Here is a 72,089-nt window from a genome sequence, read left to right on the forward strand (position 1 = left end):
TATACTATAGCGGGATAACCCCATACTATAGCGGGATATCACTATACTATAGCGGGATATCACTATACTATAGCGGGATAACCTCACACTATAGCGGGATATCACTATACTCTAGCAAGATATCACTATACTCTAGCGGGATATCACTATACTCTAGCGGGATATCACTATACTCTAGCGGGATATCACTATACTGTAGCGGGATATCACTATACTGTAGCGGGATATCACTATACTGTAGCGGGATATCACTATACTGTAGCGGGATATCACTATACTATAGCAGGATAACCCCATACTATAGCAGGATATCACTATACTATAGCGGGATATCACTATACTATAGCGGGATAACCTCACACTATAGCGGGATAACCTCACACTATAGCGGGATAACCTCACACTATAGCGGGATATCACTATACTATAGCGGGATATCACTATACTATAGCGGGATATCACTATACTATAGCGGGATATCACTATACTATAGCGGGATATCACTATACTATAGCGGGATATCACTATACTATAGCGGGATATCACTATACTATAGCGGGATATCACTATACTATAGCGGGATATCACTATACTATAGCGGGATATCACTATACTATAGCGGGATATCACTATACTATACCGGGATAACCTCACACTATAGCGGGATATCACTATACTGTAGCGGGATATCACTATACTATACCGGGATAACCTCACACTATAGCGGGATATCACTATTCTATACCGGGATAACCTCACACTATAGCGGGATATCACTATACTATAGCGGGATATCACTATACTATACCGGGATAACCTCACACTATAGCGGGATATCACTATACTATAGCAGGATATCACTATACTATAGCGGGATATCACTATACTATAGCGGGATATCACTATACTATACCGGGATATCACTATACTATACCGGGATAACCTCACACTATAGCGGGATATCACTATACTATAGCGGGATATCACTATACTATAGCGGGATATCACTATACTATAGCGGGATATCACTATACTATAGCGGGATATCACTATACTATAGCGGGATATCACTATACTATACCGGGATAACCTCACACTATAGCGGGATATCACTATTCTATACCGGGATAACCTCACACTATAGCGGGATATCACTATTCTATACCGGGATAACCTCACACTATAGCGGGATATCACTATACTATAGCGGGATATCACTATACTATAGCGGGATATCACTATACTATAGCGGGATATCACTATACTATAGCGGGATATCACTATACTATAGCGGGATATCACTATACTATACCGGGATATCACTATACTATACCGGGATATCACTATACTATACCGGGATAACCTCACACTATAGCGGGATATCACTATACTGTAGCGGGATATCACTATACTGTAGCGGGATATCACTATACTGTAGCGGGATATCACTATACTATAGCGGGATATCACTATACTATACCGGGATAACCTCACACTATAGCGGGATATCACTATACTGTAGCGGGATATCACTATACTGTAGCGGCATATCACTATACTATAGCGGGATATCACTACACTATAGCGGGATATCACTACACTATAGCGGGATATCACTACACTATAGCGGGATATCACTACACTATAGCGGGATATCACTACACTATAGCGGGATATCACTACACTGTAGCGGGATATCACTATAGTGTAGCGGGATATCACTATAGTGTAGCGGGATATCACTATAGTGTAGCGGGATATCACTATAGTGTAGCGGGATATCACTATAGTGTAGCGGGATATCACTATAGTGTAGCGGGATATCACTATAGTGTAGCGGGATATCACTATACTGTAGCGGGATATCACTATACTGTAGCGGGATATCACTATACTGTAGCGGGATATCACTATACTATAGGGGTATATCACTATAATAGACAGACAGCTTAGACAGCCAGGAAAACTTCATCCACTAGAATAAAGTTGCTTGTCCACATGTTTAAAGGGACAGCAAAGTACAAATTAAATTGTCATGAATCAGAGCATGTGCTTTTAAACAGCTATCCAATTTACTTCTAGTATCACATTTGCATTGTTTTTTTTATTATCCTTTGTTGAAGAGAAAATCTAGGTAGGCTAATATTTGCTCAGGAGCGTGCCATGGCAGTAGTTTTTGTAACAAAGTAACACTGCTGCCATTGTGTACTAAAGGCTCATGCCCGCTTTTCTTTAAAACAAAGGATACCAAGAAGACAGAGCACATTTGATGATAGAAGTAAAATGGAAATTTGTTTATAGGTAGATGAATGACATTTACAATATACATGCTTCTAGTGAAAGTTACACCTGTTTTAGTCACGTGAAGCTTAGATAGATATCCACCAGCATTTCAAATACTGCAGCTGCTTAGAGAGCCAGAGGGGCTTAATACATTGAGTCATTACCAGGTCATTTAAGCACTTTAGGCTTTCTGAGCAAGTGCTGTATTTAAAATGCTGGAGCACAGAGCATTCTATTGGAATTCTCTAACTGTTGGTAATTATGTTTTTAACACATTTAAAAAAAAGTTCAGCAGGTGCACTCCTGTGCTGTTCCTTTGCAGGATAGGACCAGAGAATGGGGGCTGCATGGTTTTGCTGCTCCTGAGTCACAAAATATTACTCTCTGTGCTGGGATGACAAATGCAGCAAAAAATAATTTGTTCTAATGGATTGCTGCGTTTTGTTATCACACTGTTACGTTCTATATAACAGGGATGGCCAAAGAGAACTAACCACTTGTGCCATAGTTTTGTTATCACACTGTTACGTTCCATATAACAGGGATGGCCAAAGAGAACTAACAACTTGTGCCATAGTTTTGTTATCACAATGTTACGTTCCATATAACGGGGATGGCCAAAGAGCACTAACCACTTGTGCCATAGTTTTGTTATCACACTGTTACGTTCCATATAACGGGGATGGCCAAAGAGAACTAACCACTTGTGCCATAGTTTTCTTATCACACTGTTACGTTCCATATAACGGGGATGGCCAAAGAGAACTAACCACTTGTGCCATAGTTTTCTTATCACACTGTTACGTTCCATATAACAGGGATGGCCAAAGAGAACTAACCACTTGTGCCATAGTTTTCTTATCACACTGTTACGTTCCATATAACAGGGATGGCCAAAGAGAACTAACAACTTGTGCCATAGTTTTCTTATCACAATGTTACGTTCCATATAACAGGGATAGCCAAAGAGAACTAACCACTTGTGCCATAGTTTTGTTATGACAATGTTACGTTCCATATAACAGGGATGGCCAAAGAGAACTAACCACTTGTGCCATAGTTTTGTTATCACACTGTTACGTTCCATATAACGGGGATGGCCAAAGAGAACTAACCACTTGTGCCATAGTTTTGTTATCACACTGTTACGTTCCATATAACGGGGATAGCCAAAGAGAAGTAACAACTTGTGCCATAGTTTTGTTATCACAATGTTACGTTCCATATAACGGGGATAGCCAAAGAGAAGTAACAACTTGTGCCATAGTTTTGTTATCACACTGTTATGTTCCATATAACGGGGATGGCCTGTTATGTTTAAGTATGAACTAGTACCCTTGTTTTTTGCAGGACCACTCAGTCTCACACCTTACCTCGGGTTCACTAAGATCTAACTTGTGGAACCCTGTTATGCTCATAGATCTGAGGGTCACTACTGTAGGATACAGTGTGAAGATGGTATACAAGAGAAATGGAATGAGCTAAACAACAATATAGTATGTAATGTAGGATAACTCCAATTCCAAAGTTTAGAGAACAACTTATTCACTTTGCAAAATAGTTGCAGACTCGCATCACAGACATATAAAATATTTACATAGCTTGCACACACACACACACACTCTTTAGTTATAGTTGTGCTAGGTAGATTCTGGTGTTTCTATATGCAAAGGTTTCGGATCCTTTCGAGAAAGAGAGTCTGCCTTGAGATTTTTGGAGCCGGGTCTATATGTTATGATATAATCAAATCGTGAAAAGAAAAGACTCCACCTGACTTGACGTGAAGTCAAGGTTTTGTTGGATTTCAGAAATTCAAGATTCCGATGGTCAATGTATATCAGAATAGGGTGTTGTGTTCCTTCCAGAAGATGTCTCCAGAACTCTACAGCGGATTTGATAGCAAGAAGCTCCTTATCACCAATACCATAATTCATTTCTGCAGAGGTCATTACTCTGGAGTAGTAAGATATTGGGTGAAGAGGTTCCGTAGAAGACTTTCTTTGAGAAAGGATTGCCCCAAGAGCATACTCGGAAGCATCAACCTCCAGGGTATATTGACAACTGGGATCTGGGAACTGTAGAATCGGAGCTGTAATAAATTTCTGTTTCAGGCTAATGAAAGAATCTTCTGCTGACTGATTCCAAACAAATTTTAAGTAAGTCAATGGTTGAACAATATGTGAAAACCCTTTAATGAATTTGCGATAAAAGTTCGCAAACCCTAAAAATCTCTGGATTTCTTTCTTATTACGGGGAACAGGCCAATTAGTTATAGCATCCACCTTGTTAGATTCCATGGAGATACCTAAAGGTGATATGTTGTATCCTAAAAAGGAAATCTTATCTGTGTTGAATATACACTTTTCAAGCTTAGCGAAAAGACGGTGGACTCTTAATCGTAATAAAACCTGCTTCACATGAGACACATGTTTTTCGTATGACTCTGAGAATATAAGAATGTCGTCCAGATAGATGACAATACAAACATCTAAGAGATCATGAAACACATCATTTATGAAACACTGAAATGTCGCCGGAGCGTTGCATAAGCCAAACGGCATCACAGTGTATTCATAAAGGCCGTAACGTGTACGGAAGGCTGTTAACCACTCATCCCCTGCTCTCATCCTAATCAAATTATAGGCACCTCTAAGATCCAGTTTTGTATAAATAACAGCACCACGTAACCGTTCAATTAGTTCAGGAATGAGAGGCAGGGGGTATCTGTTTTTCTTTGTACATTTGTTAAGTTGCCTATAGTCAATGATTGGACGGAGGCTACCATCCTTATTCTTAACAAAAAACATAGATGCTCCAACGGAGGATGTAGAGGGTCTAATGAAGCCTTTTTTCAAGTTATCATCCAGATAGTCTTTCAAATGAGCTAATTCTGGCTCTGAAAGCGGATATATATGACCAATAGGTATGGTACTGTCTGGTATGAGATCAATAGGACAAATTCTTTATAACAATCAGGTAGGCTATGGACAGATAAATGGTATAAAGAGTGTTTGGTAAAACATGAATGTTTACAAAATGCAGAATCAAAGATCACAGAACCTTCACACCAAGAGATAGTGGGGTTATGTCTTATTAACCAGTTTAAGCCAAGTATCATAGGATAAACTGAAGTGGGAAGTACATCGAAAGACAACTGCTCAATATGACCAGACTTTGTTATCACAGTAATGGGAATGGTGTGATGTGTTATGGGACCTGAACTAAATAGAGAGCCATCAACCAAACGTATAGCAAGTGAAACACTTTTTTTTATTAGTGGGATCTTATTTTTAACAACAAACGAAATATCTACAAAATTCCCAGATGCGCCAGAGTCAACTACGGCCTGTACGTCTATCTTCCGATGATGCCACTGTAGGGAAAGAGGAAGGGACAAATGAGAATTGAAATCATGTACCATATTGATTATATGATAACTAGGAGGTGTCTTACCCTTCTTTTGGCGAAGAAGTAATGGACAATCCTTAACAGTGTGATCTTTATCAGCACAGTATAGACAAAGGTTCAGTAATTTGCGCCTAGCTTTTTCTTCGGGTTTTAGAGGACCACGAATCACTGCTACATCCATAGGTTCATCAGAGGACCTTGTTGGTAAGGTTGAAGGTGTAGCATGATAAGTGGATATTCTTCTGTAGCTTGCATCAGTAAAGGATCTTTCAGATTTTCTTTTCCTTAACCTTCGGTCTATACCTATGCTGAGTGTCATGAGAGCTTCTAAATCATCAGGAATGATACCACGTGCAAGCTCATCTTTTATTGCTTCACTGAGACCTAACCGGTATTGATTCCTTAAAGCTGGAGTGTTCCACTGAGTGTCCGGTGCCCAACGTTTGAAATCCGTGATATATTCTTCCACGACTCTTTTCCCTTGACGTAAGGACCTGATAGCTGTTTCTGCTGTGTTCTGTTTATTGTGATCCTCATAAAGCAGAGACATAGCAGAAAAGAATGCACGAGAGAATTTAAGATGGGATCATCATTCTCATAAAAGGCATTAGCCCAAGACCTGGCCTCACCACGTAAGAATGAGATAACTGTTAATACCCTGACCCTATCTGTTGGGTATGATTTAGGTTTCAGAGTAAACATCAGTGTACAAGAGTTCTTGAAATCCCTAAACAAAGCTCTCTCCCCAGAGAATTTTTCAGGAGGGCTAATTAAAGGTTCAGCTGAGGTTTCAGCTACGGGAGGCTTACTGGCAAGATGGTCATTAATGAATTTTCTGATGTTTTGGTTCTCCAATTGTATCTCCCTTAGTCCCTGTATCATGTGATCCATACTTTGAGCTAGGGAGCCAACCCTATTGTAAAGCTCTGTTATATCCATTTAACAAGGTACTAGTTATTTTTATAAGGCTTGGTAATATGTTATGTTTAAGTTTGAACTAGTACCCTTGTTTTTTGCAGGACCACTCAGTCTCACACCTTACCTCGGGTTCACTAAGATCTAACTTGTGGAACCCTGTTATGCTCATAGATCTGAGGGTCACTACTGTAGGATACAGTGTGAAGATGGTATACAAGAGAAATGGAATGAGCTAAACAACAATATAGTATGTAATGTAGGATAACTCCAATTCCAAAGTTTAGAGAACAACTTATTCACTTTCCAAAATAGTTGCAGACTCACATCACGGACATATAAAATATTTACATAGCTTGCACACACACACACTCTTTAGTTATAGTTGTGCAAGTTAGGTTCACAGGTCATTTACAGCCGGATATAAGATTTGCAGTAAAAAGTAGTTGCTGAGTTAAAGTCAGTTTAAGCACATAAAGTACATCAGTGGTTAATGCTAGAGGGAGCAGTACCTTGAAGCATAATGTTAGATTTGCAGAAGTCACTGTGCAAGTCAATGTAATGAACCACAAACGGAAGAAATGATTTCAAAGTTAGTACATGAAATAAGCTGGTTAATAGCTTGGTATGCAGGTAAACCTGATTACTTGAGGCAAAGCAGAAACAAATGACATGAGAGGCAAGATATCCTTATTTGTACATTGGTAATACAGACCGGTAAATCCTGATGGTAGAATATACAAACCGGCTTCCCAATTAGTATCCTCAGCGTGGAGCAGAGCGGTATTACCGAAGAGGCAACGCAGACAGCGTGTGCTGAGATTCAGTGAGTGTGTGTGGCAGCTGCGGTTTCACACAGAGACAAGTCGGGCGTGACGTCACACGCCAACGGACCAGCATGCGAGTGTACAGGAAGCAAGCAGCAGCGTGAGAGACAGGAACAGAGGTGAGGTGCTGCAATTCCACAAGTCTTGAGAAACTGGAAATTAGTATCGGTAGAAGGAAATCCCAACTTAGACAGGAGGGAATAGCTGGGTGTGTAGCGTTCAGGAACAGTGAGTGACTGAACAAATTACCAAGCAACGTTCAACACTAGGTGGAGCCTTAAATAGCAGTATGGTAATTAGAAGTTAAAGGTACAGAATGGTAAAACCCTGACATGGCCAAAGAGAACTAACCACTTGTGCCATAGTTTTGTTATCACACTGTTACGTTCCATATAACAGGGATGGCCAAAGAGAACTAACCACTTGTGCCATAGTTTTGTTATCACAATGTTACGTTCTATATAACGGGGATAGCAAAGAGAACTAACCACTTGTGCCATAGTTTTGTTATCACACTGTTACGTTCCATATAACAGGGATGGCCAAAGAGAACTAACCACTTGTGCCATAGTTTTGTTATCACACTGTTACGTTCCATATAACAGGGATGGCCAAAGAGAACTAACCACTTGTGCCATAGTTTTGTTATCACACTGTTACGTTCCATATAACAGGGATGGCCAAAGAGAACTAACCACTTGTGCCATAGTTTTGTTACCACACTGTTACGTTCCATATAACAGGGATGGCCAAAGAGAACTAACCGCTTGTGCCATAGTTTTGTTATCACACTGTTACGTTCCATATAACAGGGATGGCCAAAGAGAACTAACAACTTGTGCCATAGTTTTGTTATCACAGTGTTACGTTCCATATAACGGGGATAGCCAAAGAGAACTAACCGCTTGTGCCATAGTTTTGTTATCACACTGTTACGTTCCATATAACGGGGATAGCCAAAGAGAACTAACCACTTGTGCCATAGTTTTGTTATCACACTGTTACGTTCCATATAACAGGGATGGCCAAAGAGAACTAACCACTTGTGCCATAGTTTTGTTATCACACTGTTACGTTCCATATAACAGGGATGGCCAAAGAGAACTAACCACTTGTGCCATAGTTTTGTTATCACAGTGTTACGTTCCATATAACGGGGATAGCCAAAGAGAACTAACCACTTGTGCCATAGTTTTGTTATCACACTGTTACGTTCCATATAACAGGGATGGCCAAAGAGAACTAACCACTTGTGCCATAGTTTTGTTATCACACTGTTACGTTCCATATAACAGGGATGGCCAAAGAGAACTAACAACTTGTGCCATAGTTTTGTTATCACAGTGTTACGTTCCATATAACGGGGATAGCCAAAGAGAACTAACCGCTTGTGCCATAGTTTTGTTATCACACTGTTACGTTCCATATAACAGGGATGGCCAAAGAGAACTAACCGCTTGTGCCATAGTTTTGTTATCACACTGTTACGTTCCATATAACAGGGATGGCCAAAGAGAACTAACCGCTTGTGCCATAGTTTTGTTATCACACTGTTACATTCCATATAACAGGGATGGCCAAAGAGAACTAACCACTTGTGCCATAGTTTTGTTATCACAATGTTACGTTCCATATAACAGGGATGGCCAAAGAGAACTAACCACTTTTGCCATAGTTTTGTTATCACACTGTTACGTTCAATATGATAGGGATGGCCAAAGAGAACTAACAACTTGTGCCATAGTTTTGTTATCACACTGTTACGTTCCATATAATAGGGATGGCCAAAGAGAACTAACCACTTGTGCCATAGTTTTGTTATTACAATGTTACGTTCCATATAACAGGGATGGCCAAAGAGAATTAACAACTTGTGCCATAGTTTTGTTATCACAATGTTACGTTCCATATAACGGGGATAGCCAAAGAGAACTTACCACTTGTGTCATAGTTTTGTTATCAAACTGTTACGCTCCATATAATAGGGATGGTCAAAGAGAACTAACAACTTGTGCCATAGTTTTGGTATCGCACTGTTCCGTTCCATATAACAGGGATGGCCAAAGAGAACTAACCACTTGTGAAGGTAATCATATCAAACAGGGGACCAATGGGAAGGTAACAAAATCCAACAGGGGACCAATGGGAAGGTAATCAAATCCAACAGGGGAACAATGGGAAGGTAATCAGATCAAACAGGGGACCAATGGGAAGGTAATCAGATCAAACAGGGGACCAATGGGAAGGTAATCAGATCAAACAGGGGACCAATGGGAAGGTAATCAGATCAAACAGGGGACCAATGGGAAGGTAATCAGATCAAACAGGGGACCAATGGGAAGGTAATCAGATCAAACAGGGGACCAATGGGAAGGTAATCAGATCAAACAGGGGACCAATGGGAAGGTAATCAGATCAAACAGGGGACCAATGGGAAGGTAATCAGATCAAACAGGGGACCAATGGGAAGGTAATCAGATCAAACAGGGGACCAATGGGAAGGTAATCAGATCAAACAGGGGACCAATGGGAAGGTAATCAGATCAAACAGGGGACCAATGGGAAGGTAATCAGATCAAACAGGGGACCAATGGGAAGGTAATCAGATCAAACAGGGGAACAATGGGAAGGTAACCAAATCAAACAGGGGAACAATGGGAAGGTAACCAAATCAAACAGGGGACCAATGGGAAGGTAACCAAATCAAACAGGGGACCAATGGGAAGGTAACCAAATCAAACGGGACCAATGGGAAGGTAACCAAATCAAACAGGGGACCAATGGGAAGGTAACCAAATCAAACAGGGGACCAATGGGAAGGTAACCAAATCAAACAGGGGACCAATGGGAAGGTAACCAAATCAAACAGGGGACCAATGGGAAGGTAACCAAATCAAACAGGGGACCAATGGGAAGGTAACCAAATCAAACAGGGGACCAATGGGAAGGTAATCAGATCAAACAGGGGAACAATGGGAAGGTAATCAAATCAAACAGGGGACAAATGGGAAGGCTATTGACATATATAACAGTAACTCTGGGCACGTAGGCTCTCTTTGATGATAATGGGATTAGTGGTGCCTAAGAGTCTGGGGCAGGTTCTATTGATAAGAAATGAGTCATCCGAGTGGGGTCTAGAGGTGACAAACTAGTTCCAGGGATCCAGTTACGTGTGATACAGATTTCTGTCCTAAAAGACATGAGTCTCAACAAATCTCCTGCACCCCAGCATTCCTTATAATCCCATTGTCAGTGGAAAACATGCGGTTTACGAGGGAAAATGGTGTTGGGGTCCCGTAACCGACGTGTATTTAGTCTGTCCGAAAATAATCCCAGGGAGTTGGCATCGGGGCTTGTGCCTCAGGCGCTCAAACTGCGACACAGCCCCGAACATTCACCCTGTAGAAAGGTGGTATCTCTGTAGCCCTTGGGCAACACAATCCGCTTACAAGCAATGTAATGATTAGACTATAAATATTTCTTATCTTTGGATTTTGAATAAGGCATTAAGATCAGCGCACAAGAGTGGGCAGAAGAATGACTGCGGCCAGGTATAGCATCACTACGCAGATGTGACAGATATTTATTTCCTCAAATGTTGCCCAGAAACTAGTCCCTCTATTATCACTCCTGCTGCCTTTTTAACAAGGCCGTGTCTGTTATGTCAATCATATTTTGTAGCCATTTAGTTAGTTAGCTTAACATCTTTTTCTCTCACAGACAGTGCCCCGTATCGGAATGTGCCCCCCTTCTGCTGTAAGAACAAGGCAGCGAGAGTGAAAGCAGTATGAGAAACGTGCAATTTAATTCTTAAAGGCATTTTTATTAAAGGCATATATGTGTTAAATATGTATATATATGTTCTCTATAAAGCAAAGTAGTAATATAAACTGCTAATACATTAACTATTGATTAATTATTTGTCTATGGAATCCCTTACAGCAGCACTTAAAGTGATAGTAAATCCCAGTGTTTTTAAAACGCTAGGATTTACCAGTGCTATTAAAAAGAGGGGACTGTCAGTCATGAAGTATTACAAAAACCTCAAGTACCTTTATTTGCCTGGGGGTTTATGCCGAGCTGAGTGCCACTGGCTGCCCATAGCACAGCACTATTTTCCCAATGAGCCAATAGCATGCTAGCCATACAGTTTAATGCCGGTCAGCTAGAGGTGGAAACGTCTCCATACTGAGAAAATAGCATATTGCTGTGGTCGGCCGGAGGCACTCCGCATAAACTCACAGGCAAATAAAGGATGCTAGGGTTTAACATCACTTTAACTCACCACTATATGAGTACAATGAACATGCGACTAGTAATCCCTGCACTGTCCATTAAAAATATAGGGCGCTCTTAAAGTTTCAGACACATTATGATGCTCTGGTTCCAAATTTGAATCATCCCTTTGTAAAACTAGATTGTGCGTTATCGATTGTGTCCCACTCTAGCTATTTACGGGGCATTTAATAACCCTTTAATGATTTACTGGCTAAAGTAATATTATTGAATATTGGGTTCTCCAATCTCTGTGAAAAGCACACTGGTCTAAAAGATGCTGCTTCCAGGTGGTAAATCGCCATAGAACTAGCTAATGAGCTGTTGTTCATTCCTGGTAGAGCGCTTCTCTCTTCGGAGAACCCAATATGCAAATTATAAATCACCCTGGGGAGGTCTCCCTATGGGTGATGGGGGAAAACAGACGTAGACTCCCTGCCCAGTGTGCCTAGAGGAATGTGGCTGCACCTCACTGACGAGGCCCTTAGGAGGCTGAAACGATCGTTTGGGGTTGTCATGTTCCTTGTTCAGAGGAGAATTGCCTGGTATTTCGGGGCTGGACTGACCTTGCATGGCGGGATCAGACTGATATACTTCAGGAAAGTTTTCCTCTGTGAAAAGCACTCTGGTCTAAAAGAGGCTGCTTCCGGGTGGTAAATCACCATACAACTAGCTAATGAGCTGTTGTTCGTTCCTGGTAGAGTGCTTCTCTCTTCGGAGAACCCAATATGCAAATTATAAATCACCCTGGGGAGGTCTCCCTATGGGTGATGGGGGAAAACAGACGTGGACTCCCTGCCCAGTGAGCCTAGAGGAATGTGGCTGCACCTCACTGACGAGGCCCATAGGAGGCAGAAACGATCATCTGGGGTTGTCATGTTCCTTGTTCAGAGGAGAATTGCCTGGTATTTCGGGGCTGGACTGACCTTGCATGGCGGGATCAGACTGATATACTTCAGAAAAGTTTTCCTCTGTGAAAAGCACACTGGTCTAAAAGAGGCTGCTTCCGGGTGGTAAATCGCCATAGAACTAGCTAACGAGCTGTTGTTTATTCCTGGTAGAGCGCTTCTCTCTTCGGAGAACCCAATATGTAATATTATTGAATAATACTTTTATTTTCTCAGTCCATGAGTCTTTAAAATAGTCAGTGCACTAGAACAATCAACTGGATTTAGATAGATACGGGGAGATAATGTAATTTTATTAGCACATCTGCTCTAAAGCCGAACTATGACATCAGAGTAGACCATAGCTTTTAGACTTGTGTAATAACTGACTGCAAAAACAAATATTCTTGCCAGAACCAAAAATGAGCACTAAGGATGGAGGTGTACAGGTTGTGGTGTTTACTTCAATTTCTGAGTCTGATATGTATCATATTGAAATATTAGTTGTTTCATTTTTTTTTAATCTGAATCGTCCTAGGAATGTCCGACTTGGCAAAAGACAAAGCAGCGCGTCTGCTGAGGAAAAGAGGGAGCGTATCTTCTCTAAGCAGTCACGATGTTAGACCAAGAGAGAGCTTCACAAAACCAAAAGAGTAAGTTGTCTGAGAATTAAAATAAAGAAATTTTAAATATAAGTCGTGTCCTAAGAAAATAATAGATTAATTTCATATGAATATCTGGAAAAATCAGTTGGTTTAGTTTATGACACTAACATCACTGTGCACAGATCTGCCCAACGCTTTACCTTCTTTCTAAACACTGGGATAAGTAGTACTGAAGTATATTCTCATGCACATGAATTGCTCAGATGACGCAGCCCGTGATTGGCTGTTTCCAGCCTTCTTTGTAAAAAGGGAGCAGGAGACTAGACAAGAGTTGCCACCTCAGCCATGTTTTTTTGGACACTTATGAGTTACACATGTTGCAGGGTGTGCAGGATGGAACATGTGTTGTGTTTCTGGACAGATCTATTTGTATTCCTCCCTGCACACTCTGCAACATGTGTAACTCATAAGTGTCCAGGAAAGCATGGCTGAGGTGGCAACCCTAGGCTAAACAGATGCTGCAAAACAGGAGTGTATTCAAAGTATGAAAGGGGCATTTCAAAATGTATTAGTCTTAATATTGCTTAAATATCAAACACTTTCATTTGATGTAGTCTTGTGCTTCTCCACTGTGTGAGTTGTCCATTTCAGCCTCTTTAATACATCAGTACCAATGTGTAAAAAATGCACTTCCTGTTAGCTTCAACTTCAGTGTAAATAGGTTCTCTCTAGTTTGGGTAATAATTTAAAACATAACTTTTATTGGACTTTAAAAATGATAGAGAAACAATACATTTAAAACGACAGGAATGTATCCACTTAAATCAGAGTTGCAGGTAGACATCCAATAACCGGATTTCTGATAAACACTCCAAACTCTGTTATTAATTAGTCTAATGAGAGTTAGATCTAGGATAGACTGTTAATCCCAGGTCTAGAGACTAATTCTATTTAATTTATCACATAAAGTTATCGGGGTGAATAAAAATCAGGCAATAATATTAGGCAACAGTTATGTGGATAATTATTGGTTATGTGGATAATAATGGTATAATGTAATGTAACACATATAATTATTGGTTATGTGGATAATTATGGTATAATGTAATGTACCACATATAATTACTGATTATGTGGATAATAATGGTATAATGTAATGTAACACATATAATTATTGGTTATGTGGATAATAATGGTATAATGTAATGTAACGCATATAATTATTGGTTATGTGGATAATAATGGTATAATGTAATGTACCACATATAATTACTGATTATGTGGATAATAATGGTATAATGTAATGTAACACATATAATTATTGGTTATGTGGATAATTATGGTAAAATGTAATGTACCACATATAATTATTAGTTATGTGGATAATTATTAGTTATGTGGATAATTATGGTGTAATGTACCACATATATAATTATTGATTATGTGGATAATTATGGTATAATGTAATGTACCACATATAATTATTGATTATGTGGATAATTATGGTATAATGTAATGTACCACATATAATTATTGGTTATGTGGATAATTATTAGTTATGTGGATAATTATGGTATAATGTAATGTACCACATATAATTATTAGTTATGTGGATAATTATGGTATAATGTAATGTACCACATATAATTATTGGTCATGTGGATAATAATGGTATAATGCAATGTACCACATATAATTATTGGTTATGTGGATAATAATGGTATAATGTGATGTACCACATATAATTACAGATTATGTGGTTAATAATAGAATAATGTAATTTACCACATATAATTATTGGTTATGTGGATAATTATGGTATAATGTAATGTACCACATATAATTATTGGTTATGTGGATAATTATTAGTTATGTGGATAATTATGGTATAATGTAATGTACCACATATAATTATTAGTTATGTGGATAATTATGGTATAATGTAATGTACCACATATAATTATTGGTTATGTGGATAATAATGGTATAATGTGATGTACCACATATAATTATTGGTTATGTGGATAATAATGGTATAATGTAATGTACCACATATAATTACAGATTATGTGGTTAATAATAGAATAATGTAATGTACCACATATAATTATTGGTTATGTGGATAATTATGGTATAATGTAATGTACCACATATAATTATTGGTTATGTGGATAATTATTAGTTATGTGGATAATTATGGTATAATGTAATGTACCACATATAATTATTGGTTATGTGGATAATTATTAGTTATGTGGATAATTATGGTATAATGTAATGTACCACATATAATTATTAGTTATGTGGATAATTATGGTATAATGTAATTTACCACATATAATTATTGGTTATGTGGATAATTATGGTATATTGTAATGTACCACATATAATTATTAGTTATGTGGATAATAATGGTATAATGCAATGTACCACATATAATTATTGGTTATGTGGATAATAATGGTATAATGCAATGTACCACATATAATTATTGGTTATGTGGATAATAATGGTATAATGTGATGTACCACATATAATTATTGGTTATGTGGATAATAATGGTATAATGTAATGTACCACATATAATTACAGATTATGTGGTTAATAATAGAATAATGTAATGTACCACATATAATTATTGGTTATGTGGATAATTATGGTATAATGTAATGTACCACATATAATTATTGGTTATGTGGATAATTATTAGTTATGTGGATAATTATGGTATAATGTAATGTACCACATATAAAACTTAGTTATGTGGATAATTATGGTATAATGTAATGTACCACATATAATTATTGGTTATGTGGATAATTATTAGTTATGTGGATAATTATGGTATATTGTAATGTACCACATATAATTATTAGTTATGTGGATAATTATGGTATAATGTAATGTACCACATATAATTATTGGTTATGTGGATAATAATGGTATAATGTAATGTACCACATATAATTATTAGTTATGTGGATAATTATGGTATAATGTAATGTACCACATATAATTATTAGTTATGTGGATAATTATGGTAAAATGTAATGTACCACATATAATTATTAGTTATGTGGATAATTATGGTATAATGTAATGTACCACATATAATTATTAGTTATGTGGATAATTATGGTATAATGTAATGTACCACATATAATTATTAGTTATGTGGATAATTATGGTAAAATGTAATGTACCACATATAATTATTGGTTATGTGGATAATTATGGTATAATGTAATGTACCACATATAATTATTGGTTATGTGGATAATTATGGTATAATGTAATGTACCACATATAATTATTGGTTATGTGGATAATTATTAGTTATGTGGATAATTATGGTATAATGTAATGTACCACATATAATTATTAGTTATGTGGATAATTATGGTATAATGTAATGTACCACATATAATTATTAGTTATGTGGATAATTATGGTATAATTTAATGTACCACATATAATTATTAGTTATGTGGATAATTATGGTATAATGTAATGTACCACATATAATTATTGGTTATGTGGATAATTATGGTATAATGTAATGTACCACATATAATTATTAGTTATGTGGATAATTATGGTATAATGTAATGTACCACATATAATTATTAGTTATGTGGATAATTATGGTATAATGTAATGTACCACATATAATTATTGGTTATGTGGATAATTATGGTATAATGTAATGTACCACATATAATTATTGGTTATGTGGATAATTATGGTATAATGTAATGTACCACATATAATTATTGGTTATGTGGATAATTATTAGTTATGTGGATAATTATGGTAAAATGTAATGTACCACATATAATTATTGGTTATGTGGATAATTATTAGTTATGTGGATAATTATGGTATAATGTAATGTACCACATATAATTATTGGTTATGTGGATAATTATTAGTTATGTGGATAATTATGGTATAATGTAATGTACCACATATAATTATTGGTTATGTGGATAATTATGGTAAAATGTAATGTACCACATATAATTATTGGTTATGTGGATAATTATTAGTTATGTGGATAATTATGGTATAATGTAATGTACCACATATAATTATTGGTTATGTGGATAATTATTAGTTATGTGGATAATTATGGTATAATGTAATGTACCACATATAATTATTGGTTATGTGGATAATTATGGTAAAATGTAATGTACCACATATAATTATTGGTTATGTGGATAATTATGGTATAATGTAATGTACCACATATAATTATTGGTTATGTGGATAATTATGGTATAATGTAATGTACCACATATAATTATTGGTTATGTGGATAATTATTAGTTATGTGGATAATTATGGTATAATGTAATGTACCACATATAATTATTGGTTATGTGGATAATTATTAGTTATAAGGCATGTATCTTATTGCCTTATATGTTTAAATGCATGTATCTTATTGCCTTATATGGTTTAAATACATGTATCTTATTGCCTTATATGTTTAAATGCATGTATCTTATTGCCTTATATGGTTTAAATTCATGTATCTTATTGCCTTATATGTTTAAATGCATGTATCTTATTGCCTTTATATGTTTAAATGCATGTATCTTATTGCTTTTTATGTTTAAATGCATGTATCTTATTGCTTTTTATGTTTAAATGCATGTATCTTATTGCCTTATATGTTTAAATGCATCTATCTTTTTGCCTTATATGTTTAAATGCATGTATCTTATTGCCTTATGTGTTTAAATGCATGTATCTTATTGCCTTTATATGTTTAAATGCATGTATCTAATTGCCTTTATATGTTTAAATGCATGTATCTAATTGCCTTTATATGTTTAAATGCATGTATCTTATTGCCTTTATATGTTTAAATGCATGTATCTTATTGTTTTTTATGTTTAAATGCATGTATCTTATTGCCTTTATATGTTTAAATGCATGTATCTTATTGCCTTATATGTTTAAATGCATGTATCTTATTGCCTTATATGGTTTAAATACATGTATCTTATTGCTTTTTATGTTTAAATGCATCTATCTTATTGCCTTATATGTTTAAATGCATGTATCTTATTGCCTTTATATGTTTAAATGCATGTATCTAATTGCCTTTATATGTTTAAATGCATGTATCTTATTGCCTTTATATGTTTAAATGCATGTATCTTATTGCTTTTTATGTTTAAATGCATGTATCTTATTGCCTTTATATGTTTAAATGCATGTATCTTATTGCTTTTTATGTTTAAATGCATGTATCTTATTGCCTTATATGGTTTAAATTCATGTATCTTATTGCCTTTATATGTTTAAATGCATGTATCTTATTGCCTTTATATGTTTAAATGCATGTATCTTATTGCCTTATATGTTTAAATGCATGTATCTTATTGCCTTTATATGTTTAAATGCATGTATCTTATTGCCTTTATATGTTTAAATGCATGTATCTTATTGCTTTTTATGTTTAAATGCATGTATCTTATTGCCTTTATATGTTTAAATGCATGTATCTTATTGCTTTTTATGTTTAAATGCATGTATCTTATTGCCTTATATGTTTAAATGCATGTATCTTATTGCCTTATGTGTTTAAATGCATGTATCTTATTGCCTTATATGGTTTAAATACATGTATCTTATTGCCTTATATGTTTAAATACATGTATTTTATTGCCTTATGTGTTTAAATGCATGTATCTTATTGCCTTATGTGTTTAAATTCATGTATCTTATTGCCTTATGTGTTTAAATGCATGTATCTTATTGCCTTATATGTTTAAATGCATGTATCTTATTGCCTTATGTGTTTAAATGCATGTATCTTATTGCCTTATATGTTTAAATGCATGTATCTTATTGCCTTATGTGTTTAAATGCATGTATCTTATTGCCTTATATGGTTTAAATACATGTATCTTATTGCCTTATATGGTTTAAATACATGTATCTTATTGCCTTATATGTTTAAATACATGTATTTTATTGCCTTATGTGTTTAAATGCATGTATCTTATTGCTTTTTATGTTTAAATGCATGTATCTTATTGCCTTATATGTTTAAATACATGTGTCTTATTGCCTTATATGTTTAAATACATGTATCTTATTGCTTTTTATGTTTAAATGCATGTATCTTATTGCTTTTTATGTTTAAATGCATGTATCTTATTGCCTTATATGGTTTAAATGCATGTATCTTATTACCTTATGTGTTTAAATGCATGTATCTTATTACCTTATGTGTTTAAATGCATGTATCTTAGTAACACCCACATATCAGTGAGATAATATTATGTACTTAATCTTAGGCTTAGGTAGCAAACATATGTGACTCTCAGTAATAAACCGGAAAATATTCATGTATCATATCTGCTGCTTCAGTTCCTATATTGCAGCGTCACGTTAAAATACCAACTGCCAGATTTGAAAATGAATCACAACTTTTGCCTAAGATGTTTAGGTGCATCCAATTAGCACCACATTGTGCTGTTAGAATATATACAAGTCTCTTGTCTATCACTCCATATCATGGATATACGTAACACTTAGCTGATAGAAATACACGGTTTGATCTAAGCCACTGATGTGACAAAATTATTTTAAACCAGACTAGGTTAAACGTATAAAAAATATTTGAAGATTCTAATTTGTTTCCTGCTATATTAAAATAATAACGACTATAAGGAGCCCATTATCTCCCAACCTCCCCTGACATGTTTCGCTGAGTAACTCTGCTTTCTCAAAGGATTTACGGAGGTTAAAGATTGGCGGGTATTTAATCCTAATAACTCCGCCTACTTCAAGGTATGTCATGATTTTTCAGCGAATCAGAGAAGGTGTGTTTGACATTTAAACGTTATAACATAGAATGGATTGATTATCCCGATTAGGTACATTACTTGATCCTATCCTCATTAGTTCATATGTATATAAACCAGATGTACAGATAATGTGTATACAATGTTTATATTCAGAAACTCAGTCTATGTAAGTGGATTTGTCAAACGTCAAATATTTAACTGTTAGTGGTGTAACACATATCTGCCTCGCTATTGATAAAGAGAAACATTGTTAATATCTATGCACAAATATGCTTGCTATTCGTGCAGAGTTTGATACATAAAACTGAATACCAGAACTGATCTCTAAAACATTAGATGGAAGTATAAATGAATATATATACAAAAAATATTGCATCACTTTCACACATGATTGTGAATGTGTACTAGCATATAAGGAGAAGAATATTAAGAGCTGAGGTTATTTATTTAACAACATGAATTATATTTGGTTATGATAACACTCATGTAAGTAAGTGAAAAACCTAATATTATAAAAAGTTTAATTGATATAGCTGGAATAAGCTCAAAATATTAACATTTCGTAATTTATAAAAATTCTTATTAAATTAATCTTTGATGAACATTAAATAAAAATTATATTTAATAAATTAAATTTTTAATATATAGAAAAAAGTTTTTAATATGTTATAAATTCATTGGTGCTATTAAGTGATCATAATTCTACATTGGTGAACGTGACTATAGTGTAATGTGACATATAAGAAACAATACTAAACCTAAATCTAGTTATGTCCATGTTGGAGTTGATTAAACCTAGACAACCTAAGAATAGAAAAATAGTTGGAGAGGTGACTATAAATGACCGTGATTTGATGTTCCCTTTAAATATATCCACTAAGGTATAAAAATATATAATGTGTGACAAAATTAATATTAAGTGAAATACAGGGTATTTTATAAAAATAACTTAATCTTTATAAATACAAGATGTGATTATAGGGGCACAAAAACGTGAAATAAGATAAGGGTGGGGTGAAAAACATATTGTGTATCTGTGATCAATTATTGGATGAAATTATACCTAAATTAAGTGTAAATATAATAAGTATAATATTTAATAAATAAATGAAAATACTATAATATTCATTAAAAAGATTTATGAGATGTAAATCAAAATTTATATTTATTCCTTAGACTAAAGATATTCTCATTTTGACCACTCTTTTATAACAGTGGTGTCCACTCTCATGTTAGTCTTGATGGGATCTTACATTCATTCCCTAATTTATTAAAACTTGTATATGTGTATTTATTTGTTGTGTGTATTATTCATGATGCGGAATTAATGTACTATTATAAATATGTAAAATAATTATTATGTTCATTTAGTCCTGCTGGTCGGACTGAATTCACTTGAAAAATCCATCTACTTTCTTGTTGTGGAAGGCTTTTGGATAAATCACCTCCTCTTATTCCCAAATTGATTTTTTTGGATCCCTGCACAAGTGAGTGGGCCACTTTTGCATTGATGGTACTTCAAAAAATGATAAGCAACAGAAGTTATATTTTTCTTGTCTTGTAGATCTTTAGCCGCGTTGTTAATGTTTCGAAGGTGTTCTTGTAAACGTGTACGTAGCTTGCGAGTCGTCATTCCGATATAGATCTTCGGACACCCACATTTAATCATATATATGACTCCTGATGAGTTACAACTAATGTAAGTTTTGATGTCATGCGATTTACCAAATCTATCCTGTATTTTGGAAATCTTAACCATATGTTTGCAACTACAGCATGTGCCACATGGATGAGAGCCACGTACACTTTTTGTATTGGTCTTTCTTCTCTTTTCTTCAAAGTGACTGGGACTAACCAGATCTTTTAAATGTTGACTTCTTCTATAGCTCACATCCACTTTGTTACCAAGAAGTTGTTTCAATATAGTGTCAGATTGCAGAATGTTCTAATGATTTGTTTACTATTGGAATTGTATGTCATGATGACTTCTTCTATAGCTCACATCCACTTTGTTACCAAGAAGTTGTTTCAGTATAGTGTCAGATTGCAGAATGTTCCAATGATTTGTTTACTATTGGAATTGTATGTCATGATGACTTCTTCTATAGCTCACATCCACTTTGTTACCAAGAAGTTGTTTCAATATAGTGTCAGATTGCAGAATGTTCCAATGATTTGTTTACTATTGGAATTGTATGTCATGATGACTTCTTCTATAGCTCACATCCACTTTGTTACCAAGAAGTTGTTTCAATATAGTGTCAGATTGCAGAATGTTCCAATGATTTGTTTACTATTGGAATTGTATGTCATGATGACTTCTTCTATAGCTCACATCCACTTTGTTACCAAGAAGTTGTTTCAATATAGTGTCAGATTGCAGAATGTTCCAATGATTTGTTTACTATTGGAATTGTATGTCATGATGACTTCTTCTATAGCTCACATCCACTTTGTTACCAAGAAGTTGTTTCAATATAGTGTCAGATTGCAGAATGTTCCAATGATTTGTTTACTATTGGAATTGTATGTCATGATGACTTCTTCTATAGCTCACATCCACTTTGTTACCAAGAAGTTGTTTCAATATAGTGTCAGATTGCAGAATGTTCCAATGATTTGTTTACTATTGGAATTGTATGTCATGATGACTTCTTCTATAGCTCACATCCACTTTGTTACCAAGAAGTTGTTTCAATATAGTGTCAGATTGCAGAATGTTCCAATGATTTGTTTTACTATTGGAATTGTATGTCATGATGACTTCTTCTATAGCTCACATCCACTTTGTTACCAAGAAGTTGTTTCAGTATAGTGTCAGATTGCAGAATGTTCCAATGATTTGTTTTACTATTGGAATTGTATGTCATGATGACTTCTTCTATAGCTCACATCCACTTTGTTACCAAGAAGTTGTTTCAATATAGTGTCAGATTGCAGAATGTTCCAATGATTTGTTTACTATTGGAATTGTATGTCATAAGTCTGGTTGTTGTAATAATTCCTTTCTTGTGGTTGTGCAGGCTCTTTTTTTAGCTTTCTTAATTGAGGTTTTGCTATACCCACGTTTTTGTAGTCTTTCTTCCAGTTCCACTTCCTGTTAGCTTCAACTTCAGTGTAAATAGGTTCTCTCTAGTTTGGATAATAATAACAATGAACTGTAGCTTTGGGTAGAAATGAAACTGAAATGTTTATGGTATTTATAATACTTGTAAGACTTCCGGGGTTAAACACACAGTTAAAGTGAGCTCTGAGGCAGCAATGCACTTTACTTTTTGTGCTCCTTTATGTTCAAATAAAAAATACAAATAAGCACATTATTTATAGTTGTTGATTCTGGATTATTTAAAATGTCTGTGCTTACTGTAGCTATGTCTATTGATTGTAACCAGTTACTTTACTGTTCCTTTAATAAACACATTTTTCAGTGATGTCAATATTAGATTAGATAGAGCATGACATTTTAAACAACTCTCCAGTTTACGGCTGTTCTCAATTTTTCTTCATTCTCATGGTTCCCTTTGTTAAAGAGTAATCCTAGGGGAGCTCAGGAGCATGCACGTGTCTTTAGCCATCTGGCAGCAGTGTGCACAAATACATACACATATTGACCACTTTTTTAGGTACAGCCCACTGCTGTGCACACAAATGGGTTGTTTCACTACATTGCAAGTCACGTTGCCACAGCAGAGCAACCTTCCTAATATCAGTTAAGCGTACGAAAATGGGGAAGAGCAGTGATCTAATGGACTTTGGACATGACAGTAGGTGTAAGACGTGCTGGACTAAGCGTATCTCAATTGGCAGTACTCCTGAACTTTTCACGAACCACAGTTTCAAGGGTGTATTGAGAATCAGCAGTCCTGTGGAAGAAAAATGCTTGTTGATAAGAGAAGTCAGAGGAGGATGGCTAGACTTGTACAAGCAAACAGACAGGTCATAGTTTCACAAACTCACATCAGAATTCAACCTTGGTGAGGAGAAAAACCTATTGTAACGCTCCACTAGGCGCACCTTGTCGCGGATGGGCTACAACAGCCAGCGGCCACGTCGTGTGCTATTGTTATGAGAGAAGAACAAGAGAGGACACCTTCTGTTGGCTCAACAACACCAGCACTGGACCATCGAAGACTGGAAAAAAAGTAGCTTGATCTGATGAGTCAAAGTTCCTAGTGTGTGATGTTGATGGCAAGCTCCGAATTTGGCGAAAACAGCATGAATTCATGGACCCCTCATGTCTGATGAAAACTGTGCAAGGTGGTGGGGGCAATGTTATGGTGTGGGGAATGTTTTCCTGGCGCACGTTAAGTCCATTGATACCCCTAGATCCAGCATATGTAAACATAATTGCTGACCAAGTGCATCTGTTCATGTAGACAGTTTATCTTCAGGCAGATGGTTAATGCTCCGGTGCACAAAGCCTGCATCACTATGGGATGGTTCCTGGAACATGACAATGACATATTTGCTGCAGTGGCCTGCTCATTCCCCGGATCTCAATCCTATTGAATATCTTTGGAATGAGCTCCTACACCTCTGTTGAATCTCCAGGAGTTGTGTGACACACTCATGTCTGCATAGTACACAATACCTCTACAACGTCTTAAGTATCTTGTAGAATCCATGCCTAGAAAAACTCAGGCTGTTTTGAAGGCTAAAGGAGGTTCAAAACGCTACTAGGTAGCTGTAACTAAAAAAGTGGCATCACAGTGTAAAAAATATACATACACACAAATCCACAAAGTTTACACCTTAAAAAAAGTTTAAATACATCTTTGGGAGTGCTGCTAATGAGACCAAATATTTACACAAAACATCCACTTGCAAATAAACATTTTAAATGCTGCAATTTGCCTGAAAAAAATACCCATGCCTTTATATTAAAATTGGGATATTGGTCACACAATATGGCCATATTCTGCTTAGCCAGTCACCAACTTACAAGGTCACGGATGCGCAATCAGTGGAGGTGAGTGGTAGACTTGTCCCTCTCAGTGATTTCCTGGCTGCGGAGTGCATAGCTCTATTATACACTGAGTATAATAGAGATCGTCTTGCTCCGATTCTGCTGCTGCGCTGCTGTTAGCTGATCTGTGAGCTGGAATGTTTTGAAAATACATAAATATTTGTATGATTTTTTTTATTCAGCTGAACTTTGCTGCTGTTTCACTTTGAATTTTTCCAGCTTTTCTGTATTGGTAACCTCAAAGTGAAAAAGCAGCAAAGTTCAGCTGAATAAAAAAATCATACAAATATTTATGCATTTTCAAAACGTTCCAGCTCACAGATCAGCTAACAGCAGCGCAGGAGCAGAACATAAAATCGTCATTCTAATGAAGCAGGGAATCACGATCAGTCCATCTTTGGATATGACTGGAGCAATGAAGTACCGCTGTGGCTAGCACTTTATACACAGAAGTCGGCCTCTATCCATACGGCACGGCCCTTCCCCTGAGTGGCAGGTTTAACAGAAAAACTGGAGTGGGGTACTACAAAAAAATTCAGGGTAGTTATACAATAGCGCAATCACTATACTCTTATCCTATATATGCCACTCACAAATACTTATCTCCTTCCTCGATAAGTGTTTGTTAGAAATTAATTATGAAAAAGTAAGAGGGCGCTGTGGATAGCAATACGATCTTATAATGGATATTTGTCAATACTTGGTATCAGATGCTTTACTCAAGTAAAGCATCAAATATGAATCGATATTTAAATGTATGAAAATGTTTCTTCAAATGATTAAAACAACTTGTGAAACTTTGTTGTATTTATTTAGCTACTAAGAATTCTTATCCCTAGTTAAAGCTTAACACCGGTTATAAATAGATCTTCCAAAGAGAGTTTTATACTCAGATCATTTGAAAAGTATTTCTATGCTCTAACAGTCTTAAATAAAGATGTGTAACTCATGAAACTTATATCACATATGTTCTTGTGTCTTAATTTATGATCTTCATTATATCATATGGTTCTTAGAAACAACCTCATATATAATATTGATACACTTCCAAAATAGAAATTGTTGAAATATTTATTTTACCTCTGTATAAAACTGCACTTTTTCTATATATGCACATAAAAAATTTCCAAGTCAGAAAAACACATTTAGTTTGGCCAAATTAGAGAAGCACATACATATATATATATATATATATATATATATATATATATATATATATATATGTTTTAAGAAAAAAAGAAAATATGTGAGACCGTATCGCCCCCACTGTTTCCCTATTTCCAGCACCAGAGCATAAGATCTACTATGTCTTAACTGTTGTAATAGTGATAGTAACAGCCACTAAATATGGTTCCCCAAAGACTCCTAAACAACTTAAGTAATTATATATAGTCACAATATTACAAAGAGAGATTGATACATTTATATACTAAGTGATTATATTATTGCTACAAGAGATATCACAGACATATAATACAAAGATTCTAAATGTGGGCCCACTTGAAACAATCGGTATACCGAAAGAAGTCAGCTGACTGCAAAAAAGAGAGTTCCTTTATAAGGGTAATTTTTATAAAGTTCCACACAGCTTGTTTAGTAAATTGTGCACCACATTTCTTTACTTTGTTTCAATCTTCAGTGGGAGATTATGGCAAGGTATTTAACACTCACAGGTATTTATATTCCAACAGTAGTTATGTCGTAGGTATATGCAGAAAACTGAGTCATTGTCGCTTATATCACATATGATCTTGTGTCTTAATTTATGATCTTCATTATATCATATGGTTCTTAGAAATAATTTGTTTAGACCTCATATATAATATTGATACACTTCCAAAATAGAAATAGTAGAAATATTTATTTTACCTCTGTATATAAAAAACGGCACTTTTTCTATATATGCACATAAAATTTTCCCAAGTCAAAAAAACCACATAGTTTGCCCAAGTTAGAGAAGCACATAAAACATTTTTTTTTTTTTTTTTTAATCTATCTCTCTATCTATTTACATACATATATCCGGTTTCAGAACATATAAAAATACTGCAGTATTTCCTTAAAAGTATAGATTGCAATGTATGCCACCTCTGAGTGTTAAAATGGGTTATAATGTCCCGGAGTTAAAATGGGTTATATATGCATAAATCTTCCCAAGTCAGAAAAACACATATATCCGGTTTCAGAACATATAAAAATACTGCAGTATTTCCTTAAAAGTATAGATTGCAATGTATGCCACCTCTGAGTGTTAAAATGGGTTATAATGTCCCGGAGTTAAAATGGGTTATATATGCACATAAAATTTTCCCAAGTCAGAAAAAAACATATATCCAGTTTCAGAACATATATCCAGTTTCAGAACATATAAAAATACTGCAGTATTTCCTTAAAAGTATAGATTGCAAAGTATGCAACCTCTGAGAGTTAAAATGGGTTATAATGTCCCGGAACGCGCTCCAAATAATTTTGTAAGCCACTTAGGGGTAGTCAAACAGTCACGCATAAAAACCTTTTCTTTAGGTGATGCGGGATGGGTTTTACTGTAACTTTTTAATTCAGACAAATCACGGAATTTGAAAAAACTAACCGCTACCTGATTTGGCGGGTCAACAAACAGTGACTGAAGGTCTGAGGAAACTACTAAGCAAGCCGTTTGAGGAAAAGGATTCACAACTTCACACAGTAAGGTACAAACAGGCGGGTCGAAAGACCGCTAGACAGAGGGTGATTTGTCTGAATTAAAAAGTTACGGTAAGACCGGGACATTAAAAACCCATCCCGCATCACCTAAAGAAAAGGTTTTTATGTGTGACTGTTTGACTACCCCTAAGTGGCTTACAAAACTATTTGGAGCGTGCTCCGGGACATTATATCCCATATTAACTCTGAGGGGGCATACTTTCGGCTAGTTTACGAGTTGTGCGTTAGGGTAAAAAAGCAGCGTTAAGAGGTCCTAACGCTGCTTTTTTACGCCCGCTGCTATTACGAGTCTTGCAGGTTTAGGTGTACCGCACACTTCTTTGGCCTTACCGCAAAACGACTTACGTAAACTTCGTCAAGTCTTTTTTTTCTGTGGAACTTCCATAGCGCCGGTATTACGAGTCTGTCCTGGGAGGCCAAAAAGTGAGCGGTACACCATAACCTGTCAAGAGTCCTAACGCATTTAAAAGTCAGTAGTTAAGAGTTTTATGGTACAACGCTGTAACAGAAAACTCATAACTAAAGTGCTAAAAAGTACACTAATACCCATAAACTACCTATTAACCCCTAAACCGAGGCCATCCCGCATCGCAAACACTAAAATAAAAATTTTAACCCCTAATCTGCCACTTCGGACACCGCTGCCACCTACATTATATTTATTATCCCCTAATCTGCCGCCCCCAACGTCGCCGCCACTATAATAAACATATTAACCCCTAATCTGCCGCCCCCAACTTCGCCGCCACTATAATAAACATATTAACCCCTAAACAGCCGCACTCCCGCCTCGCAAATATTAGTTAAATATTATTAACCCCCTAATCTGCCGGCCCTAACATCGCCGCCACCTACCTACATTTATTAACCCCTAATCTGCCGCCCACAACGTCATTAACCCCTAAACCTAAGTCTAACCCTAACACCCACTATCTTAAATATAATTCAAATAAATCTAAATAAATGTTTCTATCATTAACTAAATTATTCCTATTTAAAACTAAATACTTACCTATAAAATAAACCTTTAGCTAGCTACAATATAACTAATAGTTACATTGTAGCTATTTTAGGGTTTATTTTTATTTTACAGGCAAGTTTGTATTTATTTTAACAAGGTAGAATAGTTATTAAATAGCTATTAACTATTTAATAACAACCTAGTTAAAATAAATAAAATTTACCTGTAAAATAAAACCTAACCTAAGTTACACTAACACCTAACACTACAATATAATTAAATAAATTAACTAAATTAAAAAAAAATTAAATTAGCTAAAGTACAACCCCCCCCCACTAAATTACAGAAAATAATAAACAAATTACAGATATTTAAACTAATTACACCTAATCTAATAGCCCTATCAAAATAAAAAAAAAACTAGCCTAAACTAAACTACCAATAGCCCTTAAGAGGGCCTTTTACAGGGCATTGCCCCAAAGTAATCAGCTCTTTTACCTGTAAAAAAAAATAATACAAACAACCCCCCCAACAGTAAAACCCACCACCCACACAACCAACCCCCCAAATAAAATACTATCTAAAAAAAAACTAAGCTCCCCATTGCCCTGAAAAGGGCATTTGGATGGGCAATGCCCTTTAAAGGTCAGTTCTTTTTTTTGCCGCCCAAAGTCCCTAACCTAAAAATAAAAACCCCCAATACACCCTTAAAAAAACCTAATACTAACCACCTGAAGATAGACTTACCGGGAGACGTCTTCATCCAAGCCGGGCCGAAGTCCTCAATGAAGCCGGGAGAAGTCTTCATCCAAGCTGGGCGAAGTGGTCCTCCAGACGGGCAGAAGTCTTCATCCAGACGGGATCTTCTATCTTCATCCATCCAGCGCGGAGCGGGTCCATCTTCAAGACATCCGACGCAGAGCATCCTCTTCATCCGAATTCTTCTTACTGAATGGGATCAGCCAATAGGATTTTTTCTACCTTAATTCCGATCGGCTGCTAGATCAGCCAATCATAATCTAAGGGACGCCATCTTGGATGACATCACTTAAAAAGTACCTTCATTCAGTAAGAAGAATTCGGATGAAGAGGATGCTCTGCGTCGGATGTCTTGAAGATGGACCCGCTCCGCGCTGGATGGATGAAGATAGAAGATCCCGTCTGGATGAAGACTTCTGCCCGTCTGGAGGACCACTTCGCCCAGCTTGAATGAAGACGTCTCCCGGTAAGTCGATCTTCAGGGGGTTAGTGTTAGGTGTCTTTTTTTAAGGGTGTATTGGGTGGGTTTTATTTTTAGGTTAGGGACTTTGGGTGGCAAAAGAGCTAACTGCCCTTTTAAGGGCAATGCCCATCCAAATGCCCTTTTCAGGGCAATGGGGAGCTTAGGTTTTTTTAGATAGTATATTATTTGTGGGGTTGGTTGTGTGGGTGGTGGGTTTTACTGTTGGGGGGGGGTTGTTTGTATTTTTTTTTTTTACAGGTAAAAGAGCTAATTACTTTGAGGCAATGCCCCGCAAAAGGCCCTTTTAAGGGCTATTGGTAGTTTAGGCTAGGGTTTTTTTTTATTTTGGGGGTGTTTTTTTTTAATTTTCATAGGGCTATTAGATTAGGTGTAATTAGTTTAAATATCTGTAATTTGTTTATTATTTTCTGTAATTTAGTGGGGGGGGGGGTTTGTACTTTAGCTAATTTAATTTTGGTAATTGTATTTAATTTAGTTAATTTATTTAATTATATTGTAGTGTTAGGTGTTAGTGTAACTTAGGTTAGGTTTTATTTTACAGGTAAATTTGTCTTTATTTTAGCTAGGTAGTTATTAAATAGTTAATAACTATTTAAAAACTATTCTACCTAGTTAAAATAAATACAAACTTGCCTGTAAAATAAAAATAAATCCTAAGATAGCTACAATGTAACTATTAGTTATATTGTAGCTATTTTAGGATTTATTTTATAGGTAAGTATTTAGTTTTAAATAGGAATAATTTAGTTAATTATAGGAATATTTATTTCGATTTAGTTAAATTATATTTAAGTTAGGGGGTGTTAGGGTTAGACTTAGGTTTAGGGGTTTATAACTTTAATATAGTGGCGGCGACGTTGGGGGCAGCAGATTAGGGGTTAATAAATGTAGGTAGGTGGCGGCGATGTTAGGGCCGGCAGATTAGGGGTTAATAATATTTAACTAATGTTTGCAAGGCATATATGTATGTATATATGTATATGTGTGTGTGTATATATGTATATATATATATATATGTATATGTGTGTGTGTGTATATATATATATATATATATATATATATGTGTGTGTGTATATGTGTATATATCTATATATGTATGTATATGTGTGCATATATGTATGTATATATATGTGTGTATGTATATGTATGTATATATATATACATATATATATATATATAATATAAATGGAAGGCCACACTCTCTGGTCCTTTACATATATAGTTTTATTTGTGACTTTTCGGGGACCGAATCCCCTCCCTCAGACAGAGAACATATGAAGAATGCATTCATTTATACAAGCAAACACCAATGAGACATAGGACCCACCCCCAACCAGTGAAAAAAACCGCCAAAAGGGTGTCATAGCAACGATACAAACAATATACACCCACACCACTCACCCAATAGACACGCAAGAAAACATAAAAAGTTTCATAACAATTCTCCAAATACACTTGTAAATACATATTGCATACTCAAGCTATAAAAAACAACTCAATTAGAATTCATTAAATTAACACAGGACCTACATGGGATACTGGATGCTAAGCATGTCTGCGATATATATATAGTTTTATGATAGCAACTAATTGCACTACTCATATATATGTGACCCGCTCATTTAATTCCCTGATTATTCCAGTATTTATCAGGAAAAATTGTGCATGGGGGAAAATTAGCATAAATTGTTTTAAGAAAAAAAGAAAATATGTGAGACCGTATCGCCCCCACTGTTTCCCTATTTCCAGCACCAGAGCATAAGATCTACTATGTCTTAACTGTTGTAATAGTGATAGTAACAGCCACTAAATATGGTTCCCCAAAGACTCCTAAACAACTTAAGTAATTATATATAGTCACAATATTACAAAGAGAGATTGATACATTTATATACTAAGTGATTATATTATTGCTACAAGAGATATCACAGACATATAATACAAAGATTCTAAATGTGGGCCCACTTGAAACAATCGGTATACCGAAAGAAGTCAGCTGACTGCAAAAAAGAGAGTTCCTTTATATGGGTAATTTTTATAAAGTTCCACACAGCATGTTTAGTAAATTATGCACCACATTTCTTTACTTTGTTTCAATCTTCAGTGGGAGATTATGGCAAGGTATTTAACACTCACAGGTATTTATATTCCAACAGTCACAGCTTTAGTTATGTCGTAGGTATATGCAGAAAACCGAGTCATTGTCACTTGTCTCAAACGCTCAACTTGTATTGCATGCAAACAAACGCCTCACCAGGTAGGCTTGTATTACTCCTCCCTGCTTATTATTTCAAGCAAGTTTGGAACGCAGCTTAATCTTATCCTGCGCTTACCTTGATTGGAGATCCTCAATGCGTTTGCTTACTAGACCGCTGTAGTCGGTAACCTCTGTTCCGTTCCGCCGCTGTGGCGGTTTCCCCTCCGTGAGTGTACCTGCTACTCAACCACTCTTGTGATTCAATATCTCCGGTTAGCCAACAACATAGAGGGTACAGCTGTTACCCTCACAGAAACTGATTGCATCTAGCGACACGCGTTTCACCCTCATTGGTGTCTCAAGAACAGGGCTTCATCCGGCTTGTTTCTCATTCGTCAGTTACCTGACTTTTAAACCGTACAATTTCTCCGACCCATACAGGTGAAATGAAAAAGATATCTTCGTATATGTTCATTCATATATCCAATCTGCTGTTTGTTTAAGGAGTTATTTAAGTCTAAAGATGCATTTTTACATTTATAATCCTATACAGTCTTACAATCGTATATATTTATAAGAAATATCAACATATTAATAATTCCAACAAATCAAAAAAGTATATTTAGTATTTTAGATGCTTATACAATATTTTAGAAATAGATATTGAGAAATGAACCCATATTTTATTATAAAGTTTTTCTTAAAATTATATACGCTAAATTCATTTATTTTCATCAGACTTAGAATACAACATGTTAGTAAGTTCATAATAATTTGGGGATGTTGTTGACAGATTCCTAAGTTAATATATATACATACAGTTATTATAAGAATGGGGCGTAATTTATTTCTTCATTTAGCCCATGAGGTTTTAAAGCCTTTAAGTCAAATATCCACCTACACTCCTTTTGTAGGAGTAAGTTATCAAGGTTGCCCCCTCTGATGGACAGGTCAGCCTTTTCTAGACCTAAGAACTTTAGTTTATGTTCATTACTTTCATGATTTTTTTTAAAATGTCAGGCTACACTACTAGTTTTAATTTCATTTGGTATATCCCTTTTATGCTCTTTGATGCATTCCTTGAGCTCCCTATAGGTTTTCCCAACATAATTTGTACGGAAATTGTACGGTTTAAAAGACTTAAATAACTCCTTAAACAAACAGCAGATTGGATATATGAATGAACATATACTAAGATATCTTTTTCATTTCACCTGTATGGGCAGAGAAATTGTATGGTTTAAAAGTCAGGTAACTGACGAATGAGAAACAAGCCGGATGAAGCCCTGTTCTTGACACACCAATGAGGGTGAAACGCGCGTCACTAGATGCAATCAGTTTCTGTGAGGGTAACAGCTGTACCCTCTATGTTGTTGGCTAACCAGGGATATTGAATCACAGGAGTGGTTGAGTAGCAGGTACACTCACGGAGGGGAAACCGCCACAGCAACGGAACGGAGGTTACCGACTACAGCGGTCTAGTAAGTAGAAGCAAACGCATTGAGGATCTCCCATCAAGGTAAGCGCAGGATAAGATTAAGCTGCATTCCAAACTTGCTTTAAATAATAAGCAGGGAGGAGTAATACAAGCCTACCTGGTGAGGCGTTTGTTTGCATGCAATACAAGTTGAGCGTTTGAGACAAGCGACAATGACTCGGTTTTCTGCATATACCTACGACATATCTACTGTTGGAATATAAATACCTGTGAGTGTTAAATACCTTGCCATAATCTCCCACTGGAGATTGAAACAAAGTAAAGAAATGTGGTGCACAATTTACTAAACAAGCTGTGTGGAACTTTATAAAAATTACCCTTATAAAGGAACTCTCTTTTTTGCAGTCAGCTGACTTCTTTTGGTATACCGATTGTTTCAAGTGGGCCCACATTTAGAATCTTTGTATTATATGTCTGTGATATCTCTTGTAGCAATAATATAATCACTTAGTATATAAATGTATCGATCTCACTTTGTAATATTGTGACTATATATAATTGCTTAAGTTGTTTAGGAGTCTTTGGGGAACCATATTTAGTGGCTGTTACTATCACTATTACAACAGTTAAGACATAGTAGATCTTATGCTCTGGTGCTGGAAATAGGGAAACAGTGGGGGCGATACGGTCTCACATATTTTCTTTTTTTCTTAAAACATATATATATATATATATATATATATATATATATATATATATATATATATATTATATATATATATATATATATATATATATATATATATATGTATGTGCTTCTCTAATTTGGCCAAACTAAATGTGTTTTTCTGACTTGGAAATTTTTTATGTGCATATATAGAAAAAGTGCAGTTTTATACAGAGGTAAAATAAATATTTCAACTATTTCTATTTTGGAAGTGTATCAATATTATATATGAGGTTGTTTCTAAGAACCATATGATATAATGAAGATCATAAATTAAGACACAAGAACATATGTGATATAAGTTTCATGAGTTACACATCTTTATTTAAGACTGTTAGAGCATAGAAATACTTTTCAAATGATCTGAGTATAAAACTCTCTTTGGAAGATCTATTTATAACCGGTGTAAAGCTTTAACTAGGGATAAGAATTCTTAGTAGCTAAATAAATACAACAAAGTTTCACAAGTTGTTTTAATCATTTGAACAAACATTTTGATACATTTAAATATCAATTCATATTTGATGGTATCAGATGCTTTACTCAAATAAAGCATCTGATACCAAGTATTGACAAATATCCGTTATAAGATCCTATTGCTATCCACAGCGCCCTCTTACTTTTTTCATAATGAAGTACTACAAAAAAATGTCAGGAACTTAGATCCACAAAGCAGGGCTCTGACATACAACAATCTCCCTTAACTGACAATGATGACACACTATATACCATAATATGACTCATTATCTCCTTGAGGGTTTCTAATGTTATTTTATCTATGGGGATTGCCACTAATAGTGCTGTAGACCAGTTTATTCTTCATAGGCTGATGCCCCTATTCATGCTGCGTGTATGTAGTGAAGTGTTTGGGGCGTACACCTTGCTTCATATGTTTGTACGCTACACTTTTATCAGGTAATAATGTACGAGTCACACCACAAGTGTTATATAAGGTATTACTTTACACCCTCATAACAAGCCCACAATTATTATTTAACATTCCATGACCAAATCTTATATCCTGGAAACAACCCCCTAGAATAAGTACCCCTATATAATTATAATATTAGGAATTGAGCAGCCTATATAGTAAAAGCATAATGGTTGTACATAAAGCACCCTATTAGTATATACTGCAAAACTATACACAGGGGAGGAATAAAAATGAGGTCATATTCTACTCCTATATAATTTGTATGGATCTGTTCACCTAACATACAACAAATTGCTACATATTAGGAGTTAAAAATGATAGCTATTCCCTCCTGACCTGTTGTTATGAGATACATCTCCTATTAGGTGGATACTGCTCATGTTCACTATATATCATTTTCCCTCTATGCCCTATTTTATGACATTTGTCTTCCCTTAGAGGCAATTGCTCCACCTTTTCCTAGATAGGCTTTCTCATACCACACTTTATTTTGGTTCAAATTATTTAGCAAATCAGGGCAAGTAGATTGTCATGAGGGACAGGTAGATTGTCACGAGGGACAGGTAGATTGGGCTCCCGCTTTAGTCCCTTGGGCAAGTGTTTTTTTTTTAAATGTCCACACCCCTGAAGGTGTCCCAATGTTGACTGGTCCTAACACTACAGTATCTTTGCCTTTATGGGCTGAATCATTACTGCTTTTTCTCTTTCTAATAGAATGAAAATCCCTGGCATTATATATACAACTCCAGTAAACTGTCATGAGTGCACCTGAGCTTGGGTGGGGTGCTTTAACCAATGGAAGATGGTCTCCCTTTTATTTATAAATACAAAGTTTGGTTTTTCACACCTTACAAAAAGTTTTTATACACATCTTTGGAAGTGCTGCCAATGAGACCAAATAGTTGCACAAAACAGGGGGTATTGATGCACATCTACTTGCAACTCACCAACACATTTTTAAATGTTGCAAAGAATGCCTGCAAATGAAGACGGATGCTTTTTTATTAGAATTGGGATCTTAGTCACACAATATGGCTGTATTCTGCTTAGCCAGTCACCAACTTACAGGGTGTCCCAATATAGACTGGTCCTAACACTACAGTCCTTTAGCTTTATGGCCTGAATAATTCCTGCTTTTTCTCTTTATAATAGAATCAGACTCCCTAGCTTTATATAAACACAACTCCTATCACAAGTAATCCTGAGCTTGGGACAATATATATTCCCCACCCAAGCTCAGGTGTACTTTTGACATTATACATTCAGGAGTGACAGCTGAGCAGATTATGAAAGGTTATGGGGCTGGTTTAAAAAAATCCCTGAGTAGCCATTTATCAACGAATGCGCTGACGCTTTGCTGCACTGCTCCGTATTTGACTACTCTCTTCAAACAGCCATTTGTCTGGGTTAAGGAAAACATCTACAGTGCAGCCAGAGCACAGTGCAGTTTGAAGAGAACAGCCTGATGTGGAGCAGCGCTGCAAAGTGAAAGGGCTAACAGTTCCTGCATGTGTCCTGTTCTTTCTGAAGACGTGCTGCATTTTCTGCGATGGCATCTCAGATCACAGCATGTTCTGCCCTGGGTGTCTGTATATAAATTCCCAATGTTCCTCCTCAGCATCATCAGCGTTTATAGTAAATTCTGATCCCTCTTATAAAACTGGCAGGGAGCCTGTGTTGTTCTCTGCTTTCCTTCCACATAGCCAATGATCTCTTTCTATCTCAATTCCAAGGTAAGGAAGCCCACATGCTTCTTGCAATAAACCCCTTCTAAGGTGAATGATTGGGAAATAAGGATGCATGGTTCACACTATTTCTGACCTCTTCTTCCAGCTCCAGCAGTACTGTATCCTATATGGATGACCCCGGCCAGCATGAAGATGTAGTGCACGTGCCAGTCCAGATGGAGAACACCTATCACTTAGGTAATGAACAACCCTGGCTATTTTACAGGGACAATAAAGTCTGACTTAAACTTTTGTGATCATAATTTTCAAAACTTTCCAATTTACTTCTGTTATCAAATTTACTTTGTTCTGTTGATATCCTTTGTTGAAACTTAGATCCTTTCTATGAGAGCATACTTAGGTAGGTTTAGGAGCATGCACATGTCTTGAGCACTGTATGTTAGCTAAGAAGATATTCTACAGGATTATCCGATCGTATTAGATGTGAACTTGCTTGTAAATCTAAGGATAATTGTAGAAATGTGTAACTTCTATTCATGCATCCTGTAGAATATCTTCTTATAACTGATTCATATTTATTATTATGTTATATTGTTGTTGTGTTATATTATTATTTTATTATATAGAAAATAATTCCCTGAAATGCGTAACTGACACATAACTATGTATTGTAGGTGTCACAAAACACTTTCCTGAGATGCGTAACTGACACATAACTATGTATTGTAGGTGTCACAAAACACTTTCCTGAGATGTGTAACTGACACATAACTATGTATTGTAAGCGTCACAAAACACTTTCCTGAGATGTGTAACTGACACATAACTATGTATTGTAGGTGTCACAAAACACTTTCCTGAGATGCATAACTGACACATAACTATGTATTGTAGGTGTCACAAAACACTTTCCTGAGATGTGTAACTGACACATAACTATGTATTGTAGGTGTCACAAAAACACTTTCCTGAGATGTGTAACTGACACATAACTATGTATTGTAGGTGTCACAAAACGCTTTCCTGAGATGCGTAACTGACACATAACTATGTATTGTAGGTGTCACAAAACACTTTCCTGAGATGCGTAACTGACACATAACTATGTATTGTAGGTGTCACAAAACACTTTCCTGAGATGTGTAACTGACACATAACTATGTATTGTAGGTGTCACAAAACACTTTCCTGAGATGTGTAACTGACACATAACTATGTATTGTAGGTGTCACAAAACGCTTTCCTGAGATGTGTAACTGACACATAACTATGTATTGTAGGTGTCACAAAACACTTTCCTGAGATGTGTAACTGACACATAACTATGTATTGTAAGCGTCACAAAACACTTTCCTGAGATGTGTAACTGACACATAACTATGTATTGTAGGTGTCACAAAACGCTTTCCTGAGATGCGTAACTGACACATAACTATGTATTGTAGGTGTCACAAAACGCTTTCCTGAGATGCGTAACTGACACATAACTATGTATTGTAGGTGTCACAAAACACTTTCCTGAGATGTGTAACTGACACATAACTATGTATTGTAAGCGTCACAAAACACTTTCCTGAGATGCGTAACTGACACATAACTATGTATTGTAGGTGTGACAAAACGCTTTCCTGATGTAACTGACGCATAACTATGTATTGTAGGTGTCACAAAACACTTTCCTGAGATGTGTAACTGACACATAACTATGTATTGTAGGTGTCACAAAACGCTTTCCGGAGATGTGTAACTGACACATAACTATGTATTGTAGGTGTCACAAAACGCTTTCCTGAGATGCGTAACTGACACATAACTATGTATTGTAGGTGTGACAAAACACTTTCCCGAGATGTGTAACTGACACATAACTATGTATTGTAGGTGTCACAAAACGCTTTCCTGAGATGTGTAACTGACACATAACTATGTATTGTAGGTGTGACAAAACACTTTCCCGAGATGCGTAACTGACACATAACTATGTATTGTAGGTGTGACAAAACGCTTTCCTGAGATGCGTAACTGACACATAACTATGTATTGTAGGTGTCACAAAACACTTTCCCGAGATGTGTAACTGACACATAACTATGTATTGTAGGTGTCACAAAACACTTTCCTGAGATGTGTAACTGACACATAACTATGTATTGTAGGTGTCACAAAACGCTTTCCTGAGATGTGTAACTGACACATAACTATGTATTGTAGGTGTCACAAAACACTTTCCTGAGATGTGTAACTGACACATAACTATGTATTGTAGGTGTCACAAAACACTTTCCTGAGATGTGTAACTGACACATAACTATGTATTGTAGGTGTCACAAAACACTTTCCTGAGATGTGTAACTGACACATAACTATGTATTGTAGGTGTCACAAAACACTTTCCTGAGATGTGTAACTGACACATAAACTATGTATTGTAGGTGTCACAAAACGCTTTCCTGAGATGTGTAACTGACACATAACTATGTATTGTAGGTGTCACAAAACACTTTCCTGAGATGTGTAACTGACACATAACTATGTATTGTAGGTGTCACAAAACACTTTCCTGAGATGCGTAACTGACACATAACTATGTATTGTAGGTGTCACAAAACACTTTCCTGAGATGCGTAACTGACACATAACTATGTATTGTAGGTGTCACAAAACACTTTCCTGAGATGTGTAACTGACACATAACTATGTATTGTAGGTGTCACAAAACACTTTCCTGAGATGTGTAACTGACACATAACTATGTATTGTAGGTGTCACAAAACACTTTCCCGAGATGTGTAACTGACACATAACTATGTATTGTAGGTGTCACAAAACGCTTTCCTGAGATGCGTAACTGACACATAACTATATATTGTAGGTGTCACAAAACACTTTCCTGAGATGTGTAACTGACACATAACTATGTATTGTAGGTGTCACAAAACACTTTCCCGAGATGTGTAACTGACACATAACTATGTATTGTAGGTGTCACAAAACGCTTTCCTGAGATGTGTAACTGACACATAACTATGTATTGTAGGTGTCACAAAACACTTTCCTGAGATGTGTAACTGACACATAACTATGTATTGTAGGTGTCACAAAACACTTTCCTGAGATGCGTAACTGACACATAACTATGTATTGTAGGTGTCACAAAACACTTTCCTGAGATGCGTAACTGACACATAACTATGTATTGTAGGTGTGACAAAACGCTTTCCTGAGATGTGTAACTGACACATAACTATGTATTGTAGGTGTGACAAAACACTTTCCCGAGATGCGTAACTGACACATAACTATGTATTGTAGGTGTGACAAAACGCTTTCCTGAGATGTGTAACTGACACATAACTATGTATTGTAGGTGTCACAAAACACTCTCCGGAGATGTGTAACTGACACATAACTATGTATTGTAGGTGTCACAAAACACTTTCCTGAGATGCGTAACTGACACATAACTATGTATTGTAAGTGTCACAAAACACTTTCCTGAGATGTGTAACTGACACATAACTATGTATTGTAGGTGTCACAAAACACTTTCCTGAGATGTGTAACTGACACATAACTATGTATTGTAGGTGTCACAAAACACTTTCCTGAGATGTGTAACTGACACATAACTATGTATTGTAGGTGTCACAAAACACTTTCCTGAGATGTGTAACTGACACATAACTATGTATTGTAGGTGTCACAAAACACTTTCCTGAGATGTGTAACTGACACATAACTATATATTGTAGGTGTGACAAAACGCTTTCCTGATGTAACTGACGCATAACTATGTATTGTAGGTGTGACAAAACGCTTTCCTGATGTAACTGACGCATAGCTATGTATTGTAGGTGTCACAAAACACTTTCCTGAGATGTGTAACTGACGAATAACTATGTATTGTAGGTGTCACAAAACGCTTTCCGGAGATGTGTAACTGACACATAACTATGTATTGTAGGTGTCACAAAACACTTTCCTGAGATGTGTAACTGACACATAACTATGTATTGTAGGTGTCACAAAACACTTTCCGGAGATGTGTAACTGACACATAACTATGTATTGTAGGTGTCACAAAACACTTTCCTGAGATGTGTAACTGACACATAACTATGTATTGTAGGTGTCACAAAACGCTTTCCTGAGATGTGTAACTGACACATAACTATGTATTGTAGGTGTCACAAAACGCTTTCCGGAGATGTGTAACTGACACATAACTATGTATTGTAGGTGTCACAAAACACTTTCCTGAGATGCGTAACTGACACATAACTATGTATTGTAGGTGTCACAAAACACTTTCCTGAGATGCGTAACTGACACATAACTATGTATTGTAGGTGTCACAAAACACTTTCCTGAGATGCGTAACTGACACATAACTATGTATTGTAGGTGTCACAAAACACTTTCCTGAGATGCGTAACTGACACATAACTATGTATTGTAGGTGTCACAAAACGCTTTCCTGAGATGCGTAACTGACACATAACTATGTATTGTAGGTGTCACAAAACACTTTCCTGAGATGCGTAACTGACACATAACTATGTATTGTAGGTGTCACAAAACACTTTCCTGAGATGTGTAACTGACACATAACTATGTATTGTAGGTGTCACAAAACGCTTTCCTGAGATGCGTAACTGACACATAACTATGTATTGTAGGTGTCACAAAACGCTTTCCTGAGATGTGTAACTGACACATAACTATGTATTGTAGGTGTCACAAAACACTTTCCTGAGATGTGTAACTGACACATAACTATATATTGTAGGTGTCACAAAACGCTTTCCTGAGATGTGTAACTGACACATAACTATATATTGTAGGTGTCACAAAACACTTTCCTGAGATGTGTAACTGACACATAACTATGTATTGTAGGTGTCACAAAACACTTTCCTGAGATGTGTAACTGACACATAACTATGTATTGTAGGTGTCACAAAACGCTTTCCTGAGATGTGTAACTGACACATAACTATGTATTGTAGGTGTCACAAAACGCTTTCCTGAGATGTGTAACTGACACATAACTATATATTGTAGGTGTCACAAAACACTTTCCTGAGATGTGTAACTGACACATAACTATGTATTGTAGGTGTCACAAAACACTTTCCTGAGATGTGTAACTGACACATAACTATGTATTGTAGGTGTCACAAAACGCTTTCCTGAGATGTGTAACGGACACATAACTATGTATTGTAGGTGTCACAAAACACTTTCCTGAGATGTGTAACTGACACATAACTATGTATTGTAGGTGTCACAAAACACTTTCCTGAGATGTGTAACTGACACATAACTATGTATTGTAGGTGTCACAAAACACTTTCCTGAGATGTGTAACGGACACATAACTATGTATTGTAGGTGTCACAAAACGCTTTCCTGAGATGTGTAACTGACACATAACTATGTATTGTAGGTGTCACAAAACGCTTTCCTGAGATGCGTAACTGACACATAACTATATATTGTAGGTGTCACAAAACACTTTCCTGAGATGTGTAACTGACACATAACTATGTATTGTAGGTGTCACAAAACACTTTCCTGAGATGTGTAACTGACACATAACTATGTATTGTAGGTGTCACAAAACACTTTCCTGAGATGTGTAACTGACACATAACTATATATTGTAGGTGTCACAAAACACTTTCCTGAGATGTGTAACTGACACATAACTATGTATTGTAGGTGTCACAAAACACTTTCCTGAGATGCGTAACTGACACATAACTATGTATTGTAGGTGTGACAAAACGCTTTCCTGATGTAACTGACACATAACTATGTATTGTAGGTGTCACAAAACACTTTCCTGAGATGTGTAACTGACACATAACTATGTATTGTAGGTGTCACAAAACGCTTTCCTGAGATGTGTAACGGACACATAACTATGTATTGTAGGTGTCACAAAACACTTTCCTGAGATGCGTAACTGACACATAACTATATATTGTAGGTGTCACAAAACACTTTCCTGAGATGCGTAACTGACACATAACTATGTATTGTAGGTGTCACAAAACACTTTCCTGAGATGTGTAACGGACACATAACTATGTATTGTAGGTGTCACAAAACACTTTCCTGAGATGTGTAACTGACACATAACTATGTATTGTAGGTGTCACAAAACGCTTTCCTGAGATGTGTAACTGACACATAACTATGTATTGTAGGTGTCACAAAACACTTTCCTGAGATGTGTAACTGACACATAACTATGTATTGTTGGTCCCACAAAACGCTTTCCTGAGATGCGTAACTGACACATAACTATGTATTGTAGGTCCCACAAAACGCTTTCCTGTAGCCACCGTTAATCACATCTTAAAGGACGTCTTGACGAGTTATCTTCAGAACCAGATATATGAACCTGAAATCTGCAGACAGTTGACAAAAACCATCTCAGAGGTAAGGTTCTATAACTAAATTATCTTTACTCCTCAAAGTTGAAATCAACCGCATAATGAGGCTTTACACCCAACATACTATAGAAAAGCACTTTTTTGTGTGTTTTTTTATTACTTTCATGTGGTAAAAGGCCCTAGCTTCCTTAATGGGATATTCTAGTCAAAATGAATAGATATGTTTCTATCCAAAGATGTAATTCATGTGCAATATACTGTACACCATGTATTGCCAAGAATTCTTCTAGTAAAATATATCACTGTTTTAGTGCTTACATTTTTCTTTGTGCATGTGAAGCATACCTAAACATACCTAGATATTCTCAGTGCACCAGCATTTCCGATACTGCAGCTGCTCAGAGAGCCATTACAAATGAGCAAGTGCTGGTGCACATAGCATACTTATGTACCGTTTTGAAACAGTTATATATTTTACTGTAAGTATTTTTGATAATACATGTATATTGCAAAAACGCTTCTTTTAAAAAGATCTAATTGTGGCTGAAATGTCTCTTTAATTTAATGGTTCACAATATTTTTTGCTTTATCACACTGTTAGTATACTTTAAAAAAATCTTGTAATGCGCCCTATTTTTCATATGAACTATTATATGACATGACAATAGCTGATCTGAATGTACTAATGATAAAACAGAGGCTGGGAGCCACTACTTTATTGCTTGTATATTGGAAGTGGAATCACCAAGAACTCATAGTGATAAAGAAATGAACTAAAGCGTTAAGAATATAAAGGAATTGCTACGTGTGTGCTAGTCGCTAAACTCTTACAAGATTAAAGGGACGGGAAACCCTAAAAACTATTCTCATGAATATGAAAGAACACAATTTAAACATATTAAACATGTTAAGCTAAAGTTATTTAATTATCTATCAAGAAGTTTGACTGTTTACAACCGGTCCCTAAGGACTGATTTCTAACTGGCTGATAAGCAGGGCTCAGGGGACTGTGACAAGTCTCGCTAGCATTTAAACAAATGTTTGTTTCTCTGTACAGTAACATCTGTCTTTATAAAAATGCATTTTAAAATGTCCTTTTGAGTTGCAACAAAGAATAAACTAAATAAAACCGCAAAACAAAGGGCGCTTCCTAGTGCAGAAAATAGTGGCAACATTTCCCACCAATGTATAAAATGAATATTTACTCACAATGGCGTTGGCACAACACAAATGCAACACATTTCTCTGCGTCCAAGCGCCGTTTCCTCAGACATAAAGTGCTAGTCTCATGGAGTCTCATTTAAAATACACAAGAACCAATCAGGTCTTAGATTTCCCCCTCTATGATGTGACATCACAAAAATACCAGCTGTATTATACTGATAATTAATTTACTCCGCTATGTTGATTTAACAAATGTATGGATACTTCATTTCAATATATATATATATACCCCCCCTTCTCACTCCCCTCTCACCTTGTTGACCGACCGTGATGCGATATTTACATACAATCGCTAATTAGCTGTTTATGACGAACCCCCCCCAATATTGATAGGAGACATTGATATCTAGCGGCCTAATGTTCAGTGGTATAGATATCTATGTATCATATATTGAATGCCCTCCTATATACTTATCGTTTCAAAGTTGGAAATAGTGATAACAAATGTTTTCCTGCTACACATAGTTATGTTTATTTTGTTTTCAGGTTGTTAAGGCACGTGTTAAAGATCTGATGATACCAAGATACAAGATTGTCGTCCTCCTCTATATCGGCCAGATGAATGAACAAAGTATGCGAATAGGGAGCCGATGTCTTTGGGATGCGACAAATGATACATTCGCTTCTTTTACATTCAAAAACGGCTCTCTGTTTGCGGTTGGAACGGTATATGCAGTTTACTTTGAGTGAAAGTAAAAACTTAACGGACTTTTGTATATGCAACCTCATTCATATTCTAAACAGTTCCAAAGATTTTTAGAGGAAACTCAAAGTCAGCAAACCCGATACATCTAAAATGAGTTTTCTGTATTCACGATAATTTTTGTACTAAGACTATTTATATCAATTTCTTGTACCTCATTAGAGAATACAGTTAAATTAAGTGACATTAATGTTGAGTATTAAAATGCTTTAATTGGGTAATAGTCTAATTTTTGCATTACTAACCCCAACTGTGAGCTCGCTTCCACTGAGCCGTAATTCGGTTTGCGTGCGTTTGCAAACCAATAAATATGCTGTTGGACGTAATATCGTTTATCGACTGTTTTCAATGGTGCGTTATACCTCAATATCTGCTGAAAAAAACTTTGCGTCCCATAGGAAGTAATAGAAACCGCTAATCGATAAATTATACCAGGTTTCCAATGAAAGCGCTAACCGTTAATACACTGTCGGAGGCTGTCGATACATTGAGAAATATTACACCCAGCTCAACTAGGTGTAAAGGAGGAAAAATGAGCTTTTTGAGGCCTGTTTCTCATTGAAATTGCAAATAATAAAAACCTTGATGAGTGTTTCAATGTACAAATAACATTATATATGCTACATTTATTGGTCCTATCTATAGGAATATTTGCTCCCATGTTTTCATTGAAATATCAATATGTATGTACTGTACATAGAAAAATAGATGCAAGCATATATCACCTATTCCAAATGCAACCTTTGCCCAGGGATGCTATATATATTCTCAATACATATAGAATTATATCTAATAATGATCTTCGCCTACATTTATATACTGTATGTATGATAATGTTATATACATCTTAAACATACATAAACCATATAATTCTATTAGATTTGTTTGTAAATATATATGTTCTAGCAAAATAATGGAATCAAATATTTAGGTTATGTCACTTTAAATTAAAGGGATAGTCTATTCACAATTAAATATTCAGGAATCAGATAAAGCATTCAATTCCAATCAACTTACATATGTACTCATAATCAATTTAATTTTGTTATCTTTCTAATTTTAATTATGTATTTAAGTTTAGGAGCCGTTCCATTTAATGTTCAGCACCTGTGTTGCATTTGCTGATTGTTGACTACATTTACACAACGATTATAAAGCGCTCCCCATGTGCAGAATCAAAATGGGTAGATTCCTAAGGTTACATTCCTGCTTTACAAAATGTCAGATAATAATGAAGTTAAATAGATAATAGGAGTGCATATTTAAGTATATTAATACTGCATGCTCTGATTCATGAGTTTTATTTTGAATAGACTATCCCTTTAAGAAATATGTCACATCCTCATTTTAAAGAGACAAATACAGATATAATATAATCCTTAAAATAAACATACATTATCAATACGTACAATCCCCTAAGATTGCACACTTGTATGGCATGGTTACCTGACAGAAAATAATATAGAAAAAAAGGTCAAAGGAAATATTTTGTTTATCATGAAGATGAGTTTTATTATTACAGATTTACCCTCATTCATGTGTACTTTTCTATGTGAAAATCATTGAACATATGTATTCAATACAAAACGATGACACATTAAAGTATGATAGTACTAATATTTATAAAATATATGTAATATCATGTCTGCTAAAGCACAGAATACATTTAGAATATTGACTAAAACGCGTAAGTGCTAAATATTACATACTTCAAGAGATATGAAGTATAATGTGACATAGTACTAATATCATGTCTGCTAAAGCACAGAATACATTTAGAATATTGACTAAAACGCGTAAGTGCTAAATATTACATACTTCAAGAGATATGAAGTATAATGTGACATAGTACTAATATCATGTCTGCTAAAGCACAGAATACATTTAGAATATTGACTAAAACGCGTAAGTGCTAAATATTACATACTTCAAGAGATATGAAGTATAATGTGACATAGTACTAATATCATGTCTGCTAAAGCACAGAATACATTTAGAATATTGACTAAAACGCGTAAGTGCTAAATATTCCAGACTTCAAGAGATATGAAGTATAATGTGACATAGTACTAATATCATGTCTGCTAAAGCACAGAATACATTTAGAATATTGACTAAAACGCGTAAGTGCTAAATATTACAGACTTCAAGAGATATGAAGTATAATGTGACATAGTACTAATATCATGTCTGCTAAAGCAGATAATACATTTAGAATATTGACTAAAACGCGTAAGTGCTAAATATTACAGACTTCAAGAGATATGAAGTATAATGTGACATAGTACTAATATTTATAACATATATGTAATATCATGTCTGCTAAAGCAGAGAATACATTTAGAATATTGACTAAAACGCGTAAGTGCTAAATATTCCATACTTCAAGAGATATGAAGTATTGTCTTTAACATGGAGTTATTGAAACCATTTAAATGTGCATTGGTCCCAGGGAGAGTCTGTCCATATGAAATCACCTCTATATCATGGCAATCACATATATGTTGTGCATACATCATTCCTCAAATATCATTCAGGTAGATTACAAGTTGTGCGTTCGTTTTTTAATGCTGAAAAAAATTGCCATTTCAGCGTTAAAACAGCAACGCAGCCATTACGAGTCTTGTCGGTATAGCTGTACCGCAAGCCTTTTAGCCTGTAACGCAACGACAGTCCCACACTCGAAAAAATTCAGTTTTTCCATGGCATCCCCATAGCGTTGCCATTACGAGTTTTGCGGTGAGGCTAAAAAGCTTGCGTTACACCCTATAACGACAAGACGCGTACTGCAATCTGAGAGCAGTAGTTACTGTTACATAAAACTCATAACTAAACTGTTACAAAGTACACTGACACCCATAAACTACCTTTTCACCCCTAATATGCCGCTCCCGACATCGCCGCCACTAATAAAATTATTAACCCCTATTCCGCCGCTGCCCGACATTGCCCACACTATTCTAAAATTATTATTAACCCCTATTCCCCCGCACCCCAACATCGCCCTCACTATTATAAAGATATTAACCCCTATTCCGCCGCTCCCTGACATCGCCGCCACTAAATAAAGTTATTAACCCCTAAATCTAAAACCCCCCTAACTTTATATTAAAATTACAAGATCACTATCTTAAAATAAACACCTACCTGTAAAATAAAAAAAAACTAAATTAAACTAACATAACTATTAGACTAAAATTAAACTAACTACAAATTAAATAAATTAAATTACAAATTAAAAAAACCTAACCCTACTAAAAAAAATTAATTTACAATTCTTAAAAAATACTAAAATACCAAAAATAACAAACAAAATTATGCAAAAAAAAAACAATTACACCTAATCTAATAGCCCTATAAAAATAAAAAAGCCCCCCAAAATACCCCCCCCCCCAGTTTACAATAAACTACCAATAGCCCTTAAAAGGGCTTTTTTTTTTAGGGCATTGCCCTAAGTTAAACAACTCATTTACTTGTAAAAAAAAAATACAAAGACCCCCCAACAGTAAAACCAACCAACCCCCTAAAATAAAAAACCTAAGCTACCAATCGCCCTGAAAAGGGCATTTGTATGGGCATTGCCCTTAAAAGGGCATTCAGCTTGTTTAAGAAATGCCCAAACCCTAATCTTAAAAAAAAAAAAAAACCTTAAGAAAAACCTAACACTAACCACTCTTTAGGTACTCACAGTTGCTGAAGTCCCGCTTGAACGATCTTCATCCAGGCGGCTCCATCTTCATCCATCGCGGGACCGGCATCTTCTTCATCCCTGCGGAGGCAAAGGTCCAAGGCGGAGGTCCATCGATCCGACGTGGAGGTCCTCTTCATGCGATCATCCGCTGCACACTGAGGATTCAAATGCAAGGTACCCCTTTTATACTGGGGTTACCATTGCATTCCTGTTGGCTGAAAAATTTAAATCAGCCAATAGGAATTAGAGCTGCTAGAATCCTTTTGGCTGTTCAAATCAGCCAATAGAATTTCAGTAGCTCTCATCCTATTAGCTGATTTGAATATCTAATAGAATTTCAGTAGCTCTCATCCTATTGGCTGATTTGAACAGCCAATAGGATTTTAGCAGCTCTAATTTCTATTGGCTGATTTATATTTTTCAGCCAATAGGAATGAAATGATACCCCCAGTATAAAAGGGGTACCTTGCATTTAAATCCACAGTGGACCTTAGAGGACCTCCACGTCGGATCGATGGACCTCCGCGCATCGACCGCTCCGCCTCCGCAGGGATGAAGAAGATGCCGGTCCCGCAATGGATGAAGATGGAGCCGCCAGTATAAAGATCATTCAAGTGGGACTTCAGCAATTGTGAGTACCTAAAGAGGGGTTCGTGTTAGGTTTTTTTAAGGGGTTTTATGGGGGGGGGTTTGTTTGTTTTTTAGATTAGGGTTTGGGCATTTTTTAAAAGAGCTGAATGCCCTTTTATTGGCAATGCCCATACAAATGCCCTTTTCAGGGCAATGGGTAGATTTTTTTTTTTATTTTGTGGGTTTGGGGGGGGGGGGTGTTTGTAATGTTAGGGGGTGTTTATTTTTAGAAAAACAGATGATTTCTTTAGGGCAATGCCCTACAAAAGGCCCTTTTATGGGCTATTGGTAGTTTATTATAGATTAGGGTTCTTTTTATTTTGTGGTGTTTTTTTTTGTTTTTGTTTTTAAAACGGGGTATTAGAATAGGAAACATTTTTATTGTTTTAGATTTAAAAAAAATTGTAATGGTAGTTTTTTTTATTTTGTGTAATTTTAGTGTTTTTTATTTTTTTGTAATGTTAGGTTTTAGTGTAAGGCAGCTGAGGTTTTATTTCACAGGTAAGTTTGTATATATTTTAACTAGGTAGTTAGCAAATAGTTAATAACTATTTACTAACTAGTCTACCTAGTTAAAGAGAATGTAAATTTTGATGCTAAAGTGCCCGTTTTTTAAAATTTTTATTAAAAACAGGGGCACTTTAATTAATCAAAATGTACATTTCACTCCTGTTGTGAAAAAAAAACCTTACCTTTTAATCTTGACAGCAGATCCAGCTTCCTCCACCCGTTGCAAAGCCTCTTCCTGGGTCTAAAATGAAGAATCCAGCTTCCTCCAATCACGGCATTGAATCAGACACTGATTCCCCCGGGGGGGAAGCCGTGATTAGAGGATGACCTATCCATCATTTCTGACATCAGAAATCGCTTGCAACGACCGGAGGAAGCTGGAGCTGCTGTCAAGTTTAAAAGGTAAGGTTTTTTTTTTCACAACAGGAGTGAAATGTACATTTTGATGAATTAAAGTGCCCCTGTTTTTAATCAAATCTTTAAAAACCGGGCACTTTAGCATCACAATTTACATTCACTTTAGAATGAATACAAACTGTGAAATAAAAATAAACCCTAAGCTAGCTACAATGTAACTATTAGTTATATTGTAACTAGTTTAGGTTTTATTTTACAGCTATGTATTTAGTTTTAAATAGGAATTATTTAGTTAATTATAGTAATTTTAATTTAGCTTTATTTTAATTATGTTAAAGTTAGGGTTAGGTTTAGGGGTTAATATAGGTTAGGTTGTTGCGATGTGGGGGGCTGGCGGTTTAGGGGTCAATAGGTTTATTTAGTGGTAGTGATGTGGGAGGCCAGAGGTTTAGGGGTTAATAACTTTATCTAGCGTTGGGATCGGTGGAATAGGGGTTAATAGATTTATTATAGTGTGGGCAATGTTGAGGTGCAGGGGAATAGGGGTTAATAACTTTAGTATAGTGGCGGCGATATTGGGAGCGGCAGATTAGGGGTTAATAGATTTATATCTGTGGCGGCTATATCGGGAACGGCAGATTAGGGGTTAATAAGATTATGTAGGTGTGGCGATATTGGGAGTGGCAGATTAGGGGTTAATAACATTATGTAGATGTCGGGGGCAGCAGATTTGGGGTGTTTAGACATGGGGTTTATGTTAGGGTGTTAGGTTTAACCCCTTAAGGAGAAGGCTATTTTTTAGGGACACTAAACCCAAAATTTATCTTTCATGTTTCAGGTAGAGAATACAATTTTAAATAACTTTCTAATTTACTTCTATGATCTAATTGACTTAATTATTTAGATATCCTTTGCTTAAGAAATAGCAATGCACGTGAGTGAGACAATCACATGAGGCATCTATGTGCAGCCACCAATCAGCAGCTACTAAGCCTATCTAGATATGATTTTCAGCAAAGGATGTCAAGAGAATAAAGCAAAATAAACAATAGAAGTAAAATATAAAGGTGTTTAAAATTGCATGCTCTTTCTAAATCATGAAAGAATAAATGTGGGTTTTATGTCTCTTTAAGGACCAGGGGTATTTTTAGATCTCTGCTGTGTTTGTGTTTAGCTGTAATTTTCCTCTTACTCATTTACTGTGCCCACACATATTATATACCGTTTATATACTCATTTACTGTACCCACACATATTATATACCGTTTATATACTCATTTACTGTACCCACACATATTATATACCGTTTATATACTCATTTACTGTACTCACACATATTATATACAGTTTATATACTCATTTACTGTGCCCACACATATTATATACCGTTTATATACTCATTTACTGTACCCACACATATTATATACTGTTTATATACTCATTACTGTACACACACATATTATATACCGTTTATATACTCATTTACTGTACCCACACATATTATATACCGTTTATATACTCATTTACTGTACCCACACATATTATATAACGTTTTTCTCGACATTAAATGGACTTTCTAAAGATAGCATTATTTTCATCATATCTTTTAACTTACTTTATTTGTTTTTTAAAAAATATGATGGAAAAACACACTTTTTCTAACTTTGACCTCCAAAATCTGTTACACAGCTACAACCACCAAAAAACACCCATGCTAAATAGTTTCTAAATTTTGTTCTGAGTTTAGAAAAACCCAATGTTTACATGTTCTTTGCTTTTTATGCAAGTTAAAGGGCAATAAGTACAAGTAGCACTTTGCTATTTCCAAACCATTTTATTTAAACATTAGCGCTGTGTGTGTGTGTGTGTGTGTGTGTGTGTGTGTGTGTATATATATATATATATATATATATATATATATATATATATATTATTTTTTAGTAGACAACCCAAAGTATTGATATAGGCCCATTTAGGTATATTTCATGCCACCATTTCACCGCCAAATACGATCAAATAAAAAAAATTGTTGACTTTTTCACTAACTTTTTTACAAACTTTAGGTTTCTCACTGAAATTATTTACAAACAGCTTCTGCAATTATGGCACAAATAGTTGTAAATGCTTCTCTGGGATCTCCTTTGTTCAGAAATAGGAGACATATATCGATTTGGCGCTGCTTTTTGGAAATTAGAAGGCCACTAAATGTCGCTGCGCACCACACTTGTATTATACCCAGGAGTGAAGGGGTTAATTAGGGAGCTTGTAGGGTTAATTTTAGCTTAAGTGTAATGTAGTAGACAACCCAAAGTATTGATCTAGGCCCATTTTGGTATATTTCATGCCACCATTTTACTGCCAAATGCGATCAAATAAAAAAAAAAAGTTCACTTTTTCACAATTTTAGGTTTCTTACTGAAATTATTTACAAACAACTTGTGCAATCACAACACAAATGGTTGTAAGTGCTTCTCTGGGATCCCCTTTGTTTCATTAATGGCAGACATATATGGCTTTGGCATTGCTTTTTGGTATTTAGAAGGCCGCTAAATGCCGCTGCGCACCACACGTGTATTATGTCCAGCAGCTAAGGGGTTTATTAGGTAGCTTGTAGGGTTAATTATAACTTTAGTGTAGAGATCAGCCTCCCACCTGACACATCCCACACCTTGATCCTTCCCTGACCCCTCTCAAACAGCTCTCTTCCCTCCCCCATCCCACAATTGTCACCACCATCTTAAAGGGACAGTCAAGTAAAAAAAAAAAAACTTTCATGATTTAAATAGGGAATGTAATTTTAAACAACATTCCAATTTACTTTTATTACCGATTTTACTTTGTTGTCTTGGTATTCTTAGTTGAAAGCTAAACCTAGGAGGTTCATAAGCTAATTTCTTAGACCTTGAAGGCCGCCTCTAATCTGAAAGCATTTTGACAGATTTTCACCACTAGAGGCTGTTAGTTCATGTGTTTCATATAGATAACATTGAGCTCAGGCACGTGAAGCTCCTAGGAGTGAGCACTGATTGGCTAAAAATGCAAGTCTGTCAAAAGAACTGAAATAGGGGGGCAGTTTGCAGAGGCTTAAAGACAATGTAATTACAGAGGTAAAATGTGTATTATTATAACTGTTGGTTATGCAAGACTGGGGAATGGGTAATAAAGGGATTATCTACCTTTTTAACCCCTTAATGACCGGACCATTTTTCAATTTTCTTACCCTTAATGACAATGGCTATTTTTAAATTTCTGCAGTGTTTGTGTTTAGCTGTAATTTTCCTCTTACACATTTACTGTACCCACACATATTATATACCGTTTTTCTCGCCATTAAATGGACTTTCTAAAGATACCATTATTTTCATCATATCTTATAATTTACTATAAAAAAAATACAAAATATGAGGAAAAAAATGGAAAAAAACCACACTTTTTCTAACTTTGACCCCCAAAATCTGTTACACATCTACAACCACCAAAAAACACCCATTCTAAATAGTTTCTAAATTTTGTCCTGAGTTTAGAAATACCCAATGTTTACATGTTCTTTGTTTTTTTTGCAAGTTATAGGGCAAAAAATACAAGTAGCACTTTGCTATTTCCAAACCACTTTTTTTCAAAATTAGCGCTAGTTACATTAGAACACTAATATCTTTCAGGAATCTCTGAATAGCCATTGACAAGTATATATTTTTATTTAGAAGACATCCCAAAGTATTGATCTAGGCCCATTTTGGTATATTTCATGCCACCATTTCACCGCCAAATGCGATCAAATAAAAAAAATTGTTGACTTTTTCACCATTTTTTTCACAAACTTTAGGATTCTCGCTGAATTTATTTACAAACATCTTGTGCAATTATGGCATAAATGGTTGTAAATGCTTCTCTGGGATCCCCTTTGTTCAGAAATAGCAGACATATATGGCTTTGGCGTTGCTTTTTGGTAATAATAAGGCCGTTAAATGCTGCTGCGCACCACACTTGTAATATGCCCAGCAGTTAAGGGGTTAATTAGGTAGCTTGTAGGGTTAATTTTTATCTTATGGTAGAGATCAGCCTCCCACCTGACACATCCCCCCCCGACCTCCCTCAAATAGCACTCTTCCCTCCCCCACCTCACAATTGTCACCGCCATCTTAAGTACTGGCAGAAAGTCTGCCAGTACTGAAATAAAAATCATTTATTATTTTTTTTTATTTTTTTTTTCATACTGTCTGCAGTCTGCATCCCCCCTTAACCCACAACCTCCCTGATCCCCCCCATACATCTCTCTAACCCTCCCCCTCTACCTATTTGCCGTCATCTTGGGTAGTGGCAGCTGTCTGCCAGTACCCAATTTGCCCCCAAAAATCGTTTTTTTTTAACTTTTTTTAGATTAAAAATGTGTTTTCTGTAGTGTAGCTGGCCCCCCTTAATAATCTACATCCCTCCCCCTCCCAGATCCCTTACTAAACAAATAAGATCCCCATGCATCTGCATTGATTTTTTTTTTTTTCCTTTTTCTTCCGGGCATATTTTGCATGTGTGCGCATGCGCGCGCACCCGCCCCCCGTCCCACCCGGCCGCAACCGGCGAAATTAGCATAACTGAAAGTAAGTAACAGAAATATGGAGCATATCCTTAACGCTCCTCAAAGAAGTTGCTCCCACCCACCAACGAATGCCTGATCGCCATAGTCCGATGCAGAGAGGGCCACAGAGTGGCCCTTTCTGCATCGGTGGGTAAAATAAGGGATTGCAGTGATGTAGAGGACTTACTACAATCCCTTGTAAGCAGCTGGAAGCGATCATGATCGCTTCCAGCGCTTCTAACAACAGAGGACGTACCAGGTACGTCAATTGTCATTAAGGGAATGTTTTTCTATGACGTACCTGGTAAGTCCTCTGTCATTAAGGGGTTAAACAACAAAAATTCTGATGTTGACTGTCGCTTTAAGTACTGGCAGAAAGTCTTAAGTGTATATATATATATATATATATATATATATATATAAAAAAAAATTCAAGAGAGATTCTATATAAACTTAAACATATTTAACCAGAGGTGTATATTTGAAGATTGTGCCTCCAAGCGACTCTTTGTATTACACACAGTCCATATATATGATATAGATAGAAAGAATAAAATCTATAGTGGAGAGAAAGACGTGTTAACGCAGCTGGCAGGCAACACAAGTAAACCGGAAGTGAGTCCTCCAACTCTGAACACTACCAGGTAGCAGTCGGATAATGCAAAAATGTATGTATATTCCTCAAATATGCACGGAATGCTGTAGCCTGGGCGGTGGATCAAACCGCAATACAGTCCAAAAACAGCAAAGAGACGGCAGGCACTACTCCCAAAACTCCAGGATAAAAATTCAAAATTTATTAATAATCTTTAAAATGTGTGCAGACATGGCAGGTAAAAGACATGCAACAAGATCTGACGCGTTTCACGCCCCCTACAGGCGCTTACTCATAGACTAGGGTCTCTGTAGATACCTAAACTATTTATGTGATGCGAGCCACAGTGTTAACTGTTTAGTTACCGCACCTCCCAAAGAGAATAGAATAAAAACAAAGTGCAAGCTGCTTAGTACGGGAAATTTACATTACAGCGGCTTGATGATATTATAGCAGTAAGCTATTAACTCTTAAATTACCTAAGACAGTGAAAAAATAAAAGAAATTGACCTCATATATTACAAAAGATAAAATTAACAAGTCATCAAATGAATGAGTAATATTAATAAATATAAGCTATGCTCAGCAAAAATGACAATCATAATTAGGAATAATGAATATTCTAGTATACAATATAATTAACAAGACAAATACACAAATCCCTATATACCTAGGCAATGTCAAAATGCATTAAACACCTTAAACATACATCATAAAAATTCATCATAGAAATTCTGGAATTATTAGGAAAAACATTGAATGATAACCAAGGTACACAAATAGATGAATAAATAATATAGATGATATAAAGGGACATCAAGCTAGACAAAAAAGAGTCGCATAAATGTTATTTAGCATATATCATGAATCAATGGAAAAGTATCAAATTGCAAGTACTATCACAATGAAGCAGTTAATGTCACACTCTCTGTTCATGCCAGATGTTGGAGTTTAAGAATCCAATACAGCTCCCTTTTCTCCAAAATTTTGGCCTTATCCCCTCCTCTAGGGGGCAATGTTGCCACATCAATAACTTGTAATGATAAATCTGCAATATGAGTAAAATGGTTTGCTACTGCAGAATCTTTATTATAGTTTTTGTTCCTTAGGCCTGGTCCTGAGCATTCTTGTAGTTTTACCTACATATTGGCAAAGACAAATGTTACATGTCAATAGGTAAACCACACATTGCATAAAACTTGGTTTCAAATGTCCTGCTGGTTGCTTTTCTTCTAAACTTATTGCCCAAACAAATGTTAGGACATGCATAGCAAATTCTACTACCACATTTATATGTCCCTACCTTGTCCAGCCATGTACCTTGTTTATTATTACTCCTATTTGTTACCTGACTAGGTGACAGCATTTGTGCTAAGGTCCTTGATTTTTTAGGGACAAATTTACATTTTGTAATATATTGCTGTAGCGTATCATCAGCCTGCAATATATGTAAATGTTTCTTTAATATCGTGACAATTTCATCATATTGCTGACTGAATTCAGTAGAAAAGACTACAGAATCATCAAAATTAATGTTGGTAGTGCGGATATTTACAGGGGTTTTTGCCTTTTTAGGTCTTTCCCTGCAGGGTTCTAAGGAATGATACTTATACCCCTGTTTGACAAGTCTATTTCTAAGTTCTATCGACTGTTGATCATAGACTAGATAATTTTTTGTATTTCTTCTAAGCCTCAAAAATTGAGACTTAGGTATAGATCTTATCAAATGGTCGGGGTGCTGTGAGGTGGCATGCAGGATCGTATTACCCGCAGTTGGTTTTCGATACGTTTTGGTGACAATTTCGCCATCTCTGATACACAGATTTAGATCTAAATAGTTAACCTGCTCACTACTATATTCCCCCGTAAATCTTAGTCCCAACTCATTGTTGTTACAATAAGCTAAAAATTCATTAAGTTGTAAATCATGAACAGGGTTCTTAACAATAAAGAGCATGTCATCTATATATCGTACATATAATTCTATGTTATCCTGCCATGGATTGTTAGAGGTATACATGAACATCTGTTCCCATCAGGCCACAAATATATTTGCAAAAGAAGGCGCAAATTTTGTGCCCATGGCGGTGCCACATATTTGAAGGAAAAATTTGTTATTAAACATAAAATAATTATGTGACAGCAAACAAAGCACTGCAGACAAATTTTACATATTCATGGGAAAGTTTGGATTCTTTCAACAAAAAGAATTCAATCGCCTGAATACCCAAGTTCTGCAGTATTGAGGTATATAGCGAAACAATATCCATGATAACCCAAGTGTATCCAGGCTGCCAGACAATCTGATCAAGGGAAAGCAAGAGGTGTAAAGTGTCCCTCAGGTAGGACATCTGTGTTACTGCATAAGGCTGGAGAATACTATCAAGCCATTGGGCTAAAGGCTCAAAAAGTGAGCCTATGCCAGCCACAATGGGTCTACCTGGGGGACACTCAACACTCTTGTGAATTTTTGGTACATGGTGGAAAATAGGGCAAATTGGATACTGGGGTACCAATGTATCCATATCATGTTCTTTAAAGATACCCAGTGTGATTCCTTCCCCTACAATTTTACTTAGTTTTTCTCAAAACACCCTGATGGGGTTAAGGTGTAATTTCCTGTACACCCTCTTGTCTGATCATTGTCTGTAGGCTACCTCAAAGTACAGATGTTTATCCATGACTACTATGCTGCCCCCCTTATCTGAATTGCGTATTATGAGGCTTTTCAATGCCTTACGCTCTTTAAATGTCAGATGGGGGGGGGGGGCGCAGCACTAGCCTGCACTCTTTTTTCCAATTCAAAAATGTCCTGTTGGACAGATTTCTAAAAGGCATTTATTAGGGACCTCTGTAATTAATAGGGTAAAAGTCAGACCTATGTTTCTGGGGGGCTGGCAAAGTCTCATACTGTGGAACATCAAGACCCTCATTATAAAGGCTGTTTAGGCATTTCATTTATTTTTTCACTGTCTTCTGTAATTTAAGTATTAATAGCTTACTGCTATAATATCATCAAGCCGCTGTAATGTAAATTTCCCGTACTAAGCAGCTTGCACTTTGTTTTTATTCTATTCTCTTTGTGAGGTGCGGTAACTAAACAGTTAAGACTGTAGCTCGCATCACATAAATAGTTTAGGTATCTACAGAGACCCTAGTCTATGAGTAAGCGCCTGTAGGGGGCGTGAAACGCGTCAGATCTTGTTGCATGTCTTTTACCTGCCATGTCTGCACACATTTTAATGATTATTAATAAATTTTGAATTTTTATCCTGGAGTTTTGGGAGTAGTGCCTGCCGTCTCTTTGCTGTTTTTAGAATAAAATCTATACCCTTGCTTGTTTGAGCAGATAGCCTCTCCAGAAATCATGATGAATGTATCCACTACAACTGTGAAGATGCACTTAAAGGGGCAGTAAAGTCAAAATTAAAGGGACAGTCTACACCAGAATTGTTATTGTTTTAAAAGATAGATAATCCCTTTGTTACCCATTTCCCAGTTTTGCATAACCAACACAGTTATAATAATATACTTTTAACCTCTGTGATTATCTTGTATCTAAGCCTCTGCAAACTGCCCCTTTTTTCAGTTCTTTTGACAGACTTGCAGTCTAGCCAATCAGTGCCTGCTCCCAGATTACTTCACGTGCACGAGCACAGTGTTATCTATATGAAATATGTGAACTAACACCCTCTAGTGGTGAAAAACTGTTAAAATGCAATCTGAAAGAGGTGGGCTTCAAGGTCTAAGAAATTAGCATATGAACCTCCTAGGTTAAGCTTTCAACTAAGAATACCAAGCGAACAAAGCAAAATTGGTGATAAAAGTAAATTGGAAAATTGTTTAAAATTACATGCTTTATCTGAATCATGAAAGTTTATTTTGGCCTAGACTGTCCCTTTAAACTTTCATGATTCAGACAGAGCAGCAACTTTCTAATTTACTCCTAATATCATATTTCTTCCTTCTCTTGGTATATTTATTTGAAAATTAAGAATGTAAAGCTTAAGAGCCGGCCCATTTTTGGTTCAGAACCTGGGTTGCTCTTGCTTATTGGGTGGCTAAATGTAGCCACCAATCACGAGCACTAGCCAGGGTGCTGAACCAAAAATGCAAAGTCTCCTTAGCTTACATTCCTAATTGTTCAAATAAATATACCGAGAACAACGAAATATTGATAAGAGTAAATTAGAAAGTTGCTTAAAATTGCTGCTATATCTGAATCATGAAATAAAAACATTGGGTTCCCTTTAAGTTAATGTGCAAATCAGACTTTGCACCATGTAAAACATTACTTGTCCTCAACCGACCTAAGTATGTTTCCACTGATGCTTGAAAACAATTGATTACTAACCATATGTAAAATAGGACCATTCTATGTTCTGTATTACACATGTGCATGATTACATTGATATTTCAAGCACAAAGCCTATGTATATTTCTGATGTTACCATATATTTGTTAGAAATAAAACATTTATTACATATGATATTTAATATTCACCTTCATGAACCTCTTCAGGTGGCACTGGTGTGTCCATTGTCCCTTTGCATCCCAGGACAGCTTCACCCGAGATGACATTAGAGAGCATCTCCTCCCATGACTTTAGGTGAATCCTCTTACTAGGACCACCACCTGTCCCACGTGCATATTTAGCCTGCTGTGCCATCTTCGCCTTGGTTTCCCTCCTGCAGTCGTGATAACGATGTTTTATGCTAGCAGTAGAATGGTTGTGTCTTAAGCAGCTGACTGCCAGTAGTATCTCCTCCCACAACTTATTCCGGACACCCGCCCTCAGGTTAGGGTTCTCCAGCTGAGGTGCCCTCTCCAAGTAGGCCTCAACAAGAGCCTCCTTCTCCTCTGAGTACCTCTCCTCTCTTAGCCTGCCCTTCACACCCGAAGGGCCAGAAGACACAGACTCTCCCTCCTGTGACTGGGGGCCAGCCCTATCTCCCTCCTCTGTCCCTGCAGGCTGTGACAGGATACCAACAGCCGCACTTGCCACAGTCTGCCCCTCTCTCCCTCTTCTTTGTGTGCCTAGTTGAGTCTGACTCCTCCTTTCTCCTCCCACCTCCACTCTTCCACCCACCTCCTTCCCTCCTCTGCCAGAGTTTGAGGAAGGACAAATCCTTCACCCAAACCTCAGCCCCTAGACCTGCTAATACTACTTCCTATTCCCCCCTCCCTCTATCCCCCCTCTCCACTGCCCTCCCCCTAGCCACCACCTTTCCAACTCCATTAGGCCTATCCATCCCTTTGTCCTTCCTCCCTAACTCTAACCTAACACTAAAGTCCCTATCTTACCTACCTACACTAATTTACCAGACTAAACCCTAAATTAAATATCCCCAAAACTAACTACCTAACTTATCTAGACCTAAATATCTATATTCTATATCCCTGCAAATAAAAAAAATTGGGTGAAATTAAACAAAGGGATGTAAATTAAAAAAGAGATAGGCTAAATAGTCAAAAAATTAAATAAATAAAAAATTGAAAATATATGAGATTAGAAAAAAAATAAAAAAAATATGGGATGTAAATCAAAAAAGGGATGGGCGAAATGTATATAAGAAAAATAGTTATGTAGTGGTTAAGGGAAGGGTAGTTAAAGGGGAGATGGGAAGTGGGATGGGGCTTAATGAAAGGGGTAATAAAGGAAGATGGGGATATGGTGGGTTAATGAAATAAAAGAAAAATGTGAATGTGTTTGTGTCAAATAAAAGTGTGTATGTGTGTATAAACTGTGTGTATAAACTAATGTGTGTTAATTAACTAATGTATGGATGTGTGTGTATAAACTGTGTGTTAATTAACTAATGTATGGATGTATGTGTGTATAAACTGTGTGTATAAACTAATGTATGGATGTGTGTGTGTATAAACTGTGTGTATAAACTAATGTATGGGTGTGTGTGTATAAACTGTGTGTTAATTAACTAATGTATGGATGTATGTGTGTATAAACTGGGTGTATAAACTAATGTGTGTTAATTAACCAATGTATGGATGTGGGTGTGTATAAACTGTGTGTATAAACTAATGTGTGTTAACTAATGTATGGATGTGGGTGTGTATAAACTGTGTGTATAAACTAATGTGTGTTAATTAACTAATGGATGTATGTGTGTATAAACTAATGTGTGTTAATTAACTAATGTATGTATGGATGTATGTGTGTTTAAACTGTGTGTTAATTAACTAATGTGTGGCTGTATGTGTGTATAAACTAATGTGTGTTAATTAATTAATGGATGTGTGTGTGTATAAACTGTGTGTTAATTAACTGATGTATGTGTGTATAAACTGTGTGTATAAACTAATGTGTGTTAATTAATTAATGTAAGTATGTGTGTGTGTATAAACTGTGTGTTAATTAATTAATGTAAGTATGTGTGTGTGTATAAACTGTGTGTTAATTAATTAATGTATGGATGTGTGTGTGTAAACTGTGTGTTAATTAATGTATGGATGTGTGTGTGTATAAACTGTGTGTTAATTGATGTATGAATGTATGTGTGTATAAACTGTGTGTATAAACTAATGTGTGTTAATTAATTAATGTATGGATGTGTGTGTGTATAAACTGTGTGTTAATTAATGTATGGATGTGTGTGTGTATAAACTGTGTGTTAATTAACTAATGTATGGATGCATGTGTATATAAACTAATGTGTGTTAATTAACTAATGTATGGATGTGGGTGTGTATAAACTGTGTGTATAAACTAATGTGTGTTAATTAACTAATGTATGTATGTGTGTATAAACTGTGTGTTAATTAACTAATGTATGGATGCATGTGTATATAAACTGTGTGTATAAACTAATGTGTGTTAATTAACTAATGTATGAATGTGTGTGTGTATAAACTGTGTGTATAAACTAATGTGTGTTAATTAACTAATGTATGTATGTGTGTATAAACTGTGTGTTAATTAACTAATGTATGGATGCATGTGTATATAAACTGTGTGTATAAACTAATGTGTGTTAATTAACTAATGTATGAATGTGTGTGTGTATAAACTGTGTGTATAAACTAATGTGTGTTAATTAACTAATGTATGTATGTATGTGTGTATAAACTGTGTGTTAATTAATGTGTGGATGTGTGTGTTCCTAATAGTATATGAGGCCTACAATAAGAATATATAAAAATAAAATATCAAACTCTCCACTAACTCTCAAACAACTCTCAAAACCACCAAGCTCCTACCAGCGCAACTAGCTCCCGTGCCTTACTCTCTAGAGGCCATCACAGGTAAAGAGCTCAGGCGCAAACCGTTATTCTTATAGACAGAGGTCGGGTTACCACGGCTATGCACTTGTTATGGCGCGCTTTTCGTCAAATCCAACATCCGTTGGCAGCAGAAACTTGAGTACGGTCGAAAAGAGCGACTGCGCGCAACACGCTATCCTTTTGAATGGAAACCTGGTACTAAAATGGAGCCATAAATTACTTTTAGCTGTCAGCCGCTTTGTTAGCTTACGGCTCCATTTTAACGGCTCAATGGAAGCGAGCCCTGTGTGTTTTACCCCTGCAAATACCTGAGCAGGACATGGTCAGTGATTGGCTTCTATGTGCGACAGCCTCTCCTTATTGGCTCACAGTACGCATTCTGTTTCCAGCTCTGGAGTGGGGCTTTGTTGTATGAGTTTAACACATAGGTAAAGTTAAACGCATTGTAATCTCGGATTAGTAATACAAAAATGGTGTTCTATACCATGTTTGCAATACAATTTTTTTTAGAAATATAGTTGTAAAAATAGCAATTAAAAAGGGTCTATGCATATATATTGTCACTTTGTAGTCAGTGTGTGATTTTATCTTAATCTTCTCTTACATGTATTAGATAGAGCATTACATTTTAAAAACTTTCAAAATTACTTCAATTATCAATTTTGCTTAGTTCTCTTGGCATCCTTTGTTAAAGATTAATTATGCGTAAGCTCAGCAGCGAAAACGTGTCCTCAGCCATCTGGCAGCAGTGTTTGAAACAATGTTTATAGCAATGTTATACAGAGTTGCAAGCACTGCTGCCATAGACTGCTAAAGACACGTGCACGCTCCTTAGCGCCTATCAGTCTGCCTCAGTTTAATCTTCAACAAGTATACACAGCTTAATCTTCATCAACAAGTATACACAGCTTAATCTTCATCAACAAGTATACACAGCTTAATCTTCATCAACAAGTATACACAGCTTCATCTTTAACAACAAGTATACACAGCTTCATCTTTAACAACAAGTATACACAGCTTAATCTTCATCAACAAGTATACACAGCTTCATCTTCATCAACAAGTATACACAGCTTAATCTTCATCAACAAGTATACACAGCTTAATCTTTCACAACAAGTATACACAGCTTCATCTTTAACAACAAGTATACACAGCTTCATCTTTAACAACAAGTATACACAGCTTCATCTTCATCTTCATCAACAAGTATACACAGCTTAATCTTCATCAACAAGTATACACAGCTTAATCTTCATCAACAAGTATACACAGCTTAATCTTCATCAACAAGTATACACAGCTTCATCTTTAACAACAAGTATACACAGCTTCATCTTTAACAACAAGTATACACAGCTTCATCTTTAACAACAAGTATACACAGCTTCATCTTTAACAACAAGTATACACAGCTTCATCTTCATCAACAAGTATACACAGCTTAATCTTCATCAACAAGTATACACAGCTTAATCTTCATCAACAAGTATACACAGCTTAATCTTCATCAACAAGTATACACAGCTTAATCTTTCACAACAAGTATACACAGCTTCATCTTTAACAACAAGTATACACAGCTTCATCTTTCACAACAAGTATACACAGCTTCATCTTTCACAACAAGTATACACAGCTTCATCTTCAACAACAAGTATACACAGCTTCATCTTTCACAACAAGTATACACAGCTTAATCTTCATCAACAAGTATACACAGCTTAATCTTTCACAACAAGTATACACAGCTTAATCTTTAACAACAAGTATACACAGCTTCATCTTTAACAACAAGTATACACAGCTTCATTTTTCACAACAAGTATACACAGCTTCATTTTTCACAACAAGTATACACAGCTTCATCTTTAACAACAAGTATACACAGCTTCATCTTCAACAACAAGTATACACAGCTTCATCTTCATCAACAAGTATACACAGCTTCATCTTTAACAACAAGTATACACAGCTTAATCTTCATCAACAAGTATACACAGCTTCATCTTTAACAACAAGTATACACAGCTTCATCTTTAACAACAAGTATACACAGCTTCATCTTCATCAACAAGTATACACAGCTTCATCTTTAACAACAAGTATACACAGCTTAATCTTCATCAACAAGTATACACAGCTTCATCTTTAACAACAAGTATACACAGCTTCATCTTTAACAACAAGTATACACAGCTTCATCTTCATCAACAAGTATACACAGCTTCATCTTTAACAACAAGTATACACAGCTTAATCTTCATCAACAAGTATACACAGCTTCATCTTTAACAACAAGTATACACAGCTTCATCTTTAACAACAAGTATACACAGCTTCATCTTCATCAACAAGTATACACAGCTTCATCTTTAACAACAAGTATACACAGCTTCATCTTCATCAACAAGTATACACAGCTTCATCTTTAACAACAAGTATACACAGCTTCATCTTTAACAACAAGTATACACAGCTTCATCTTCATCAACAAGTATACACAGCTTCATCTTTAACAACAAGTATACACAGCTTAATCTTCATCAACAAGTATACACAGCTTCATCTTTAACAACAAGTATACACAGCTTAATCTTCATCAACAAGTATACACAGCTTAATCTTCATCAACAAGTATACACAGCTTAATCTTTCACAACAAGTATACACAGCTTAATCTTTCACAACAAGTATACACAGCTTAATCTTTCACAACAAGTATACACAGCTTAATCTTTAACAACAAGTATACACAGCTTCATCTTTCACAACAAGTATACACAGCTTAATCTTTAACAACAAGTATACACAGCTTCATCTTTCACAACAAGTATACACAGCTTAATCTTTAACAACAAGTATACACAGCTTCATCTTTAACAACAAGTATACACAGCTTCATCTTCATCAACAAGTATACACAGCTTAATCTTCATCAACAAGTATACACAGCTTAATCTTCATCAACAAGTATACACAGCTTCATCTTTAACAACAAGTATACACAGCTTAATCTTTCACAACAAGTATACACAGCTTAATCTTTAACAACAAGTATACACAGCTTCATCTTTCACAACAAGTATACACAGCTTAATCTTTAACAACAAGTATACACAGCTTAATCTTTAACAACAAGTATACACAGCTTCATCTTTAACAACAAGTATACACAGCTTCATCTTCATCAACAAGTATACACAGCTTAATCTTCATCAACAAGTATACACAGCTTAATCTTCATCAACAAGTATACACAGCTTCATCTTTAACAACAAGTATACACAGCTTAATCTTCATCAACAAGTATACACAGCTTCATCTTCATCAACAAGTATACACAGCTTCATCTTTCACAACAAGTATACACAGCTTAATCTTCATCAACAAGTATACACAGCTTCATCTTTAACAACAAGTATACACAGCTTAATCTTCATCAACAAGTATACACAGCTTCATCTTTAACAACAAGTATACACAGCTTCATCTTCATCAACAAGTATACACAGCTTAATCTTCATCAACAAGTATACACAGCTTCATCTTTAACAACAAGTATACACAGCTTCATCTTCATCAACAAGTATACACAGCTTAATCTTCATCAACAAGTATACACAGCTTAATCTTCATCAACAAGTATACACAGCTTCATCTTCATCAACAAGTATACACAGCTTCATCTTTAACAACAAGTATACACAGCTTCATCTTCATCAACAAGTATACACAGCTTAATCTTCATCAACAAGTATACACAGCTTCATCTTTAACAACAAGTATACACAGCTTAATCTTCATCAACAAGTATACACAGCTTAATCTTCATCAACAAGTATACACAGCTTAATCTTCATCAACAAGTATACACAGCTTCATCTTTAACAACAAGTATACACAGCTTCATCTTTAACAACAAGTATACACAGCTTCATCTTCATCAACAAGTATACACAGCTTCATCTTCATCAACAAGTATACACAGCTTAATCTTCATCAACAAGTATACACAGCTTCATCTTTAACAACAAGTATACACAGCTTCATCTTTAACAACAAGTATACACAGCTTCATCTTTAACAACAAGTATACACAGCTTCATCTTCATCTTCATCAACAAGTATACACAGCTTAATCTTCATCAACAAGTATACACAGCTTAATCTTCATCAACAAGTATACACAGCTTAATCTTTCACAACAAGTATACACAGCTTAATCTTTCACAACAAGTATGCACAGCTTAATCTTTCACAACAAGTATGCACAGCTTCATCTTTAACAACAAGTATACACAGCTTAATCTTTCACAACAAGTATACACAGCTTCATCTTTCACAACAAGTATACACAGCTTCATCTTTAACAACAAGTATACACAGCTTCATCTTTCACAACAAGTATACACAGCTTCATCTTTAACAACAAGTATACACAGCTTCATCTTTCACAACAAGTATACACAGCTTCATCTTTAACAACAAGTATACACAGCTTCATCTTTAACAACAAGTATACACAGCTTCATCTTTCACAAGTATACACAGCTTCATCTTTAACAACAAGTATACACAGCTTCATCTTTCACAACAAGTATACACAGCTTCATCTTTAACAACAAGTATACACAGCTTCATCTTCAACAACAAGTATACACAGCTTCATCTTTCACAACAAGTATACACAGCTTAATCTTCATCAACAAGTATACACAGCTTAATCTTTCACAACAAGTATACACAGCTTAATCTTTAACAACAAGTATACACAGCTTCATCTTTAACAACAAGTATACACAGCTTCATTTTTCACAACAAGTATACAGAGCTTCATTTTTCACAACAAGTATACACAGCTTCATCTTTAACAACAAGTATACACAGCTTCATCTTCAACAACAAGTATACACAGCTTCATCTTCATCTTCATCAACAAGTATACACAGCTTCATCTTTAACAACAAGTATACACAGCTTCATCTTCATCAACAAGTATACACAGCTTCATCTTTAACAACAAGTATACACAGCTTCATCTTCATCTTCATCAACAAGTATACACAGCTTAATCTTCATCAACAAGTATACACAGCTTAATCTTTAACCCTTTAGTGACCAGAGCACTTTTCAATGTTCTGACTGTTTGGGACCAGGGCTATTTTTACATTTCTGCGGTGTTAGTGTTTAGCTGTAATTTTCCTCTTACTCATTTACTGTACCCACACATATTATATACCGTTTATATACTCATTTACTGTACACACACATATTATATACTGTTTATATACTCATTTACTGTACCCACACATATTATATACCGTTTATATACTCATTACTGTACTCACACATATTATATACAGTTTATATACTCATTTACTGTACCCACACATATTATATACCGTTTATATACTCATTTACTGTACTCACACATATTATATACCGTTTATATACTCATTACTGTACCCACACATATTATATACCGTTTATATACTCATTTACTGTACTCACACATATTATATACAGTTTATATACTCATTTACTGTACCCACACATATTATATACCGTTTATATACTCATTTACTGTACCCACACATATTATATACAGTTTATATACTCATTTACTGTACCCACACATATTATATACCGTTTATATACTCATTTACTGTACCCACACATATTATATACCGTTTATATACTCATTTACTGTACTCACACATATTATATACAGTTTATATACTCATTTACTGTACCCACACATATACCTTTTTTTTCGCCATTAAATGGACTTTCTAAAGATACCATTATTTTCATCATATCTTTTAACTTACTATAAAAAATAATTATAAAATATGATGAAAAAATGGAAAAAACACACTTTTTTTTTTTTTTTAAACTTTGACCCACAAAATCTGTTACACAGCTACAACTGCCATAAAACACCCATGCTAAATAGTTTCTAAATTTTGTCCTGAGTTTAGAAATACCCAATGTTTACATGTTGTTTGCTTTTTATGCAAGTTATAGGGCCATAAATACAAGTAGCACTTTGCTATTTCCAAACCATTTTTTCCAAAATTAGCGATAGTTACATTGTAACACTGATATCTGTCAGGTATCCCTGAATAACCCTTCACATGTATATATTTTTTAAAAGAAGACAACTTAAGGTATTAAACTTTAGGTATTTTGACTCTTTTCATGCAACCATTTTACCACCAATTTATGCCAAAATTTGAAGAAAAAAAAAGTTAGTTTTTTTGACAAAATAGCAATTTAAGAATACATTTACTGAGAACATTAAGGGTTACTGCCAAATAACACCATATGTGTTCAGCAACATCTCCTGAGTACAGTGATACCACCCATGTATAGGTGTGTCGAGTTCTCTGTGGGCTAAAAGCCCTTATTTTTAGGGGGCGCATTCCAGTTTTCCAACTTGGAATTTTCACATCTGTTATCATGCATCCATGTCCTATTTGGGACATTTCTGAAGCTGGCCAATGTAATTTACCCCCATAAACCATATATTTTTGAAAAGTAGACACCCTAGGGTATTTGAAATGCTGGTATTTCCATCTAAAGGGGAGGAGAGTCCACTGCTTCATTCATTACTATTGGGAATTAAGAACCTGGCCACCTGGAGGAGGCAAATACACCCCAGCCAAAGGCTTAAATACCTCTCCCACTCCCCTCATCCCCCAGTCATTGTTTGCCTTTCATCACAGGAGGTGGCAGAGAGGTGCCGAAGATTCAGAGGTCTCTTATAGAGGGTATTACTCTTTGCAATGGGACAGGAGTTTTAAGTAGCCCTATAAGGCTTCTCAATGAGGGCTTGGGTGAAAGTTAGAGTCCAGAGATGCAGGGAGAGTCTCTTTTGCGAAACCATCCCAACTCATATTAACAGCTCCTACAGCAATCGGCGTTGACGAGTTTCACAGACTGCTTTCTTCTCTCCAGTCCATGTCAGGAGCACTGCTATGACCTGTCACACTTGAAGGGCCGTCTTCCTGTTCCACGGCTTGGATTCTGGTAAGATTGTTTTAAATGTATACACAATGCTAGCATAGAAGTCAGGGCCACAGTGTGGCGCCTTTTATCGTTACAGAATCACAGGGGGGTTTATACATGATATTGTTTATTGTGTCATTGCTGCGCTGTGTCGGGATGAGGCTCTGGCATTGTGTGGAACTATCAGGTTATTTTTGGGAGTTTTGCGCAGCCTTTGATGCATTTTCTCCTTTAGGCAGGGGCGGTCCTGCGAGGCACCTGTGTGACCGTGTGGGGTTTTTCACTTCCGGTCTGATCTGTGAAAGAGGAGACAAAGCGGTTTCTGTAGTCTGGTTCATAGGAGGTGGTGAGTGCCCCGGCCATTGACGGTTATAAAGGTGCCTGTTAGTTTCTCTTTTATTCAAATAAAAGCGCAAGCTATGGAGGATTAGAGGATACTCTCTCTTTGACAAAGTCTCATACCTGTGTTTATTGTGAGATTCAGGTAGACCAGCCTGCCCAATTATGTTCCACATGCCTTGAGAGGGTCAAGACGTCTAAGACTAAAATAATGTCTAGTACCACTGAGCCGTCCACCTCTGAGGGATCTCCGTCCCGTGAGGTGCGTTCCCTAGTTGAGTCCCCTATTGCACATGCAGTGTCCTGGAGTCTGACTGTTGCTCCTTCAGGAGAGATATGTTGGCCGCCAGATTTTGTGGATCAACTGCAGGCGGTAGTTTCTAAAGTGATCCACGCCTTACCACGTTCCGCTAAGCTCAAGCGTAGGGCCTTTCAGAGCAGCCCGACTCAGGACTTGTCTTCGCCGGATGCTCCTGCGGAGTGGTTCGATGATGAGGCCCACTCCGACGCTTCGGAGGGGACTCCTTCTGGGTCGGAGTCCGTGTCATCTAAAGCTCCGGCAGAGGAGCCTGGCTATAGGTTTAAGATGGAGAATTTGCGCTTTTTGCTAAAGCAAGTGCTTGCTACTCTGGAGGTTCCGGAGCTGAAGCTTCCAGAGGAACCTTCTATCCCTAAGCTAGATAAGGTTTATGAGGACAGGGTGGTTCCCCAGACCTTCCCGGTTCCTATAAAGATGGCTAACATTATCAAGAACGAATGGGCTCAATTAGGTTCTTCCTTTTCCCCTTCCTCGTCCTTAAAGAAACTTTTCCCCATTCCCAAGGCTTAGTTAAGAGCTGTGGGGGACCATTCCGAGGGTGGATGGGGCCGTCTCCACACTCGCTAAGCGAACGACTATTCCCCTAGAGGATAGTTCATCGTTCAAAGAGCCCATGGATAAAAAGTTGGAGAACATGCTGAGAAAGATGTTTCAGCACACAGGGTTTGTTTTTCAGCTGGCAGCAGCCGTAGCCGTGGTTGCTGGAGCGGCATCATATTGGTGTGATTCCCTGTGTGAAATGATTAAGGGTGAACCCTCTTTCGAAGAGGTAAATAAAAAGATTAGGGCTTTGAAGGTAGCCAATTCTTTCATTTGCGATGCCAATATGAAAATGATTCGCCTGAATGCTAAGGTGTCCGTGTTTTCGGTTTTAGCGCGCAGAGCCTTGTGTCTAAAATCTTGGTCGGCGGACATGACCTCTAAATTGAGGTTGCTGTCCCTGCCTTTTCAAGAATATATTGTGGATATAAACAGACTAAGAACTGTGCTAAGCCTAAAGTTACACTTTAGCCAATCCTTGACCACTTCCCTCAAAGTGGGTACAGACAAAATAAGATTATAGTGTATATAAAGGTTGGCGCTAGTAGCCAAGTATAACAGACACACTGATTTAGGACTTATAGTCAAAAACAATTTATAAAAAAGTATTTTAGAAATAAAATGTCATTCATCATACATTTTGTATCTATTTGATAACAAATTTTAATCAACAATTAAAAAAGGGACGTCTCCCTTACATATATAAAAAATATGAGTCAAATTTTTTTTCATTTCATAGGATTGAGGTTGGCTCTGGTAAGCACTATATACTTACCTTATACCAGAAATCCGCTGGAAAAGAAAAAACTTGTACCACCACATTGGTTTTGAACATTTCTATGTATATATCATACAGTAAACTATCATTATAATTGTACAGCGGTGCGCCTTACTTATAATTGAGAATTTCTCTTTCGACTTACATATATATATATATATATATATATATATATATATAAATCAAAAGAAAAAAATGTGAATCAAAAGAAAAAATGATTCATATATACCACCTTTAAAAAGGCTAAAAAAATATATCAATAAAAATTATATGGTATAAT

The 72,089-nt window shown here is 36.0% G+C and overlaps 1 protein-coding gene across 1 annotated transcript; it reads left to right on the forward strand.

Annotated features, from left to right (window-relative positions):
• The first annotated feature begins 13,135 nt into the window (after positions 1-13,135).
• Positions 13,136-45,544, forward strand: DYNLT5 (dynein light chain Tctex-type family member 5). Its single transcript, XM_053693094.1, has 4 exons — positions 13,136-13,248; positions 37,033-37,124; positions 43,213-43,337; positions 45,002-45,544. Exons 1-4 carry the CDS (start codon positions 13,136-13,138, stop codon positions 45,203-45,205), a joined length of 534 nt encoding a protein of 177 aa, XP_053549069.1. The 3' UTR covers positions 45,206-45,544.
• The last annotated feature ends 26,545 nt before the right edge of the window (positions 45,545-72,089 follow it).

The sequence above is a fragment of the Bombina bombina genome, chromosome 10, assembly GCF_027579735.1.
Source record: "Bombina bombina isolate aBomBom1 chromosome 10, aBomBom1.pri, whole genome shotgun sequence".
Taxonomy (NCBI): domain Eukaryota; kingdom Metazoa; phylum Chordata; class Amphibia; order Anura; family Bombinatoridae; genus Bombina; species Bombina bombina.

Bases quoted from the DNA above. Each gene is read 5' to 3' on its own strand.
- DYNLT5 (XM_053693094.1), top strand. From the start codon at position 13,136: ATGTCCGACTTGGCAAAAGACAAAGCAGCGCGTCTGCTGAGGAAAAGA. The intron at 13,249-37,032 runs GTAAGTTGTCTG...CTCTTCTTCCAG, and splicing joins AGCTTCACAAAACCAAAAGA to CTCCAGCAGTACTGTATCCT. The intron at 43,338-45,001 runs GTAAGGTTCTAT...TTTTGTTTTCAG, and splicing joins TGACAAAAACCATCTCAGAG to GTTGTTAAGGCACGTGTTAA.